Here is a 72,089-nt window from a genome sequence, read left to right on the forward strand (position 1 = left end):
GGATGCAAGGATATCAAAACTAAGACTAGTAAATGTAAATCTTAGAGTAAGCTGAGCAAACATCTAACAATGCAGAGCTAAAATAGAATCCCCCTTTTTATTAGTGATGCCTTTATCTCCCTTGTTTTTGTTCAAATAATCAAAACTAGTGTAGGTTAGCAAGCTCACCAATACTGTCCCAAGTCTAGAGGTTTAAATAACGTAACTGGTATGAAAAGAGAAGAGTACTACAAGTCTTGTAGCAAAGTAGCCCATATATCCTTCATGGCTGCACAATCACTTTATGGTTCCTAGAGAAAAGTTTTAATTAGGAATTGTAAGACTGTGTGCTTATGGAATTCCTCAGGTGAGCAAGTTCCTAATAGCAACAATAGGGCCTCTGGTGGTGGCAGGCTACTGAAAAGAAATCCTAAAACCTCAAGATAGGGGTTGTGGAGAAATTGATTTCCTTAAAGGAGTTGCAACACACCCCATTCCATGTGCATAGATCACAAACCGTCTCTATTGGTCAACGTGAACAGCCAAAGGGGGAAGGACAAAATGAACCTGGTTCTGGTCAAGAATATAAAGAATGAGGGTTGCCAGGCTACACCCCAAATATTTCAGATTTCCCTTTCAAAATTATCAAATACGTGAGTGAAGCCCTCTACTGGATAGCCCAGGCTAGTCTAATCTTGTCAGAATTCAAAAGCTAAGCAGGGTCACCAAGGAAATCTAGGGCTGCTATGTAGAGGCAGGCAAAGGCAAACCATCTCTGAATGTCTTTTGCCTTGAATACCCTATGGTTTTGCCATAAATCAGCTGCAACTTGATGACAAAACCGAACAAAAATAAGTGGGAAAGACATAACTGCAGCTTCTTATTCATTTTTGTCAGTCTTTTCATCAAGCCTCTGCCTGCTGTTACTGAACACTCATTATGACTCACAGGAGGTAGGGGAAAATAAGATCTAATCTGGCTGACCCACAAACTACTGAGCAGAAGAGCCATTAATTCCATTGCTTGCTTCATTCTTGTCTTTTGTATGGAGCCAGGGATGGATGCATTGGGAGGTGACCTTTATAACACAAAGGACAACACTGAATGTGAGTGGGAGCAGGCTCATGGGACTTCAGAAAATATAGTCTCATTGTTGTTTACCTTGACCGTACATTCTGAGTAGATGTCTTTTTTGAAACAGAGGCTCAGCTTTTGCTGACCTGCTTCTCTGGGAATTTTACAATGCAAAAGTTTAAGCCTATTGATCAGCAGACTTCTAAATCATAAATTGTTACTGAAGGAAAGAAAAATGGGGGAGGGGGGAGCAGAGAAAATAAACAGAGCAGATTATGAGAAGCCTCAGCGGTCATTCCTGAAGTTTCAGTTGGAATGGGCAACAATACTAATAAGATGGAAGGACTGTAGCCCAAGAGTTACACTCTGGGAGTAGCAATCCATACATTTCAATGTGTTTTACTGTACACCTTTAACAAGAAAGTCCTTCAGTTCCATGAAAAAGTGACACTATTCATCATTTTCTTGACATCTAATCAGCACAGCACAACCATATTTCTTAGCCTCTATTTAAGGCAGGCTGGTTCAAAGCCATAAATATCAAAATATCAAAAAGCAACTCCCTTTAGGAAAAAAAAGAATACTGCAGACATCAGTACTTTCAAATCAAGTCTAGAATTTTGGGGCCCAGAAGAAAACAGTGACAACGAATAATTAAATCAGTAGAATAAATTCTCTAAACTGCAGTACAAGTACTTTAAAAACAACAAATGAGATTATTTTATTTTAAATTCAAAGTCCACCTTCTGACTGAAGAGCAAATGATTCTATGTAAGCATCTGAAAGGGAGAACACAGCAGATAGAGAGGGTAGAATTCAAGGATTCATGGCAATGAGGGAAGCAGGAAAAAATGGAGAAGATATGCCCAAACTGGATTGGAAACTGAAAAAAACATTTTAGCACAGGAGTAGGAAAAAGGACACTGACTGACAGAAACTTTGGAAAGCTCCTCCTGAGAGGTAGTCAATGGCTTAGTTAGTTCAGATGTCATGCAAAACCATGGCTGAACTACAGCAAGTGTGACCTTCCAAATAGGGGCTACTCGCCTAGATATACTTAGGGTACCTCAAGTAGGCTTGCCAGCTCTGGATTGGGAAATACATAGAATAGAATTAGAAAGGACCTCCAGTGTCATCTAGTCCAATTCCCAGCACAATGCAGGAAATTCACAAATACATCTCCCCACATACCCCAACTGCTCCCCAACACAGAGCATGAAGGCAATACATTTCTCTGATTTTGCTTCTTGATACCTTAATAGCAAAAGTAAATGAACATGGAGGTTCCATTTAACTGTCATAGCTAATAGCCACTGATTCACCTCTATGGATTTTTCTCGAAAGCCACTTAGAACAATTTGCCACATAAGCAACCTGATAAAGGAAATTTCAGAATGTTCCAAAGGACTCAGCCTTGGACAAGTGCTTTTTCCACAATGAAGCCAAAAGGAGTTGAGTCAGGTTGATTTTCACAAAATGCACTAAGCAAAGATTAGCAAATTCACAAAAATATGCCTTAATGTGATAACCTAGGGTTAAACCCAACTAGTGACCCAAGGTACACAAGCGAATTAAAGCAAACAGGTCCAAGGTCAATCTGATCCACCGGGTGATAGAAGAAAATCCATTCTCACCCCTCAATTACAAAGGTAATAAGACATGGAGGTTACATGAGAAAAAAACTTATTCACCAGGTCTTCCAAAAAGACATTCATCTAGGAGAACTCGGAACAATCCAATAGTTCATCCACAGTTGAGGCAACTTTGAAGTCCACAAGACAGGAGGAAAGCCCTAGCTGACATTTAGCTGTGGCCTAGCTTGACTTAAAACTAGTCAGCTTTCCCCTATGGATCCTACCTGTATCCAATCTTAGACTATCAAGACATAGATTATAGTACTGGTCTCCTTAAGTAAACTTGTTAAATTACATTAATATGCAACCTTCCTCCTGAAAGCTCAGGGTGGCATACGTATGTGGCCCCATGGCATTCTCACAACTATTCTGCGAGACAGATTAGCCTGGAAGCAGGAGAAGATTCTGGTCCTGGAGAGGAGGGATTTGAACCCATATTCTTCTGATTTCCATACAAGTCTTTCCATTACACCACACCAGCTCTCATTGTCAGATTACAGCACAGGATTCATCTTCCTGCTCTATGCATAGTGTCAACTCATTGGTCAAAAATGTGTAAATCATTTAGTTTAGTGAATCATACTGTTTCTGAACCTCATTGTATATGTAGTCCATAATACAGTAATGAAACAAAGAACGTTGCTTTCAGGGGAATCCAGTAACCTACCCGTTTGTCTGAAAACTGAAGCATTAATGCCAAGCACGTATTTTTTTAAATCCCAGTATTATAACTATGTTTTGTAGAATTTCAATCTAAAGTTGGCTTAGTATGGTGAGACCTGAAAAGTAGAACCTTTTTTTTTTTTTTAGGGGGGTAGCGGATGAGATTTCAGCTCCTATATAGCCCACAGAGTGATACTTCCCTAAGACATTGGTTTGATTATGGTTCAATTTCTTGCACAGAGAACCTTTCTCTGAACTCTAACCTATGATCTCCTGGCTGTACTGTGTGGCACTGTGTGGGTGGGGGAATAGGTTCTCTGCAGATGAAATAAGAGGGGTCACAGCAGCAGGTCATAAATTTTGCTTGGCCTTTATGACTCTCAGGTTCTGCTTCAGGTGGTCTCCTAAGGCCCAGGTAGTCAGGGGTGAACCACAGCCTGTCAACCCCTTTGAGCTAAAGCAAGTGTCACAAACATGCTTGCCAGAAGTAAAGATGTTTTCATTGCTTGGCCAGCATATTTGTAAATTTTGAATCAGAGATGTCAGGATGTTTAAATGTGAGAAAAATACATTCCCAGGCAGAATTTCTGGGGGGAAAATGACAAACATGGTAGAAAACAATCTAGACTTTTTCATTATTACACAAGTTCCTAGATCCTAATACAGAGAATACCTGTATTTCCAAAGTTCCTTTGTGAAGTAAGCCTTGGTAAGGATGCCCAATGAGGGGTAAGAGTTCGTACAAACTTCTTTGCAGCCCCCCAAACAGAGCAATGATCGGCAGATCCCAAGATGGTCCCAAAACACCTCTAAAGCACAGCAATGAAGGAGTCTGCATTCTTCACTTGAGTTAATTAGGGGAGATGATATGCAAACTGCAAAAGCTTACTGCTTTCTATCCTGTTTTTTTTTCTCCCCAAAGATTTTCTTCATGGGATCTATTCTTATACTGAAGAGTGGGGAGGAGCACCTAGCTGTATGGTCTGGTTTCTAGGAACTTCCTCTTTCCAGATTCCCAGGCTCTGCTTCCTTATTAGGAACCTCAACTGCTTCCCTCCCTGAATATGTTTCAAATCTTTACCCCTTCCTTCCCCAGAGAGTCTTTGGCAGAATTCTCCCATGATGCATGACTCTTTTCTGTGAATCAGAGCAGCTGAGTGACATAAAAGGAGTAAAGAAAGACCTCTGCCTGCAGCTCAGCCCTCATAATGCAATCAGTTACCCAGTGGGAGAAAGCAATGTTTTTCACACTACAGCCCTTAGAGAATTCAAAATATGGCCTTTACTGAAATTAGTTGTCATCCATGATTGTAAGCCCATGTCACATATTATCAATTGCCTGTGAATCTTTTTGTTCACACCAAGTCCCAGAGTGAGTACTGCTCAGTAAGTCTGCCATGACAAAGCTGGAGATCTCCTGAAAACTGTAAATGACCAAGAAAGTTCTACTCCTAGTCTTACCACAATTGTAGTCTGCTTGCACCTGCTTTCTGAAAGCTCACACCCAATGCAAAACCTGATCTTTCAATCCCAGTATCCACACAACCTACACAAGCTTTCTGTCAGAATTTCTCCTGGACAACAACCAAAGCTTACTGTTGGACATTTGAACAACAACATGCAGCTTTAAAAAGGGACTCTTCTCATTCTAAACAGGGAAAGGGAACTGGGCAGAAAGCCCTCTAGGAGTGGAAAGGTTAGCTTAGGACAAATCATAAACACACAACATCATCAAGGGAGCAGACAGAATGCCAGTGGAAGGCGCCTGTTTTCAGTCTGGTTCCTAGGCAGAAAAGAGCTCCAACTCAAAACAGTTATAAAGTAACTGACCAGCAATTTGTTGGAGAGGACAAACCCTGGGGGGTTAAAGAGCACATGCATTTCAATAAGCCTATCAGCACTTTTTAAAAAAGGTCTTTTCAGAGAAGAGATAGAGGGAGAGTGGGAGAAGCATTCTTAAAGGCACCTTTGTTATATATATTTGCTTCATCTGTATATTTGCTGCCGATCTGAAGTAACCTGGTTGCATCAGAAAAGTATATTTACTTTTAATTCCTCTTAGTTATTTAATCTGGGCAGGAATCCCAAATGGGGATAGATGGTCAGGTCTACCCTGCTTAAGAAACCTACAAATGGAGGAAGAAAAAAACAAACGTCCTTTGTTTCAGGTGAAGCTTCTTCCCAAATGTACAGCTTCAAAGACAGCAGTTCAACTACAGCACAACACAAGATCCTGCGATGTCTGACATCAGGACTTGGAAAACCTTCTGCTAGAGATGTTAGAAAGTCTTTACCCACTTAGTGTAGGCAACACTTGTATGATGGACTAGCCATCTGACTTGGTACAACGCAGCTCCTAAGAGTTGATGACTTGGCACGACACAGCTCCTAAGAGAAGTTTTGCCACTGCATGGGTGGAGCAATGGTTTGCAGAACTGGAACTTGTTTTCCAAGTACACAGTGAAACAAAGACTAATGAAAAACAGGGCTGGCCATGCGTAGAGTGATTGTGTGGATTAGTCCAGAACATTCTCTTGGCTTATGAAAGCCAGGAATTTGGACAGAAGATTTTGCGCTGTAGCAACCAAATGTACCCTGAACACTGTCCAAGCACAAGGAAAACAATGATCTGCCATCTACAACACATTATATGAGCTCCCTTGGCTGTTAGATTATGCAAAAACAGGGGTTTCTTGGACTCAGCATTAATTTCCATCAGATAGTTGCATTTGTCTGAAGATGTCCTCATTCCTCTCTCTGTACATTATCTAGCTACAACCAGCTCTATCTATCACACAGCCATTTGCTATGCCTGCAAAACATTAAAAATGATAGCAAAACAGTTACATTTCTAAGAAACTTAAAATTTTCAGCATATTGAGAATTTCACAGGTCTACCCCGTTAAAGGTAGACAGGGTAGCTATCCAAGCTAACCAAGACAGGGAAGCTATTGTTTAGTAACAACTGTTTTATTAAAGCTGCCAGAAAATACTGCTGCAGAATATAGCCAGATCCTGTTGTTTCCAGGATGAATCATACAAACACCTTCACAGATGAGAGTGAGTGAAGAAAGAGGGATACCAAAGACATTTTTAAGGAGGAAAGGGGGGGAAAAAAATCAAGGAATCCAAGAAACACTCAGCAACTAAACTCTAAAATGATGCCACTACAAAAGAACACTATATACTGCAAAGTTCCTTTCATCCTATTTCATCCACATTTTAAGCAGAATGAATCCTATTGATGTTTATCTTTTTATAATGCACACAACTTGAATACATTGAACATATGTATGTAGAGCCACCTGCAGGCAAACAGACCAAAATGTTCAAATATTTACTTTATTACTTGGTGGTTTGATATCTGTGTGTCACATGCCTCATCCATCCTAAAGGACTAGCTAGAGAACATTTAAAATGCAGCCTAATCAATTCCTGTAAGTTCACCACCACCACCTACCACAACAGGCTAGCCCAAACAGTGAAAATCTTGGACCAAGTAAATCAGTTGTCAAGCTGAAATAGCAGTGAACCTCCAGTAGCGCTGCTCCAGCAGCAGTGGAGCAACCAAGAATACTTCTTGCTCTTCTAAGACAATTGAAAGACACACAGAGACCAACCTATGGTATATTAGGAAACTAGGAGGTACAGAAAGATGCTCCACTAGGTTGAAATAACTTACTTTAAAATGGAATCTGAATGAGAACATAAGAGAAGCCATGTTGGATCAGGCCAATGGTCCATCCAGTCCAACACTCTGTGCCACAGTGGCCATCATGAGGTCCACAAGTGAGGCCAGGACACTAGAAGCCTCCCACTGTGCCCCCCCAAGCACCAAGAATACAGAGCATCACTGCCCCAGAGAGTTCCAACAATAAGCTGTGGCTAATAGCCACTGATGGACCTCTGCTCCATGTTTATCCAGTCCCCTCTTGAAGCTGTCTATGTTTGTAGCTGCCACTACCTCCTGTGGCAGTGAATTCCATGGGTTAATTAATCTTTAGATGAAATACTTCCTTCTATCCATTCTAAACCGAGTGCTCAGCAATTTGATGTGATGTGAACTTAAGACCTTCCTAGCAGCACAATTTATAAACTTCCTAAAGCCTATGAAAGGATCAAAAAAGCTGTGGGAACATGTTTGTCACACACCGAACTCCTTTTGCATCTCATGTCCCTTCAGCATGGAACCTCAGCTTTCGGCATGATGCTCATTTCTGGCCTTCTTGGTGTACTGTTGCCACTAAAATGACAGAAGGGTTGCTCCATGTTCTTTTTATGGAGCTTTACATTTCTGGAGAGTCCCATACTGGAATACAGATAAAAACTTGGGTGAGATTGCTATGGCAGCAGGAGTAGTGAGCATGAGACATGAACTAGGAGACTTTTTTGGGCTCAGTCTTTATCTAACTTCCATCCCATTTTGAAGTATGCGGGTGCAACGGTACTGTGTTCACTTCAATTTGCTACTGTGCCACAGCGGATGAATAAGGGATAAATTTATTTTGTTATCCATCCAGATAGGATAAGATATATCTGGCCTATGTTACAGAGACATGGATGGAAGACAAAGATATGACCTGTTTGTTACAAATAACTTCTGTTGGCTTTGTAGAGCAGTGCTAATGCTGAACTGGAAAATGGGGCAGGAAGAGGAATTGCCATGGTCTTCTGTAAGTCCTTCTACTTCAGGTTCCCAGTGCAGACTATCAGGAGCACTTATTCCCCCCCCCCCCCTTGAGCTGGATTTGTGAATAGACTGCGCATCCTATGGGTGCCCACCTCACCAATACAGCCCTGCTTGAGCTAACTGTGGGCTTGGTATTTAAGAACTCTAGGATGGCTGCTCTGAAACAAGTTCCTTTAACTAGTTGCACTCAGGATTCCATGGAGAAATGAAAACAACGGCCAGTCCTTGCTTCAAGTTATGGAGTGCCAGGGCAGTGAAGTTGTATGGTGAAGAAACACACGAAAACAGTGAGGAATACTGGAAAGAAAGAACTAGCACCTTCTAGCCATGTTTATAAAAATAAGTAAGAGAATCTATTTGGGGTGATAAGCATTTGCCTGTCTAAACATAAGCAATGAAATATTTTTACTGTTTTAGAAAATTAAGGCTTGGATCCCATGGATGACCTCTGTGTATACTAGGCAGCCTCTGCTGTGGAGTGCTCTTCCTCTTCTGCTTGTGCAAATGGAAGCCCTTGTGCAAAATGGAAGTGCTACAGCAGAAGAGGAAGTTTGCTCTGCAGCACAGGAACTCATTTAATGGATCAAAGCCTAAGGGTTTTAAGAAATATATAATGTATTCCTTTGAAGTTGTTTAAAGGTTCAAATTTAAACCATTCAAATTTAAGCTTATACAAAAAAAAAACCCCTATACACTTACTGAAGTAGTATCTAAAGTAACCTGTCTATGATAAAAAGGAATTATTGCACAAAATGAAATGAGCTTTGAAATGTTTTGCTTCTCCCTTGAAGCACACAAAAGCTTGGACAATAAGCCAAAGCTTGTGAGGTCCCAGCAGCTGAGTTAACATTTGTTCAGCATCTTAAAAAGCACATGGTTCTGTACAAGAGCTAAGCAGCTGGCTCATGTGCAAGAGTAGTCCTTACAATGTTACAGGAGATCAGCCTCAAGCAGTGAAAACCTTGAGGCCCAAAAGCAAGTAGTTACTTGTTTTTAAGTAACTATGTTTAGAGTACCAACTGGCTTAAACTCAAGAGGGGGAAAAAAAAAACACAGGACTGCTAGAAAGGAGGTGCAGTAATACTCATTGCACTGATGAGCCCTTACTTTACGCAACCTTTCCTTTATAATTCCCCCCTCTTCTCTGCAGTGAGCATGAAAGAATTCAGATCCAATGCTGATCAACTTGGAAACTCCAGCTGGTACAGAAAGATGCAGCCCAGCTACAACCTTCATATCACTCCCATTCTACAGACACTTCGCTGGTTGCAGATCAGTTACCAGACTTGGGTTACAGGAAAGAGCAATGCCAGAAGTGCTTAAAATTTACAACTGATGAATACAGAACAGGGTGGTTTAATAGAAAATGTGTTTAATTTGTCCACTTTAAAATGTGTTTTCCAAAAGAACTACTTTTGCACAAAAATCATTTTCATCTGACTGTGTCTGTTTCTGTTTATTTTTCATCACCAAATAGCAGTCCGGCACAGGAGACTGGGTTGGGAAGAGAATTAGGAATCCAATTCCAGACGTCTCTACTCCACCCCCCAAACGCCAGTCTACCCAATAGGTAATCAGTGCAGTAAGTCAGTCTGGGTAGCTTTTTCCAAGAATACAGCGCCATCTACTGAATTCTACCTGAATTGCCCCATTGTAAAACCAATTACGTAATTACCCAAGTCATTTCCGTTTATAGACACAGAAAAGATCAATTTTTATATATATATATATATATATATATATATATATATATATATATATATATATATATATTTACCCTAATTGACAAAAAAAGCCTCTCACAAGTAGAGAGAATACTAGGGCAAGTATGATGAAACAAAATGATATGACTTTCCTCTAGTCACTTGGGGGGGGGAGGATATGAAAAGGGCAACAATTTCACATTTTCTACTCCATATGCTTATGCCTTGTTAATACTTCCAAATACTTTGTTCTCTGTGAAGGGAGGGAATAGAGACATACATTTGCCAATAAAACTAATTGCTTGCAAAAAATGCTTCTTTTTCTACAAGAGAAAATTAGAAAGCAGTCCTTCCCTTAGCCACTTTTCTTTTTCTTATCTCTTCAAACAGGAGGGATGGGCCAGAGTTTTTGCTGCCTGTTGTTCTTCATGGACAACAAGAGAATCCAAGTTGTGCTCGCAGTCGGTCACAGACAGATCTAACCCATTAAATAGCCCCTGAAATATAAAATAAAGATTTGATGGAAAAGAAACCTGAAGTGAAACATCCTATGGAACAAAAACAACTTAAAAGGATGAAAGCAAGAAACCCATCTGAAGATCATAAATCATGACTGCTTAAGTGATGATTGCCCTCAAACATACACTTGTTTGTAAACAAGCTGGAAAGCTGCTTCACACATGACCCTACGTGTAAAGCAGTTTAAGAGACGGGGGTAAGCTTAGGGGTGTATAGGCTGGGCCTGCACTTGTCCCTTAGCCTCTAAAAATGCATGTTGAGGTTTTCACACCTACTCTCCTTTTTATGCTTAGAAATATTTAGTTGCACTTCAGGATTAACAACAAACAATTTACACTGAACAATAATCCAGAATTCCATTATTTGTTGAGTCTTCAAAACACTGAACAGACATGAAGTTGCCTATATTGAATCAGACCAATAGTCTATCAAGGTCATTATCGTCCACTTGGCCTTGCAAAAGCTCTCCAGGGTCTCCTGTAGAAGTCTATTTCATCATCTACTACTGGAACCTTTTTAACTGGAGATGCTGAGGACTTTACCTAGGTTCATCTGCATGGAAAGCTGATCCTCTACCACTGATTCTGGAGAACTGCTCCTTCAATAGAGTGCAATTCACATTACTTTTGATAGAATCCTCTCTTAAGAGTCTTTGCCAATTCAAGAAGTTGACTGGCCAGTTCATTAACATAGATTGCTTGGGATAAGGTATGCCAAGATGAGCAAAACTTTTACTCTCAAGGATGGCATAAGTACATAAAATCCAACATTACTATTATGTCCTGACTGAATGGGTTTATCAATCCATGATGACATCAGAATTTAATTTCCTTTTTAGATATAAGAATTATATTTTCCTGAACAGATGTTTATTCAACAGTTCTTCAAAGTTCTCACTAGCTGCAAAGGTTTCAACTTTAATACTTGAGAGTGTCTGTGAAGAGGTAAGAACACTTAGTTTCTTCATAGTGCTTTCTCCAATATTATTAATTCTCTCAACTCTGAACACTGTATTCTAGCAATTATCTAATATTTCTCCAACTAATCAATTTCAAGGTCCTGACATCTTCCTGGAGCATGATGTAATCACTGCCAAATGACAGGACATTTATTGTCCAGTATATCACTTTGGTGGCACGAATAACACTCCCAATTTTTTCAGGTTCTTTTTACGTATAAAGAACTTGCAAACAAATTGTGGAATTTCAGGTTGCATTAGCTTCCACTGTGATCCCAGCCACATTTCTATATTAAGGTTAAAAATTAAGAGGAAGAGAGAAAATAATATGATAAGCATTCACTTACGGTAATTTCATCCGCATGAACACTCTGGCCATGAAGAAACTCAACAGGACGCTGACAAATCCAATAAAAAGCAGCAGAAATCTGTTCAGTTTTGGGATATTTGGTGCATTGGAACGGTCCAGTATGATGAAACCTAGGCCTCCCATTGTGAAGAGAAAGCTGGAGGCAAGTCCTTCCATAATATACTGCCCATTTACTCTGCATGCAAAATGAAAAAAATACTGTTTCAGTTGAACAGCAATACAAGAACCAGTGCATAATGTAGTGGTTAAGAGTATCAAACTAGTGTCCTGGAGACTCAGGTGTGAATCTTCTTTCATGCCATGAGTGACCCTGGACTAGTCACGCTCTCAGCCTATCCCACTTCACGAGGTTGTTGTGAAGATAAAATGGAGGAGAGAACAATGTAAACTGCTTTGGGGGGAAAGGCAGGGTATAAATGAATTAATTAAATAATATATAAATGAATAGAAGTTATCTGGTTGCCCCATCATCCTAGATTCAATTGCAACACCCAATAATGCTACAATTCACAGGAAAGATGGAACACAAAGAGAATACCCAGTCTCGTGTTGCATGTTGTTTGCTTCCCGACTGAAACCATGTGGGAGCTAACACCATTCAAACAATGCACACATACTGTCCAAAAGGAATGGGGAGGTGGCCCTGAAACTATCATGGCCATAGCTCTCTGTGTTTACTGAGACCTAATTCTAATAAATCTGCCTGCAGAAGCAGACTTAGATCTTAATTACATTTTCCACTGACGGAAGGCACTTATGGCTCTGTGCATGTGGGGAATGGGGCTATTTCACCAGTTTCCCCCTCCTATTGTACAGCCCCCCCCCCCGGACTGTTCCCCAGCATCAGCGGACACCTGGGGACAGGATTTCACAGGGTTTGACAGGATGTACCAGGAGGGAGGAATGCCCCTTTCACGAGGGCTACTATGTTGTTGCAGCCTAGGAACCAAGCCAAAGAGTTCAGAGTTCACTTTGGAAAGCATCCATTATCAAAACCCCAGCCTTACCAACAGGTATTCATTGCCAGTCACTATCTGCCAGTTATTACTACCCTATTTCATGTTGCTCTAGGTCAGTGCTCCCCTGAAGAGGGCAGCCTGACTATTGCATTCAGCCACAGATACTGCAAATCCTTCTGAAAACTTCTGTGCTTGTCAGCTGAAAGACTACTACACTGAGCTTAGCTCAGGCTCACTTCTGCTGTCAAAAGGTAAAAAGGTAGTCCCCTGTGCAAGCAACAGTCATTTCTGACTCTGGGGTGATGTTGCAACACGAAGTTTTCACAGCAGACTTTCTATGGGGTGTTTGCCATTGCCTTCCCCAGTCATCTGCATTTCCCTCCAGCAAGCTGGGTACTCATTTTACCAACCTCAGAAGGATGGAAGGCTGAGTCAACCTTGAGCTGGCTACCTGAACTCAGCTTCAGTCGGGATCGAACTCAGGTCAAGAGCAGAGAGCTTTGACTGCAGTACTGCAGCTTTACCACTCTGCACCACGGGGCTGCTACACTGTCAAAAGGAAGTCACTAGCAAATGAACAACTATCAAGATGTTTGGGTTCCTTCTTTTCTCTAATGTTGTGTGCCAGCCAGTCTAATATTCCAGCTTACTCATATATATCCCACACCAACAACTGGAAAAAGAAACTCATTGTAATATACCACATTTTTTTTCTACCTGTATGCCAAGAAGGCCACGGGTCTCTGATGTCCGTGTTCATCGGTCATTGAGCCAACACTGGGAGGTTCCACAATCACATCATAAATTATTCCTATTAAAAAAGAAAGGTGGATTTATCTTGGAAGGAAGCAACCTATTCTTAGTTATAGTGATTTGATCATTAAGTGCTTCTTAAAAACAACTGTTCATTAGGGAAACAAAACCGAAAGAAAACAGTCAGTTTAGAAAAAAACGTTCTTAAGGGAACAGAGCCCTGATAGGTTTATAAAATTATGTATGGTGTGGAGAACATGGATAAAGAGAACTTTTCCTGACCTGAAATGCTGCTCCTGGGAGACAGGGAACCCCCAGGAACACCATGAGGCGAGAGCTGGTGAAAATCAACCTCCAGTTTCAGCAGAGCCAAGCCACAACACTTAATTTATGGAACTCACTGTCACAGTCTTTAATGATTTATGGCAGCTGGCACAGATAGTTTTATAAAAGACTTAGATCTATCCTTCATGAACTTATTTAACTGTAAGTAGCTAAGGGAAACAGGTATACAGAAGAGAAGCAAGGAAACTGGCTTTAAAACATATGTATCTTGCAGGGTGGAACCACCGCTCAGTGGGAGAGAATATACTTTGTACGAGTATTCTTTAGAACACTAGTCTCAGGTTTTGTGCTGCACAACCCTGTGAGATTACTCACCTGCATAATAACATACAAGGCACCTTGCAAGATAGATTAGGCCAGTATTCTAGAATACCTGAAGCAGGTCATGGAAGGCACCACCAACTCTTATACCTGGCATCAGAGGTATGCTACCTCTGGCATGCAAAGCTCCATTCTGCAACTATATACAGTTATTAATAGATTCTCCATGACTTCAACTAACACTTTAGCAACCATTTAAACTCAGTAATCCTTACCACACCTTAAGAAATATGTAAGTTAATCATACAAGTGCACAATGCAAGTCTCCTTACATTCTCTCTTGAGCTGCTATTTAACATCACATTATACTTATTCTGAAAGAGGAACTCCCAGTATGAGGACTTGGGTGCTTATTTGCAAACTGGTCTATAATTATTTTATTTACCATAATTTATGTACCACTTTTCAGCCAGAAGGAAAATCAACACAAATTAGTACAATTTAAATAATGTAGGCTCCAACCAGTCTTCCCTCTAAGCTGAGTTAGCGTGTGTTAGCTCATAGATTTTTAACCTCCAGCTCACACATTTTTGTCTTAGCTCAGGAAGGATGGTCCCAGAGCAAACTAATTTATGCAGTAGCCTATAACTTTCATGCCAGTAACTCACAAAGTAGAATTTTTGCTCACAAGACTCCGAAACTTAGAGGGAACATTGGCTCCAAGCCTAAGCATTCTTATCTGGAAACAAGCCTTATGGGAACCCACTTCTGAGAAAACAAACACAAGATGGGACTGTAAAACACAACAATGATAAATACATAACAGCAAGCTGGAATAACTACACTATATAAAATTCCAGGAGCAGGTTTACTGACTGGAAAATTGGCTGAGTGGTAGGTTGGGGAGGTTGCCATGTCACCTATCAATCAAATCAAATTTAATTCTTATATCCCGCCCTCCCCCGCCAAAGGCGGGCTCAGGGCGGCTCACAGACATGGCGCGCCATGATTTAGTTAAAACAGATAAACAATACTTTAAATATGGTACAGTTACATAAATTAATTAAAATAAATAAAAATAGGTGCTATAAATTCTATCAATCCCAGTTACATCGTATCATACATCAGTTTCAATTATACATAAGATGGCTAAAGTTGCAATAATTTAATCAGTTCGGTCTGGTCCTAATTCAAATGCGAGCTGAAAAAGAGAGGTTTTGCAAGCCCTGCGGAACTGGTTCAGGTCCCGCAGGGCTCGCACCCCCTCTGGAAGTTGGTTCCACCAACAAGGGGCCATTAATGAAAAGGCTTGCTCCCGTGTTATCTTCAGTCTGGCCTCTCTTGGCCCAGGGAGTCCTATCAGTCCAAGACTCACACCAGAAAGAAAGATATAACACACCCTGCTATGTTTCAATAATGAGGTCCTTTTTTTTCTAAGCCAGTATCACTGGTTATGAAAACAGAACTCCAAGGCCCAAGTAATGCAGTTACTGATCTCAGTGGAAAGATTTTTTTCTTCTTCTTGCCCTGCCAAATTAATCAGTCTGTAGTCCATTAACTGCTTCCCCCCTGTTCATAGCTCAAAGAGAACCATTACTTTGGCTAATAATTCCATAACACCAGGGCCCCCCGAATGTGACGCTCATGGGCAAAATGGTGCCCACCAATTGTTTTTAGAAAGTGAGTGGGACCAGATGGAGCACTTGCCCAGCAGGGCTTCTGACTGGCCACTGAAGACTACAGAGATATTTTCATGTGTATGATAGGTTTAGTTTAAGCTAAGAGAAGTGACAAACCAGAAGAAATCCTTGAAAAGGTATTGGAAGAATATGCCTGAGTTTTTATTTCAGTGATACCATGTTTTGAGAAAGTGAAAGTGAAAAAGCCTTGCCAGGCAAAACATGGAACAGTATTGCTAGCATGCCCATAGAAGGATTTCACTGGGACCACTGTCTTTGGATATCAGTGTTGTGGCTCAGTTGTTTAGGTTCAACTTGGAACGTGACTTCTGTTTCTGAAAATTGAAGACACCCGAGTCCCTTCAACAGAGTGATTTATGAGACTTTGATGGACTGTAGGAATGTTTGGGATTCTGCCCTATGATTTGATAATTTGAACTTTGATATTGTTTGGTATATGAATAGCTTGGAAATTTGTGTTTATGAATTGTGTGTATGATCTACAGTCAATACCAAATTATATTAACAATTTTAATTGTTTAAATTGTTTCATTTTAATTTAGGATGTAAGTAATATGAGTGAATTGTTTGATTTTACTGTTGTGAGCCACCCTAAGCCTGTTTCAGCAGGGAGGGTGGGATATAAATCTAATAAACCTTAAACCTCAATTTTCATAGAATACTTTGAGCAGTTTAATTATCACTGTTTAGGTAATAACATTTGTGTGTGGCTGTGCCTCCTGTGCTGGCCATTTTGTGGTTGTGCCCACCACTCTGTATAAAAATTTCAAAGGTGCCTGCAAACTCAAAAAGGTTGGAGACCCCTGCATCACACCATCCTCCAGCTAGGCTGAGGGCTCAACTTCAGATCTGATTGATGCATACGAGAGAATTAAATGGTAGCTCTACTCACACTGTGTAAAGAAGATCAAATTTTGCAATGAATCTGTGTTTCTTTTTTTATAAATCCCTACAATGAGAAAACTGACACAGCAAACAACACAGAACCTGCTGTACTAATTTTCTATCTGTATGCAGGTTTTTTTAAATGCAAAGAAACATTCAGAACTGGAATCCATAACCTCCAATGACACAACTAATTCAATCACCTCAATGCTCCATGGCCTCATTCTCTTGTGTATGCAAACCAGGCCTAAGGCATTGGCAACATGGTGTAGCAGTAAGAATATCCTAACAGGATCTGGGTGATCTCAGGTCAGACATACACTCTCAGGCTAACTTACTCCACAAAGTTGTTGTAAAGATAAAATGGTGGAGTGAATGACAATGTCAGCTGCTTTGAAGAGAAAAGAACTGTATAAATCAACTTTTTTAAAAAAGATTTGATTAATCTGTGATCCAAAACCCACCAAGCAATAGGAAGATTCCATTAGCAGAAAGGATACTGCATTTTGCTAATAAACACAATAGTTATTTTTTAATCTTTCAATGTCTAAGACGTAAACAGAAGTCAAATTTTACTACTGAATGTGGATAGTTCCTAAAAGAGCAAATAAAAAAAATAGTTCACTGTTATCCAACCCTTTCCCCGAGTAGTCCTGGGCAGCACAACTAATTCTTTTCTTCTCCATTCTGCTCTCAAAACAACCCTGTGAGGTAGGTTAAGTTCAAAGCTACTAGCTCCAGATCACCTACTGAGCTTCATGGCAAATGGGGATTCAAAATTGGCTATCCCAGACAGCAGCTTGACACTTCAAGTCAGGGGTGTCAAACATGTAGTCTGGGGGCCGAAACAGGCCCCCGGAGGGCTCCTATCAGGCCCCTGAGCAACTGGCTGTCATATGCTTCCTTCTCCCTATATCTTACTTCCTTCCGCATGATAGCTTGCTTTGCAAGGCTTGCTCAATTGCACAGCAGAGCTACTGAGCCAAGCCTTTCTTTCTTCTATTGGCTGAGGCTGCTCCCCTTCCTGGTCTTCTGGGAAAGGAAGGAAAGAGCCACAGCTTCTTTTGCCCAGTTCCCATGGGAGAAATACAAAGAAAGTACCTTTAGGACCAATGAGTGCTAACATTTTAAGCATGTTTTAAGTTTTAAAAATATATATTTGTGTTTGTGTCCTTTATAGCGTTTATATCTCTGCTACCTAATCTTAAATAGGCCTGACATGGCTCGGCCCAACCTGACATGGTACGGCCCAACAAGGTCTCATTTATGTCAGATCAGTCCCTCATAACAAATGAGTTCAACACCCCTACTTTAAGTGCTATACCAAAGTGGTTTCCCCACCCAAAGAAAGAGAGGGACAATGACAGAGCATAAGAAGAGTCCTGTTGGATTAGGCCAAAAGTCCACCTAGGTCAGTATGCTGTCTCACAGCGGCCAACCAGTTCCTCTGGACAGCCAGCAATAGGGCATAGAGACTGAGGCCTTTCCCTGATGTTGCCTCCTGCCTCTAGAATTCAAAGGATTAGTGCCTCTGAAAGTGGATGTTCCCGTCAGTCACCATGGCTGGTAGTCATTGATAGACTTGTCCTCCATGAATCTATTTAATCTCCTTTTAAGGCTGTTTATTCCTGTGGCCATCACTACATCCTCTGGCAGAGAATTCCACATGTTAATCATTCTGCGTGTAAAGTATTTTCTTTTGTCTGTCATGAACCTGTCCATTAGCATCACCGAATGACAGTTCCAACAGTTCCAGTATTTTGGGAGAAGGAAAACAGTCTCTTTATCACCTCTTTATTATCCCATGAATAATTTTATAAATCTCTACCATGCCCTCCCCTCCCAAAAAATATCTCTTTTCTAAACTGAAAAGTCCCAGACTCTTCAGCCTTTCCTCATACTGAAGGTGCTCAACTCCCCTAACCATCTCGGTCGCCCTATGCACTTTTTCCAGCTCTGCAATGTCCTTTTGGAGATATGATGACCAGAACTGTACACAGTATTCCAATTTGGAATTTCCAAACAAGGCTGCACCACAGATCTCTACAGCAGTATTACAATATCGGGCGTTTTATTCTCAATCCTGTGGGATGAAAGCTCCCACCCATCCATTCATTCATTGCACGGGGCTTAAAAAAGGCTGAGAGCGACACAAGAGAGGCAATGGGGCATTTTTACCTCCCGTGATGAGGAAATAAGAGACCACCACCAGGGCATAGACGGTCATAGCCGAAGGCATGTGCACCCAGCTCGGCCGCTTCAACTTGATGTTGGGGCACTCCAGCACCGTGAACGGCAGCCGGTAGAGCGTCTCCATGGCGGCGGCGGCCCCAGCCCTCTCCTTCCCAACACAGAGAAAACTTCGCCACGACGCTCGTCCTCGCCCACCGCACGACCCGTTACTGGATTGCCTCGTCGCAGCCGCCGTAGGCACGATAACGGAAGCTGCGCGAAGTCGTCCTGGAAGCTAGACAAAAGAAAAGGTGCGAAGGAAGAAAAAACAAGCATACAAAAAAGGTTGCTTGCTAGCATATTATAAGACGAATGAAAGATAAGAATAATTCGAGATGCAGACGTACTTCTTTAAAAAGTTAACGTTTGATCTCGCTCTCAAGTAAAGAGCGTGTGTTTATATTTATCTTCCAGGTCCTGAGAACGCTCGACGTGGCCTTGTAATAGATACACGTGGACGCACGAAAGGTAGTCACGCCCACTTAAATAGGGCCCGCCCACATACCCTAAAGTGGTGACTTGAAGGGCTGTAGAAAGCGAGAAGCGGGCAGTTGTCTTGCAGAGTGAGGGAGACAAATTTCAGTGGGAGGGGAGTAATGTCCGGTGGCCGTATAAGCCTCCCTCAGCCTACAGCAGGTTCCGTAAAGAAAACAGGCGCTCTTTATTTAACGGCCCTTGTAAATATGTAAAAGGGTCCAGGCAAGTAGTCCTGAAAAACCTCATCTTGAAACCCTGGAGAGCCGCTGCCAGTCTGAGTAGACAATACTGACTTTGATGGACCGAGGGTTTAATTCAGTATAAGGCAGCTTCAAAACCGAAGAGCAGAGGCCCTTTATGCGCTCAACGTTTCATCATTCCAGCATGATTTCAGCTATACTGTTCGGACTCCAAAAAGTTCATCAGGACTTCTGAATAACGCCACCAGAACCTAATGCTCATTTGCCATTAGATCCTTGAACTGAGGCGGGTCTACTTGTGAGGGTGTTGGAAGGATCGGATTCAATCATTGTAGTGCGAATTATGCCCCCCTTCTGCAGTCATTGCTAGTACATTTCCTTCACAGGATAGTGCAGTTCCCCTTAAACTTATCAGAGCTATCTCTCCAGGACTGTAGTGCTGCTGGAAGCCATTGTCAGGCTCCTCTTTGCAATCTCCATCCTTAATTTTCTTTTAAGAGTTGCACAAAACAGCAAGAGTCCAGTAGCACCTTAAAGGCTAACAAAATTTGTGGCAGGTGATGATTTTTCTTGAGTCACTGCTCACTTCTTGAGATTTGTTTTTTGGCTTCTGTATCTTAATGCATCCTTGATCTTGCTTACTTTATTCTGTAACTGCATTGTGAAAGTTCAAAACATTTTTGCATTCATATCCTGCTCTATTAAACAGATACCTCTACTTCTTGTTACCAGGCCACTAATATTCCCCCCTCCTCCAGTACTTTATGCAGCATGAGGAAGGCCTAGGGTGTTGTGCTGAAGGCTAAGTTTGCAGGAGGATGCCAGCCTCCAGGTGAGACCTGGAAATCCCCTAGAACTACCACTCATCTGCAGACTAGAGATATGATCCCCTGGAGAAAATGGATACTTTAGAGAGCGGATGTTATGGCATCTACTGAAGTACTTGTCTCTCCCTAGGCTGCATCCCCAAATCTCCTGGCTTCCCAGCCTGGATCTGGCAACCCTCCCCCATCCCCTGCTGGTGGCCAGGTGGGACCTGGCAAGCCTAGTCACATGCTGCCATTCACAAGGACAGAAGGGGAGGGCCATCTATGTAGGCAGTCTCCCAGGTCCATTCCATTTCCCAGTAAAAAAAGTTCTTGGATAATGCAGATAACCATAAATCTAAAATGTCCCAATTTGCAAATAATTATTTTGAGCTGGATAATGGCCAAACACCTTATTTCAAGAATGCCCCTTAAAAGGCTTAATATCTTTATCTTCACTTCTTAGGACTAATTTTTAAATATATTTTTCCACACCAATTCCTGATTTCACAGTTTTGTTTTCATTATCAAAGTGTTTGAATGGATAGAAGAGGGATCTAAAAAAGGGGATCAGTACAACTTTATACATGTTCATCCATAAGTAAGTTCTACTGTGCTTGAAGGAGCTGACCCCGCTAAGTATGGACAGCACTGCAGTCATTAACTAGAAAAACTTCTGAAAGTTTGAGAACTCAAAATTTCTAATAGCAATTGCAGTTCTTCAGAGCAGCCACACTATGGCAGTATTTACTCTTCAAAAGTGCTATGAAACTTTAAGCATAGAACCAGTCAAAAGTGGGATGGACACTTCATGCATAGGAGTGCAACTTCAGATACCTTCGAGGAAGCCCCAGTGATGCTTACCTGGAAGTTCCTCAGCTTGATATACTCTGCTGCTTCATAGCCAGTCATTTTCGTTTACTACCTGATCAACTAATGAGCAACATGGTACAGGGTTTTTAAAAAGGTGTTTGACACTTTTTGCTTTTCCTTGATCAATTGCAAGGACCATTTCCCCATTTAAGAAATCTGCTTGCACCCACTAAAAAAGTTTTGCTAACCTGATCCAATCCTTTTTTCTGTACTACTTTACACACAATTGATTGCTCCTTCACATAGTTCTTTTCCACCCTGAAGCCTCAGAAGTATTCATTCCTGATACTTTCCATGACAAAAAAAAGACAGCTACAATCTGGGAGGTTCAAATCCCCACTTTGCCATGGGTAACTTTGGGCCAAATTTACCTCACAGGGTTGCTGCGTGGATAAACTAGAGGAGAAAGACAAAACCCATTTTGGAATATAAATGAAACCAAATTTTAAGATTTAAGCATTAGGGTAAAGTACTTGTTCTGTCCTGGAAGCTCCTCCATTAAACACATCCCATCATTGCCAAGACTACCATTTTAGTATTGGACTGGCCTTTTAAGATGCATTTCCTACAGCTAAATCACACCTTCCCCCATTTATTTTTCTTTTCCTGCATGTTTGATTTGTTGCCTGCCAACAGTTGCTACAAAACACGGTGTTTGGCACTGGCACATGAGGCACTAGCACTGTGCCCTGCACATATTCCTACCGGCAAATAGCTCCTGCAGTCACCTATCATGTGCAAGGTGGAGACTGGGAGGCCATTTAGTCATGCAACAATGAGGAATTGAGGGCAGCTATAGTCAGACTATCCTGATTCATAATTACATGTAACACTGAAAGGCAACTGGGCTCTGGACTCTCCTGTAAATAAGTATTATATCAGATCTTATTATATCAGATACATGAGGGCTGACAAAATTAGTCACAAACAGCTGTTTAAAAAATACCAAGCCTTAGTCCTCCTGGAAAGAACTGGTGAAATAGATCTAATTAAGCTGGAAGTGGGTGCGGGGGAAGTATAAGAATAGTATGAGCTCTGTGTTCTTTTGGAAGATCACCTGTAAAAAAAAAAAAGTCACATATAGGCAGATTAAGCTTGCTACCTAGGCACTTGAAAATCTAATTAAAATCAGTGGGACTTTTTTTTTGTTCAGTCACAGTCGAGTCCAACTCTTTGTGACCCCATGGACAAAGTCATGCCAAGCCCTCCTGTCTTCTACCATCTACTAGTTACATCACTAAGTCCATCACTACTTCCATGTCTTTCGCTTCTATTTGCCAAAGGTGTGATGGGGCTGGATGCCATGATCTTAGGTTTTTTGATGCTGAGTTTCAAGCCTACTTTTGTGCTCTCCTCTTTCACCCTCAACAAGAGGTTCTTTAGGTCTTCCTCACTTTCTGCCATTAGAATGGTATCATCTGCATCTCTCCATGTAAATATAAATATTTGGGCTGTTTAGTACTAAAGATAACCTGATGGCAAGTTTCATTATAAGCTGTGCAGACTCAAGCTCATTCGTTTATATTCATTTTTCACTTTAACAGGGTTGTTCAGATAGAACACATCTTTAAATTATTTACTGCACTGCGGATACAAAGATAATTCAAAAAGCACATCACACCCCCAAAGGCTGCCCTTGATGTTTGAATTACAGTTATCTGCTTTGTGGTTTGTGTTTTTTTAAGTTAAAATCAAGAGGCCTCATTAACATTTTACAAGTTTCCTAATGCCTGCACTTTGTTTTTACCACTAGCACAGCTTTTCAAAATACTTAAAATATTTATCACAATCTTTTTTTGTTCATTCAAATGCCATTTTATAATTAGCTACTTTCTAGTTTGACACTTGGTTGTTATCAGGAATTGAGGATGCTGCACATTCCTAAAATAGAGGATCACAAAGACTTTTCACAAACATCTTTTAAAGTAGGCTCCAGATCAAAAGCTTTGAGAGTATATGCAGCTGGCAGTCTACAGCAGACGATATACCGGTCTTTCTATAATGCCATCTCTCCTCATTCCTACATTTGCACACATGCAAAGAAACGTGATACTAAGCTACACAAGGAGAGAGCATCAGTCCTAATAAAAGTCAAATATTCCTTTTACTGATCTTCTCCAGATGGAAAGTGGCACATTATATATTTTTGTTTTGCCTCTCAGGAAAGTATCAGTGTACTGAATGTACACTGCATGACTACAGATGTAAAATGTGGCACTGTAAGAATTCTTGTACGAGGGTCCAACTTGCAGGAAATTCTGAATCATTACAATAAAGGTGCATTTTAGAGGAAGCAGTGGTACAACCATTAAATAAGCTGCCTAGATTCTTATACCTACCTCTGAAAGTAGGCCATACCCTAAAAAACTTATTCCATGACAAACGTTAATGCAAGGTGCCACAAGAGTGCTATTTCCAGGAGGTATGCAACTGAATTGGAAAAATTATCAAGCCAAGGTAGTTTGAAGATTTGCATACCACTCTGTCCCCAAACAGGTGACTGGCCTAGATCAGGAATCTTAAACAGGTAGCTGGTAAGGTACTAGTGCACAGAAGCTCATACAACTTCTGGAAGATAGAGAAAAAGGCTACTCTAGGCTTTTATTTCCTAGTATTATTCCAAATTATTTGCATGATTCTAGGACAGAGCAGAGCATGGTAACTTTTTTTAAAGGGGGGGCGGAATATGGGATCTTTTGTATTATTCAAAGTAGAGCTCTTGTTAAAGAAAAGGTAAACAACCCCTGGCCTGCATGAGCCTTCATGTCTCACTCAGTAGGGTGCTTCCCTACAATCAGGACCTATTCTCACCTTACATGGATTATTGTCCAATACACCTAAATCATCTGGAACCAATGCCAATGATATTTTAAAATGCCCTTTACAAAAAAAAGAACAGCCACCGTTTTTCATTACATTTAAACTAAAAAGCAACAGAGATTAATTCTAAATTGTTCCAGAAGCAGTAAAGTTAGTAAAATGAATGTGACCACAGTGATTTTACAAAATCAGAAAGTCTAAAATAGTTGGTTACCAATTATTTCAAACAAAATGGAACATTCTCTTGAGGAGTTGTAGCCCTCTTCATTAGCACTGTTGTTACTTTACTTTAAGCAGTGGGTGTAGCAGCTAGAATGTGGGACAAGGATAGCTGGGTACAAGCTCCCACCCTGCCATGAATCTCACTTTGGGCCAGTAACTCTCCCACAGCAATCTTGGATCTCCCATTTCCATAAGTTAGTTCATCCATCTTCCTTGCTGCTCCTTATGTCTGAAACTCTTGCCCTGTACAAATTACTTCTCTTATCAGACCTCTCCACAAAACCCAACTTTTCTGTGAAGACACTGGCATAACATTTTTCATTCTCGTATCTCGATGCAACTGAGCCTAAATATGAACTCAACTGCACACAGATTATTAATCATTAGACCCTTTCCTTCCTCAATGGCATTTAATCTCCTTACAGCAGAAACCTACCATTTTGTTGTTATCCTTCGAAGTCCCATACCCATAACTGACATGGCACTATTATAATGGACACGCAACTAGAAATAGTGCTAAACAGTACAATATCTGGAAAACGGTATTTTAAGAGCTCCTAGCTCTCTTTATGCAAATTATTCAAGAACTATTTATTAAATTGATATCCCAGACTGGGCTCAGGGCAGGTAACATTAAATTGCATAAACATTAAAAACCAATAAATGATAAAACAGATAAAACGATCACACTATTAAAAGATGGCAAATATAATAATTCAGAATCCCCCCCAGAAGCTGGACAGAGGGTATGGGAATCACACCAACCTGTGTCATACCAGGACTCTACATGAAGTGGATGATTGCGCCACTACAATTTACAAGTCAAAAAGCAATCAGAAGTAAACTAGTCACCACCTTGCACCTCAGGAATCAATCACAATACTGAGCACATTTCTGAAATCAAAACAGACTCCATAATATCACAGTACACAAGAGGAAGTTCACTTTTCATTTATTAGGCAAACACAAATATTCACTTTGATTTCTGACTCTGTGCTTGCGCCTTCAACACCTTGACAACAATCTTCTGTTCCTCAATAAGGAATGCCCGTTTGATTCTACAGGGGGGGAAAAACCCACAAACCATTAACATTTCAGCACTGTCCGTGACGGTTAACCATCCCTTTCCATTTTTAAAACACAGTATTTTAGTTACTTGTACAATACTTATTTATGAGATTTTTATCCCGCCGATCCTGCCAAGGCAGGTTCAGGACGGGTAACCATATAAAAACATAGACATTAATCCATTAAAATCCTAAAATTATCAAACCAAAAAATCACAATCCAACGTTAGCTAAGCACAAAATGGCTATAATCTTATAGCAAATTATATTAGAGGGAAGAAAATTCAGAACTTTTCAAACTTTAGCACTTTTCTATTAAGTGTCTATGTACTTTTCAGAGCCATTTGCTTTTTCTTAAATTCAAGCAATGTAAGGGAAGTATAGGCTATATTGTCTTTAAATTGTTACAAGTACTTTATTATTTTCCTAATCAAATATTGAAATTCAAGTTGCTTGTTGTTTCTGGGACATAAAACAAAGTGTTTTTAATATTTGTTTATTAAAATATAAGTAAACATGTTAAGTCAGATCATACTCTAACTAGGATATCTGATCATTTTTCTTGACAGTTTTCCAGAAAACACATAGCACTGCACATATCATGGCCTACTAAAATTACTCTCATCAACCCTACATCAGAATGCTAAAGAAGTTAACTCAGTTCCATTACATCTAGATAGCTTGTCAACTCCAGTGGAAAGTAAAATCCTCTAGTTCCAGCCACAGTAGGCTCCAATGAGGCAGGCAAATGCATCTGCTAACATGGCCAATATTTTAAATAAAGGAAGCTGCTTCATTCCATCTCTAAACTGGTTTAGCAGTAGCACAGCAAAACCTAAATCCTTTCCACTGCTAGCCTTTCTGCATGCTGCAATCTGCAGTGGAGACCACTGACAGGAATTGATTGTATTATTCTAAAACACTACCAACTGAGTGCACATCTAAGACATGCTTCTACTATCAACTGCAGCACTCTGAAGCTCCTAAGAGCTTTAGTCAATACATCAGCATCAGTCAATACAACTAGGCTTACATCCATGTGTACACACAAATTGTAGTGCAATGTCATACTGCCTCATGTTCACTACATAAAGTAGTTACAAGAATTTATAAATCCACCTCAATCTAAAAATTATAACCTCTGAACTTCAGCAGAGTAACTGTACAAGATGCAAGTTACCTGTCACGAACGCATTTAGCACACATGGAACCACCATAGGCTCTGCTAACGTGCTTCTTTGTTTTGGACAGTCTCATAAGAACTTTTGGACGAACAGCACGAACCTGTAGTAAACAGGAAAAACAGTAACTCAGTCCATAGGATTGGCTAGTAAACTAGGGTTACTCAAATACAGTAAAGTTTGCAGCCTTGGCACCAGTTACTCCAGATCTTTAGCAAAACCTCAGTTTTAAATATGCAAGCGCTGGAATAACCTAAGAATACGTTATTTTCTGTAATCTGAGAGGCACTGTTACTATTAAACTATATAGTTGAAATAGACTTTAAAAAACTTTTCAATACAGCTAGCATTTAATTAAGATCCCATTCCTGCACTAGCTACATTATTGCTTTGCATGTTACTCCTTTGCATGAACACATGAAAATAGTCAAAGGCCAAATGCTGACAAATCACCAATTTCATTTCAGCCTATCAATAAATTAGCATTTTAAAAGTATAACTCGGACTTCATTAAAATATTATCTGGCCTCCACCATTCTCATAGCCAACCATTGCACATCCACACCTTTTTATTGAAAAAATATATTTTTTTATAAAGACAGGAAAATGTTTTCATTATTGTACAAAATTTAAGGGGGAAAAATCCCTTTTAAAAAGAACTGCATACTATCTTCTCACTAGGAAGTCATCATGGTTTCCCCAAAATGCAGTAATGAAAACAAAACAAAAGCCATAAATTGTATTCATGAAAACAAAGAAATACTGACTTTACTTACAATTTTTTTTAAAAAAACCTGACCAATTAATAACCAAGATGGAAAAACTGACTTTACTGATTTTACTGACCATTTCCCACCCCTGTGAACAATGCATCAGAGAGATGAAAGCTGATTTCATTTTTTAAAGTTTTAATTGTAAACAAAGTTTAAACACAGAACACATTTATGTTCTAGTCCTTGTTGCATAACCAGGAGGACAAAACAGCAGTAGGTAGTCCCTGTAAATCAGCAGTGGATGTTTTACTTCTGTATCCATTCACTCTGTGATTACATTTTTTGTTACTTTGCCCATGTCAAAAATAAATCAGGAATTACTTTTCATCTTTTTCTGAGTTGGGGAGGAGGGGAAGAGAGAGAAACTGAGACTATACTTAGTTAATTATGGTTAGGAGGATGTAGTAAGTATTTTGTAAGTCTCTATGTGGTGTCCTATTGCTGATTTTCTTGAAATGCATAATATAAACTACTGCTGCATTTAATGCTACTGATGGTCCCATACAAACATATGAACAGCAGTCACCCCTAACAGCAGTCCCATCACAACAATGCATTGCTAAATAGCTACAACTGAATAATAAACATCACCATGGGTCAATGATGGAGCATTGTCAGTAAACAAACAGGTGGCCATAAACTGATCCTGAATTGATTTTTCAGAGAAAAGGACAGGTAGTTTACCTAGGAAGCACACAGCATACAAAAATTGGTCCCAGCATCCTGCTACAAGTTCCATGTTTATAGAGCAAACCAGTTACCCGAAGTACATAAGCATAACACACTTACACCTCGAAGTCTTCCTGGGCACACACCACATGCTGATTTCGGTGCTTTGCCGACCTTCTTGGTATAGAGGTAAACAATCCTGTTACCTGGTGTTCGAGATCTACAAGAACAAGAAAAGCATTAATTGAATTGACTCTGCTACAATTGCAACAAATGGAAGTCAGTAATACCCAACATCTTACTTACAGTCTAGTCTTGTTAGAGGCTGTGTTGTAGGACAGCCTACGGCGGTACGTTAAGCGTTGGACCATGTTTCAGTTCTAAAAGAAAACAAAAGTAATGTTAAAAGGGAACTTTAGAATACAAGAGCATAGGCACATATAAAAACTGCAAGTCTTTTTTGAAATCTTCTCAAGAGCTGAAAGTAGTACACACAATCTCTCCACTCATCTTTATCTAGATGGCAATTCTGTAAATTAAACTAGGCTAAGAGAAAGTGTGACTGGCCCATGAAGTGACCTGATTTCAATCTTCCCAGTCTGTAGCCAGAAAACTGTACTGGTTCTCTTTATTTGGTTTAACAGATTCTGAAGCATCAGTAACAAAAGCTAGCACCTCTGCCTGTATTGCAAAACACACAAGTCTTCATTCCTTTTGAGACAATGTGGTTTACATCCCCCACACAATTTAAGACGTATTTGTTCAACATTAGCTTTGCTATTCTCTCCAAAAGTCATTTCAACAGGCAAGTGCTTGCTTTAACAAGACTTCGCTATCACATGTATCCAGGAAAGACAATAACCTCATGGTTGAACTGGAATTTGAATAAAAGCTTTTCTGGTTCTGAGTTAGTGCTGTAGATAACCCTGTCTCTCTGAGAAACCACAAGCAGGTGGCTACTGCTTCCCAGTAGCAAGTCCCTTTTTATTCACTTCGATCTACCTCCAAACACGCCAACGACTGCAACACCCAAAGGTTACCTTCACAAGGCCAAATTATGTCCTAACTAATAACAAAATAAACAGCAAGAAACGAAGCAAATATCCACCCTGCAATAAAAGAATCTTCGGCTTTTTCTCCATTCCTCAGAATGAAGTGGGACATAAAACACAGAGAAGTATACTTCGTACTATTTGAATATACGATTCTTCTGCCTCCAGATCCCGTCTCTTCAAATACCGGCGCTTAAGAATCAGAAAGAAAAACATATTCGACGGGAGCTACACGTGCCTCTTGAAAGCCGCTCTGTTCTCGAGGCCTTCCCCCCACCCTCGGCTCCAGCCGGATAAGCCTCTCCGAGGAGCCGCCGGTTTGCTCTCCTACTATATACCCCCCACAGTCGCCCTCTGGGAGCCCGACCCATCACGCAACTCACCCTCACGCTCTCACAATTCCTCAATGCCACGGATGGCAACGGATTCAAACCCACTTCACCCGCGAGACTGAGGAAGAAACCCTTACCTAGAGTTAATGCCGGCACCGGAAGAGAAAGAAAGAGATGGCGCACACGTCAAAGTTCAAACACCGAGGCTTAGACCCGGAAGTATAATTCGTCAGTCGTGTTGTGTTTCCAGGATAGAGTAATGAAATGGGCGCTGCCATCTTGTACGGCAAATATTAGGAAGTGGCTTTTAAGAAGTTTGAGGAAAAGCGCTGTGAAGCAGAAGTTTACTTTATGCAACCTTATGTTATCTGTAGCAGTTGCAAAAAAAGTGTTAGAGATGCTACAAAAGTTTGTATTTTGGGTGCAGCAGACACTGAACTGATGTAGAACTGGTCTCACTTCATTTTCGCTGTCGTTACCGGTCATATGCTATCTATCTGTCTGTCTTTAATTTTTATTTATTTTATTTAGCAGATTTATATTCTGCCTTACCCCGCAAACGGTCTTAGGACGGATTACAACAAAACAGGCAATAAATAAAACATAACAATAAAACAGTTTAAACCACCTGATGACACAGCAGGTGACAAATTAATTGGCGTCTGTCCGTCTGTCTAATCTATCTATGTTTACAGTGGTGCAGTTAGATTTTAGTCCAGGAGCACCTTAAAGAGCAACAAGAGTTTCAGGATTGGTCTCTGAGGTGCTGCTGCCAGTTGCTAGCCTACTGGTCTTTTAAGTGTTCTGCTGCAGACGCAGACCAATATGCCTGACTTCTGAAACTCTCACAGTGCCATCCTAACAACTCTGTCCTGGGAGTAAGCTTCATTGAATAAAATGGGACTTGCTGGTTCCCAATAAACTTGTGTAGGATTGCGCTCCCTCATACTGTGTTAGGATTCTGCAGGAAGCATGATAGGATATTAAGGGGGCCATCATTTAAAAGTTCTTAATCCAATTCAAATATTCCTGCTTAGTTAAAAGGGACATGAGTAAATGTGCATTCCCTCTCCCTAGGATATTTAGGTCCCTCCTGGCAGGGGATGGGGGGTAGGGTTGCCAGCTCCAGGCTGGAGGACTCCTGGAGATTTGGAGGTGGAGCCAAGGGAGGATGGGGAACTCAGTGGGGTACAGTGCCATATAGTCCACCCTTCAAAGCATCCATTTCTCCAGGGAAGCTGATCTTTATAGTCTGGAGATGAGCTGTAATTCCAGGGGACCCCCAGGTCCTTCTTAGACGATGGCATCCCTACCTCTCCCCTGCTTCTTTTCTATGAGTAAATCATAACCGTTGAAACTTATGTGGGAACAACATCGTTAAAGTTTTATTATTTTAAGGAAAAAAATTACATTAAACTCAGATTAAAATATCCCATTATTAAGGACAATTGAATCTCTGGTGAAAGTTTTTACAGACAAGTCAGCATCATCCTTATGTCCAGTCAGTGGCTACATTACTAGACAACTTCTGTTTAGGTCATGACTGGAATCTGCTGTTCTTAAATGCTTTCTTTCATCTTCCACTGCTGCAGTGTGGATGCCTTTTTGTGCATTCTTTCACAGCATACTAACATGTGGGGTCTCTCTGTATGATATTTCCCATTAAAATTGCATAAGGGTTAGTAAGAGGCAGCAAACAAAAGACAGGATGAAAAAAACCCTCCCCCAGAGAAAATCTCCCCAACACAGTAGTTGCAATTTGGGTAAGTTCTCTAAGCCTGAGGAAACAGCAGCTATTTAAAATTAACTTGGCAATCATAAACTAGGAAGACGGAAGAGAGGCAAATCGTGAGGTGGTTTGCCATTGCCTTCCTCTGCAAAGTCTTCCTTTATCGTCTCCCAGCTAAGTACTGACCCCCCTGCTTAGCTTCTGAGATCTGACGATATTGGGCTGTACTATATTTCCTTTTTCCTTGCCATTAGAAGAAAGTGTTAAAGGAAAGACAACTGATTGCTTAAAAGGTCAACTTTAGGGACTGTCTCCAAGTGGCAACCCAAAATGCTTTAGCAGCTCATAATGATTTTTTACAACATTAAGAAAAATCAGACATAGATTTGACACAGTAGTTGTTCCAAAACTTTTACATTGCAACAAGTAAGATGATTGCAAAAACTAATCAGGTTCTCTTCATTATTGAATTGTTCTCCAAACAAGATTAATTTTTTCTCATTTAAACATTTGCATGGATGTTTAATAGTTTTGTTATCTTCCCCTCCATTTCTGAAGTCAATTTCTAGGAATGAGGGAATGTCTATCTTCTGTTAAGATTCTTAGTGAAATTACATAAAATAAGAATCACTGCAAGAATATTACTATCTGTTTTATACTCTCTTTCTCTCCTACATTAATAAGAAATCCAGAGGGATTCATTTTGAAATTTAAACAAAATGATTCCTTTTAAATAAATATCTCAACAAAATTATTTATTTTAAATCAATAAATAAAGCAATTCCTGCTCTGAGGACTTATGTGGAAGGCTAATAAATGGGAAAGAATCCAGATAAAGCCGGTAGGAGGGAAGTGTGGAAGCAGGGCATGAGCAGCCCTTATAGAGGCAAAGAGCAATTGTCGTCCACAGGGAATAGAAAGGCTGCCAGCTATTAGGTCCAAAAGAAGCAAAGTAATTACATGCAGAGCAGCAAAACTTCAGCTTCTGGAATCTTCCTATCACAGCTGAACATGAAGGCACTGATAGACTATATTGTGAACAGCAATGAAGTGAAACAATGCCTGTGTATTTTGAAGAGCCTGTATTGGTGAGTGAGATAAAGATGGTTTACTTATTTGTACCCAGCTTTTCTTCACAAACCAACTTACAATGTTGTTCTCCTCTCCTCACAACAGCAACTCTGTGAAGTAGGTTAGGCTGGATAGAGTGACTGGCCTAAGGTCTTTCAACAAGCTTCCATGGTGGAGTCGGGATTTGAACACGTGAATCAGAACTTTGGTCCATCAAGAATTTAAAGATATTTTAAAATGTTATGATGCAGCACAATGGGTTGGGGCAGTCCTGTTCACCCACTTCCCTTAAAGTGCGGAAACAGCCAGAGAGGAGTATATGTGCTTGGCAATTGTGGCACTTTAGCACATCAGCCTGTCCTGCTGCATGCCCAATCTAGAAAGGGGCTTCATGGCATTTTAAACTCTGCCATCACATCTAGTTTGACAGGTAGAAGTCTTACAGATAGTCTTTCACTACCTTTCATACTACCTGATTTCCTTAAATGGAATGCTGGGAAATGAACCTGGGACCTTCTGTATATCAAGCAGATGCTGTAGCACTGAGCCATAATTAGGGTTGCCAAGTCCAATTCAAGAAATATCTGGGGACTTTGGGGGTGGAGCCAGGAGACTTTGGGGGTGGAGCCAGGAGACATTGGGGCGGAGCCAGGAACAAGAGTGTGACAAGCATAATTGAACTCCAAGAGAGTTCTGGCCATCACATTTAAAGGGACAGCACACCTTTTTAAATGTCTTCCTTCCATAGGAAATAATGAAGGATAAGGGCACCTTCTTTTGGGGCTCATAGAATTGGACCCCCTGGTCCAATCGTTTTGAAATTTGGGGGATACTTTGGGGAGAGGCACTAGATACTATATTGAAAATTTGGTGCCTCTACCTCAAAAAACAGCTCCCCCAGAGCCCCCGAAACCTCCAGATCAATTCCCCATTATACCCTATGAGAAGATGTTTCCCTCTCCACCCCCCTCCACCCCGCCCCCCCCCCCCTTTCTGGGAAATCTGATGCAGGAGACAGAACGCACTCACCTCCGGAGGTGCAAAGGCACATGGTCCTTTGGGGGCGTGGCTGGGCTCCCCTCCCTTCACCGGCCAGCTGACTGGGGGCAGGAAGCAGCCTGAGAAAACGGAAGAGCTCTGGCTGCTGCGATCGGGGCTGGGTGGGAAGGGCTGCCATTCTCCCCCTCCCCCCCGCTTTCCCTTTTATGGCCAGCGGGGGGAGGAGGCTCCAAATCGGGAGTCTCCAGGCCTACCGGGGGATTTGGGACCCCTAGCCATAATCCCTCTCCATGACATGGATTAGGATAATCAAAACACTGGTGTTTTCCACACAGGGTCAGGTTGTGTAGTTTCCCTGTTTCTGCTGCAGTACTGTGACAAAGGGCTTCCACATGGCAGCTTTTCCCTGTCTAGGTCCACTGGCATCAGCCATTCCACCCCCCCCCCCCTTATGATTTTTAATTTTTAAAAAAGCAATTGAATATTATTAAATTGTTGTAATGTTATAGCAATCTCTGTATCAGGCAGGGCTGGATCTAGGGGGAAGCAGAGAGGGGTGCCGCCAGAGGGGGGGGTGCCAAATCGGGTGTGGAGTCTATTCTATTCTATGGGCCCATAAGATAGAATGGGCCCATAAGGGGACATAATTTTTAAATCCCCCCCCCCCCAAAAAAAAAACCCATGTAGATCCGGTCCTGGTATCAGGTTCTCTGAATTCCCAACTTAAAATTCCTAGTCCATTTTTAAAGTAAGTTTCTGGCTCCTTTTGCTGCAGAGATATGCCTTTCCCTTTTGTCTGCAACAAAAGGATAGAAACTTCCTTTTAAAAAAATTGAAGTTGAGAATTTAGAGAACCTGATACACCAGCTATCACCAATCAATCATCAATTTAAAAATTCAGAAAAGCACACATGGTTGGGTGGAGGAATGGCTGTGGCAGGGTTGGGCAGGGAAAATGGCTGCCAGGGCTAGGAGAATCCAAACTTCCCCACCTACATAGCAGCCATCCAGGTTTTACGATGACCTTTCCCAAAACAGAAGATCATATTTGGAGAAATTGGAGAAAAGCAAAGGAAACTTCAGGAGAGAAATATAAATACCATGATGCTATGGAGAGCAGGGGAAAAACCCACTTCCCAACAGCATTGAACTCAGGGCAGATACCCATTTGGAAACAGCCACTGTGACATCTTGAAATGTTCCCATTTATCTGGAGCAATGGGGGCTTAACCTGTATGATACATTCCTGCAGTACAGCTGCTGTCTGGTTGCAAGGAAAGTGAGTGGAATCCAAGGATTCCAAACTCATTAAAAACATAAAGTCTAGTTTGACCCAAAGTCTTATATTTGAAACATTCTGACTGTTGCCTGCCCTGCTGTAGATAGCCCAGTCCCATCAGATCTCAGAAGCTAAGCAGGATCTGTCTTGGTTAGTACTTTGTTGGGAGACCACCAAAGAATTACCAGAGTTGCCATGCAGAGCCAGATGACAGCAAACCACCTCTGAACATCTCTTTCCTTGAAAACCCCTCCAGGGGTTACCATAAGCCAACTGTGACTTGACAGCCACGACAAAACTGCTCCCTGGACACTATTCTTCAAAAGTGGGCTGTGTTTCTAAACATCATGAGAATGTGATGCCATCATTAGCTTTCTCTGCATTTCTCTCTCCAACAGTGTTTTCCAAAAGCTTTGATGGACTCATTTGTAAATTTGTAACCTGCAGTTTTATTGTGAAATTGCCTCCTTTGTCTGATATCTATCATTATTGTTTGTGTAAATTATTGGCTGTGGTTCAAATATAGATTTGAGACACTGAGAGCTCTCTGCCTCACAAAAGAATGAGAAAAAAAATATGTATGAACTAGATATGCAACCCCTTTTTAAAAGGAACACATTTTAGACCACAAGTGAGTTGCAGAGCAATTAGAGTATTTAATTTGAACTTTCTGATCCAGAACCCTAAGGGGAGGAAAGAAACCAATTAAATTAAATTAAATTAAATAATAATGCCCTAAATAGAAAAAGAAATGTAACAGGATCCAATTGTTAAAGAACAACACTTAAATTGCTGATAAAGGAGTTTGGAAATATTTTATAAAGGCAACACTTTGGCACTGTATTAACATCTTACACAATAGAACTGATAGTAGTTGGACATGACAGATTTGGGCCACATGTTCAGCAGGCAGAAATCTTGAAATTAAAAGAAGGAAGATAAATCCTAGTAATATGAAATAGGAAAAGGGATAAAAACCAATGTACATTAAAAGTGCACCCAATTGTTTAAACCACTCTATATGCAATGTATTTTATGGAGGTAATCAGGCGATAATAAATGACTTTTAAAGACTTTGGTTGATGTTTGAAAACATTTACCCCACTCCATTACCTTGCATTCATTTCAGATGGGCACATCTGTCTCTCTCTGTTGCCCTCAGCCAGGTTTACCATGAACTAGTAAGTCCCAAGCCAAATTCCAGAGGAGGCATCTCTTTCCTTATTCCCAGGCTCCACTTTTATGGAGGTGTAGATTACATGACCATGACCATCTACGTGACTTTGGATTGTCCTTCAGGTGCAGCATCATGGGTTGGATCCAGACAAAACTGTCCATTAGTGAAACAGAATTTTCTTACCTTCTCTCCTCCCCCCCTACACAACAGCCCACTGATCTTCATGAAATGCTGCTCCTGATAGGATGCCAGGTTCCTGATGGGAGCAGGGGTATCCTGACACCACCTTCCATTTCTTCCTACTGCTCTAGCAGCCAGCGAGGAAGAGAGGCTTGACTCAGTAGCTCTGCTGTGCAATTGAGAGAGCCTGGCAAAGCAGGCTATCCCTCCTCCCCTCCCTCTCCAAGGGAGGAGTCTCAGTCAATGGAGAAAATAGAGGTTTTGCTCTGTAGTTCCTGTGCAATTGAGCAAATCTTGCAAAACAAGCTGTTATGCAGAAGGAAGCAAGAGAGAGGGAGAGGGAAGCAGATGACAGCCAGTTGCTCGGGGGCCTGATAAGAGCCCTCCGGGGACCTGATTCAGCCCTCGGGCCTCATCTTTGACACCCCTGTTGTAGATTGTTATTATTCTATTATATCTAAGCCATGTCAGTCACATTGCTGGAAACAAAGGCTAGGAGGCTATGGTTCCTTATTTTATTTATTTACTTTTATTTTTATCCCACCCTCCCTGCAAGCGGGTTTATATCTTAGAACATAATGTATGTCAAAATCTACAAAACCCCACTGTGGAACTTCCTTTTCTTTGTACACATTATGCTTTGGCCTTTTCACAGTGCGCATGGGGCCATCCAGCAGGAAAGACCACAGTCTAAGTGTTGTAGATTTTGACTTTAACTCTCCTTTTAGGATGCTTTTACACAGTAGGCCTGAGAGCTAGCACATGAGCAGAGGCAGGCGAGGCTTTTGTCATTCCCTGCTTTCCACCCAGTTTGCTTTTACAGATAGAATAGGGCTCTGGGAGAGTGGGCTGTTAATGTGTCTGCCCAGGGGGCACATAGAACTGGCAGCAAGGCAAACAGCCTCCCTTCCCCCCAGCACTTTTATGCTTGCGACAAACAGCTTATTAAAATCATGCATTGGCCTATGCAATAGTTTCTATATAAGCCAGCCAAATCCTATAACCATTAATCACTCATGACTACTATGATGACTATTTATTGTCTGGGAAATACAGGGTTTCACTTTTCATCTGGAACAAACAAATAAACCTCAATGGCAGCTTCTGTATTTTTTTTTTGTTATTTATTTGTTTTATTGGATTTATATCCCGCCCTTCCCACCAAAGCAGGCTCAGGGCGGCTATGTATGTGCAGGACTTTTTTTTTTTTAGCAGGAACGCATTTCTGGCTGGCTTGGTGTCAGGGGGTGTGGCCTAACATGCAAATGAGTTCCTGCTGGGCTTTTTCTACCAAAAAAGCCCTGTTACGTGCACACACACCAGAAAGTGATGGTGACTTCTGGTGATTGATCCCTACTGGGGGCCTGGAGGATATTCAGAGAGGTGGCTAAATAGAGCCTGTTCCCCTCTCAACTGTTGGTTTTCCAAGGAGGTCTCCTATCCAAGTACTTGCCAGAGTCAATCCTGCTTAGCTTCTGAGCTCAGGCTTGCCTGGGCTATCTAGGTCAGGGTGTGGCTTCTGCTCTTGGGTGAGATTTTGTGACTTCCCCATTCCTGGTTTTTCTGCAGGTAAAGCACAGCAGCAACAGGACTTCCACATGGCAGGTTTCTAGCCTCTAGAATAAGATCGCCACAAGGACTGTTGAGCAAATATATGCTGGACTTTGACTGTTTTGAAGGGCTATAGATACTACTTTCCCTACGACTATTTTGCAAGTGTTACATACACATTTGAAAATGTGACATTTTCATTCCCTGTTAACAATATAATGTTTGCTTCAGTTGGCTTCTGCTTGTGTGATTTAATGTAGCCTCTCCCAACATGGACCTGTGACTATTTATAAAATTTTAAAGGCTCCAGAGTTCATTTCCACTTCACTGCAGCTTGTTCGACAAACAAAATTATTTTGTAGCAAGGAGGAAAACAGTTTAGTAGAATGCAGTCCTCAGATGCAAGGTACATAATAGTGCATTTGGGCTGAAACTTTTTTTTCCTGTCAAAAAAAAATGTCATAACTGTAAGAAAGAGAATTAAAATCCTGTTATTTTAATTTACATCTACCCACAAGATAAGTAAAGTTATCATTGAAATTCTAATTAAATAGGATGATTGACTAAGGTAGGACATCAAAGAAGGGAAGTGAATATGATAAGTCGAAGTCTTATTAATTAGTCCGTGTGGAAGAAATTCCAGGGACGTCAAGCTGAGGCTGCTGCAAGGAGAGGGGGGGAAAACAGACAAGAAAATGTGTGTTTCTTTGAAGTTAGGAACGAAGATAGTGATGGAGGTAATTGTGTCTGACTGGATCCAGTAATGAAGAGCCATAAATCAGACCTCGGAATCAGAGGAAAGAGTCTAGTAACGAATATGGCTCCCCCTCCCCTGCTGTGAAGAAACAGAATGCTGAACTGGCTAATTGACCCAGCCTAGCTCCCAGTTGCTCTCTTGTTATTATTTATTAATTTTTAATTTCTGAATTATTTACATCCTGGGAAATTATTTCTGACAGCCTGTTAGGAGCGCCTAAGTTAATGGAGGATGAAAGGGCCACAACCAGAATTAGCAGGGATGCGGTCGCGGGCTACTGGATTTAATGATTTTGGAAAGGGAAATTGATTTCACACAGCGTGTCACTTCATACTACTTTAGGATACACCAGCTATTTTATTAATTGAGGAATAACCAACTCAGAAAACACACACACACACATATTTGAAGTGTAAATGAATCACAATGCTCTACTGTTTATTTTCTCCCCCATACATTTTGTAGACAGCAATGAGTTTACTTAAAGTTGCTGATTAAAACCAACACAGGTGCAGACCCTGTTTGCACACCTGCTTGTATCATCTTTCACACAAGTGGAAAAAAAATTCTCACTGTCCTAAGAAGATTTGTAATCTTTCTCTTTGGTTCAAATGAATTCCACCTCTCCTCATAACAATGCCCAATTATACACTTCATGGTTTCCCCCCACAGGAGTCATGTTGGATGGAATCCAACTCCTATCTCAAGGGCAAGAATCCAGATTGAAACACAATCACACTACACTGCACAGCTGTGTGTTTCAAATTCTTAAGTAGTTAGCTCAAGATATTCTCTCTATATGAGAAAGAGGATGGGAGAAGAGAACATGTGTGCAAGAAAGATGGCAGGAAAATGCAGGTGAACTAAAAGATGTGAGGTAACTTCAGGACTGTTTGTATGGAATGGATTCCATTCATCAAGGCAGAATCTTTGCTACCACTTTTGTCCTTTTCTGCACTGGCCTACCTGACAGCCTTTTAAAAGAACTCATCCATATATAAAAGATCAGCATAGTCCAAAAATTGGCTGGGTATTGAAATCCTGGACTTAGTGTGAACAGATAAACAGGAGCTGAGACAGAAAATGCAAATATACAGGGCATATCTACACAATGAACGCAGTTTTATATCAGCTAAATGGACATAGTTTCCTTCAAATTTTGGAAAATTGTGATATATGTGGGTTCTTTTGAAGAATGTTAAGTCTTTCTTTGTACTAGTACCACAGATCTGGATTAAATAGGGATCTAAACATTCCAATTTTACTCTATGGTCTAAATGCATCACAAACACAATAGGATTATTGAACAGTACAGGGCTTTTGGGGTAGAAAAAGCCCAGCAGAAACTCATTTGCATTTTAGGCCACACCCTGACATCACCATTGCATTTGCATACTAGGCCACATCCCCTGACACCAACCCAGCCGGAATTGCGTTCCTGTGGGTTCCTGCTCAAAAAAAGCTCTGGAACAGTATTCTGTAACTGTTAAGAAGCCCTTGCTTTGGTTTATAGACTTAGTTGTGTTGTTACTACTTGTCTTAGCTTCAGCAAGTGCTTAGTTACACTCTGAACAGAGTACACTGGAAGAAATGGTAGCCTTTTCTGGAGTCTGAGTCTAGAGTTGCCAGGTCTGTGCTGGAAATACCTGCAGAATCGTCACAACCTTGCTCCTGGCTCCACCCCAATGTCTCCTGGCTCCACCCCCAAAGTCCCCAGATATTTCTTGAATTGGACTTGGCAACCCTAGTTGTAAAAGTGGAAGATCTCCAGGCCCCACCTAGAGGCCAGCAACCCTATCAGAGTCTAGGAGACAATGGGATGGGTCCACCAGCTTTTCTGCTGATGAAAATGTGTAGAAGGGTCTCCTTTGACCACTCAAAAAGATTATTCAGGAGAATCAATGGACCTACATGGACAAAATCCATGAGGGACAAGAATCATGATAAGAAGGGGTAGTAGGCAAGATAAGACTGAAAAGACTGGATTCACCCAAATGAGGAATATTTTTGATAAATAGAGGAGGAAATGCTACAATATTCACTTAAATGAAGGTAGGGTTGCCAAGTCCAATTCAAGAAATATCTGGGGACTTTGGGGGTGGAGCCAAAAGACATCGGGGCAGAGCCAGGACAAGGGTGTGACAAGCATAATTGAACTCCAAGGAAGTTCTGGCCATCACATTTAAAGGGACCACACACCTTTTTAAATGTCTTCCTTCCATAGGAAATAATAAAGGATAGGGGCACCTTCTTTTGGGGCTCATAGAATTGGACCCCATGGTCCAATTGTTTTGAAACTTGGGGAATACTTTGGGGAGAGTCACTAGATACTATACTGAAAATTTGGTGCCTCTACCTCAAAAAACAGTTTCCCCAGAGCCCCTGAAACCTCCAGATCAATTCCCCATTATACCCTATGAGAACCAATCTCCACATAGAGAATAATGAAGTGCTCAGCAGACTCCCCCCCCCCCGCGCATTTCTGGCCACTCTGAAGCGAGGAATTGGCCTCTCTACTCATGAGTTGCAGCCAACTTCTTCAAAGTAACACAGACACACCATCCCAAGAGGAAGCCTTTCAATCAGCGACTGAAGCCTCCCGAGACAGAAACACACATGGTCCTCTGGGGGCGGAGCTCCCCCCCCCACGCCGGCCAGTTTCCCTGAGGAGACGCCACCCGGCAGCTGGAGAGAACGCAAGGACTACGAGTCCCAGCATGTACCTCGCGAAGGGAGCCCGGACTGGAGCGAATAGCAGGCCGGTGGGCGGGTCTTTGTGACCCGGAGGAAGGAAGAAGCCTGAAGCCTATGAGGGAGGCAGGCAGGGAAAGAGACACAGCGCTGTTCCCCCCTCCCCCCGCTTCCAGATTTTTTGAGAGCGGGGGCGGAGGCCGCTAATTCGGGGGTCCCCCGGCAGCATGGGGGGGGGGTTGGAAAGCCTAAATGAAGGCTAGGGGGGGGGGGGTTCTTGGTACACCATCAAAAGGAGGAAGAGGGTTCACGTTAAATGTAAAATATAATTACATCCAATAATAAAATTCTTTCTGTGTATAAAAATTGTAGGGAGAATTATCTTAAATTCAGGGTTGTCTTCGTTTTGAGTAAATATGGTGTACACATTATACATATATATTTCTCTCCATATAGAAGTAATTGTGGAGGCACAGAAAGATTTTGCTCTAAGGGGTTTAAAAGTCATTTAAGAACATCGCTTGAGCTTATTTCTCTGAGCAGTTCATGAGCACTGAGAACATTCCTTTTACTAACAAGAACATGCAAGGCTAGTCTGGGTTTAGCTATTACTTTGTGGATTATACCAGTGGCAATTAAGGAAGCAAGGAGGATCAGCTAATAGAAAGAGTTATGTGAGATGGTTGACCTGTATGGCCTATACTTCAGGGATTGCTGTGCTATCACTTTCTGACAGTCTCAGGGAGTGCTTGCAGTCTCTTCTTTGGGCTAGTGATCTTAAGACCTACATAGAAAAGCAATGGTTCCAAGGAAACTAAAACATTAATGCAAATATGAACCCTCAGTCAAACCAGGTTACAACAAAACCTTCACATTAATTTCCACAATGCCAAGTGTAATATTACAGGAGAAATCCTGAATTCCATTTATAGTTATGCTCATGCAACTGCCATTAGTTCTGTTGAGGTCAGAAGAACATTAGCTTCATAGCTGGTGAGTGCTTCATTCAAATGTGGCAGTGAAGAATACTGGATAAGGCCTTGAGTCTCAGGAATAGCAAACTGCCAGAATCTGGCCCTATTCTTGTTGGACCTTTATATTTGTTTCACATTACCAAAGTGAGTGAGTGGAAGACAACAATTAAATAATACAACAATTTAGATAAGATCAAAAGTTTCCTGGAAGCAAGAAGAAGAAAGATACCTTAGATTGGGGTCCTCAGTGTGATGCTTAGGATTGCCAGTCTCCGGTTGGGGGCAGGGAATCCCCTGGTTTGGGGACCCTCCCCTAGTTCAGGGTTATCAGAAAGTGGGAGGGGGGAGGAAATGTTCTCTGAGCATTATACCTTATGACCAATTCCCATAGAGTATAATGGAGAATCAACCAGTGGGTATCTGGGGCGCTACAGGGGCTGTTTTTGAGCTAAAGGTGCCAAATTTTCAGCATAGCATCTGGTGCCTCACTTCAAAAATTGCCCCCAGCTTTGAAAAGATTGGACCAGGGGGTCTAATTCTATGAGCCCCAAAGCAAGGCACCCCCATCCTTTATGATTTCCAATGGAAGGAAGGCATTTAAAAGGAGTGTGGTCTCTTTAAATGTGATGGCCAGAACTCCCTTCGGAGTTCAGTCATGCTTGTCACAATTTATTCCTGGCTCCACCCCCAAAGTCCCCAGATATTTCCTGAGTTGGACCTGGCAACCCCAGCGGTGCCCATGGATGCCATGGTGCTTGCCAACACCTCCCATGATACCCATGGAATGTTTTTAGAAAGTGGATGGGGCTTTCAAATATTTGATTGGCTGTGAAGATTTTTAAAAAGGTTGCTGTGGGAGCAGCTGCCACCATAGCACAAGGATCTTTACTGTGTGACAAAGGTAAGCTGTAGCAGCCATTTTGTGGCAGCACCCACCTTATTGTGTCAGAATTCCAAAGATGCCTGCAAGTTCAAAAAGACTGGGAACACCTGCCCTAGGCACTCAAACACAAGCAGTATCACACAAGCACTCAGAAATGTAATGGCTGAGGAGTGAAGGAACTAATTTTAGAGACTCATAATGATAAAAATTTTAACAAGTCTTCTCCAAAGAAAAATGATTTACTAGGGACAGAAATAGGGACTGACCTAGGGGCAGACAATGGTAAACAGAGACAGTGGAAATGTGCAAAAATGGAACATAAGGATCTCATACGGCTATCTTCCTAATTTATTTGTGTTTTACCTGATCATACTTACCTAATTACAGCTGTCATATATTATTGCCTCTGAATGGGCAAAAGAATCTTGTAGTCAGAGTTGTAACCTTGTTGAACTATGACTTCAAAAGAATTGTCATAGAGTAAAACACCTTTGCAGCATGATCTGTTTTGGATGGGAACACCTGGGCATTTTGGGGATAAGCAATGACCCTACTGATCACCTATAGAAATATCTATAGCACATTTTTTTTCTGTTCCATTGGGTAGCATGTACTTGTTCACAGGAAGTTTTATGATATTGTGGTCATACTTCCCAGCTGTGTCCTCCTTGATCCTTTAAAAGATGTACATTTCTGTTTCAAATTCTCCAGACTATTCTTTGGGCTCAGTAACTGACCATTTCCTGAGCTGTTTTGACGTCATGAGCATTCCTGCCACTCAGAATGAATGTGTGAGCAATGATAGAAGGCTAACAAACAGTGCAGTCTTGGAAAGAAATGACAAATTAGTCTGGTAGCTGAAGCTTGAGATATTGAGTGGAGTCAAGTGGGATGAAGTAGTAGGCCTGGAAACAGAGTTGAAAAGTAGGTATCAAAGGTAGTGTGGAGTAGTAAAAGCCCTGCGGGAAACCAGGGTAGGGAATATGGAACTGGAGAAATTGTGAGACCACCATGTAGAATGAGGGTCTGAAGAAAACTTCTTACAAGGCTGAAGGATAGGAGGCGCTGTGTAATGTTGTTGGAAATAAATAAGCTGACAGGCTAAGAAATGTGGGACAGGAGGAGGATGAGAAAGTGATGGGCTGTTGATTTAAAGCAGTCAGCTAAAACTTTGGAGAGTATATTTTAAAATTACAGTTGATGACTGGGGAGTTGCTGAAGGCTTCTTTTTTTAGAAACGGAAAGTAGCTTGCTCTGTGGTTTACACAGTGAACTAATCGCACTTGCCTCACCCATGAAGTGGCCTTCCTTCTGTTTCAATATTAAAACAAAGGATATCGTTTCTGTACTGTGTGGTATTCTGGGAATTTAGCTCCAATTAACAGCAACTAATTCCCCACATGAAATATTTGCCCCTAAGAGTTGGCTTGATATAATGAATCATGTGTTTCATATTTAAGCTCTTAATGCCTTGAGGATTAAATATATATATATATATATATATATATATATATATATATATATATATATATATATATATATATATATATATTCATCACTTCATATTTTCACCACTCTAACAGAGAAGACTGTATCTTTCTAACCCCTGCTAATTTATGTTACTGGATGGATTAATAATATGACGTACTGCTGATTTATCCCTTTCTCTCCTCTCCATGCCTCTGTTTTTATTGAAGAAAACAATATAATAGTATGTTTAATGTTTATGCTTGTACCTAACTTGAAAACAGGGTTACCAAATCCAGCTTGGGAAGTTTCTGGAGATTTTGGGATGGAACCTGGAGGTTTGGCAAGGGGAGGGGGGAGGAAGGACCTTAGTGGGATCCAATCCCATAGTGTCCATTCTTCAAAGCAGCCATTTCCTCCAGGACAACTGATCTCTGAAATCTGGCAAACTGGTGATCAGTTGTAATTCTGGGAGATCTCAGTCTTCACCTGGGGGTTAACAGCCCTACTAGTAAACATTAAAAGTATGTGGAAGGCACAGGCTGAAAAATGCTTCTGAGGTCAGTTATGTAACAGACTCTGTATAATTCAACTTGTTTTACAGGGAGGGGAATTCTTGTGCCATGTAGTACTAATAATGTATATTGATACTTTGTAGACTCAAAGCCAGGGGGTGCTGGTTTCCAAAATAGAAGTGATATGGACAATCTGTGATCAGGTCCTCTGACACACACACAAAAACTCTTAAAAGTAGCCACAAAAAGCCCCCCAATCATGTCAGAGAAATGACACTTTCCCATGTTTTCCTGGTCTAAATCAATCAAGTTCGTTTTCCCCATTGGACAAATAGCATTTATAGGGGGCAGAGGTGGACATTTAGATTGGGAAAACAGGATGGAGGAGAGAGTTATGTAAGTGCCTCCTCCAGCATTTCTTCTCTGGTTCAGTTTAACCCTCATTGTGGATCTAATGTTTTAAAAGCTGTGGAAGAACTTGTCCATGGACTTCTCATGTCACATCTATCTTGATCTTCTGAAAAAGATTATTTCATCATAGCCAGCTCAGCTGAATGCCTGAAGGAGCTATTTTGCACTAATGACTCTTTTCGGTCAAGTGTCTTGAGTTTCTAAATGCTTAGAGGAGATGGAAGAGAAAGTATTAACGTTTTAATTAAAGAGACATTGCCAGTTTGGATGTAGAACATTTATTGGAAAAGAAAGCATGAGTTTGCAGTAGATGCAAGCATGGTACTTATTTGCATTGAGGGAATCCACACAAATTGCCATTCTGCATCATGAGAACCTTCCAGTGAACTAGTTTTTGCTCACTTTCTGGCCATGTGTGCACATGTTGTTCAGTTCTGGCTGCTACAGAAGATCTGCATCAATCTTGTGATGTCCGCAACACATTATGAACCTTGTCTTGCAAACAATTAATATTGCTCACACCCAAGAAATCAACTTATGTACTCCGCACAAAATGACTTTGAACATTATAAAGTCTGAGTGTGTGTGTTAGATTTTGTGTGCAAGTTTACTCATGTCTTCTTTAGGGAATATAGGCATGTGTCTCATCAGTTCTCAGCCGGGTCAGCCCTGGTTAGTATTTGGATGGGAGACTACTAAGAAAATCCATAGTATAGCCTGATAATCAGGGTTGGAAGGAAGACCACCAAGGAAGGCTCTGCAGATGCAGGCAGTGGCAAACCACTCCTGAAGAGCCAGTTTGGTGTAGTGGTTAAGTGTGCGGACTCTTATCTGGGAGAACCGGGTTTGATTCCCCACTCCTCCACTTGCACCTGCTAGCATGGCCTTGGGTCAGCCATAGCTCTAGCAGAGGTTGTCCTTGAAAGGGCAGCTGCTGTGAGAGCCCTCTCCATCCCCACCCACCTCACAGGGTGTCTGTTGTGGGGGAGGAAGGTAAAGGAGATTGTGAGCTGCTCTGAGACTCTTCGGAGTGGAGGGCGGGATTTAAATCCAATATCTTCTTCTTCTGAAGGTCTTTTGCCATGGAAACCCTATGGGGTTACCATAAGTTGGCTGCAACCTGATAGCATTTTCCACCATGTGTGTATAATGCTGTCCACTGTTCAAGTATAGGTGGTACATATTCATGAACATCTTTTATAGGGAATGACAGATCAAAAGGGCAAACTGGCTATACATCTCTCACTAAACTGCCTTGTTAGCACTAGACCTCATTTGCTTAACATACAACAAACTTTACAGAGAGCTTACTTTGTATGTTGGATGTGGGCTTGTACTTCATATCCTCACTTAGCTATGAGGTTCACTGAAACAGTCACTATCAAACTATCCAGTGTTATAGGGCTGTTGTGAAATGTTGGGGAGAGGGGGACATGTACACCACCCTGAACACCAGTGAGGAGGTACAGGATAGAAAATGTAGTTGTGCATCCTGTATGTATTGTTTATATACAGAAGATATGGTGAAAATGCTCTTTCTGCTCGTTGAGAACTCCTTCATATCCCCTGCAAATTTATGATTAGTGCAATGGGCTACAGTTCTGAACACACCTACTTGGGCACATGGTGGCTGTTGGGGCAGGGCTTCCCCCCCTCTGGCCAGGTGGCTGGTGGCATGGAGGAGCCTGCAAAACGGGGATCCCTCGCTGGGACCTGGGGATTGGAAAGCCTATCTGGAAACCTACTGTAAGTCTGGGAGATTTCCAGGCCCCACCTAGAGGTTAGCAACCCCAATAATTGAAGAAGCAAGCCTTATATAACACAGGGGGAAATGATAACACATAGGCAATGACAGAACTCAGAAAAGCATTGGAACACAAATTGAACACTACTTGTTAAACAAGGTTAATTTGTTCCTATTTCACTATATGAAATGGCTTCAAACAGTTCTAAACTAGGTCATTTGAGTGCTATGAAAATACATGTACAAGACAGCCGGCTTTTAGCAACAAGTTTATTGCCGAGTTTTGATTGCATCCCAAAAGCATGTGAGATATTTCTGACCATATCAAAGAAAACTCAGCTGCATTATCAAGGCACTCTAATGAGATGGTTTGTTTAATTGAAATGCTTTAAATTACCATCTGGTACGGCATGAAAAAATCATTATTTTCATTAGAGGAACTCCTCGTTAGCTGAAAATTGAAGTTACAAAATAGCACTGCATGATATAGTAAAAGTATTGTAAAGTAAGTTAAAACCAGATTATTAAGAGACTTTTACATGTAAATTGAGTTTCTGTATTACTTAAATGCAATCCCTCAAATGATAAATCTGCCTTAAAAAAAAAACAGGCATAGATGGGGGAATGAGGTGAGGCAGAGGAATATTCAATACATTCCATATAAACTTGAAGGCCACATTGAGCTGCTAAAGAAAACAAAAAGCAATTGTCAAGATTTATTTGCATAATGTTACTATAAATGTATAATATGCATAAGAACAGAGCTGATAGTCAGATGACACATTACTATTATATTAATTTTAACAGTTACAGGTTGCAAACTGAAGAACAATCCAAGCTGCAATCTAATTTTCTAAAGTGGGATTTACTTCTAAGTAGACTTGCTTACAATAGCTCCCTGAATGCATAAAATTCTTGACTAATATATCTCATCTCTCCTCCTTAGTGGTACTATCATTATTCCTTTTTTACAGATCAGAAACAGCCACAAATAGTGATGTGTGTTATGTATATAGTTGCCAACTCTTGGGAAATTCCTGAAGATTTGAAGGTGGTACCTGGGGAATTTGAGGAGGAGAGGGAACTCAGCCAGCACATGATGCCACAGAATCCATTCTTTGAAGCTGCTATTTCTCCAGAGAAACTAATCTCTGTAGCCTCTGGAGATCATAATTTCAGGAGAACTCCAGCCCCTACTTGGAGTTTGGGAACCCTATATCATAACAAGGAGACCACACAGAAGGTACAAAATCAACAGGATCTTTATTGTTATCACTGATGTATCATATACTTGACTAAACTCTTGCTCTTGGTTCTAGTCCCCCACCCTCAAGAAACTGAAGAAAGGGGGGGGGGGAATGGCCAGAAAATGGTTTTTCATAGTGGAACTCTAGGAATAGCCCCATGTCTCTATCATATTTAGCTTAGAGATTAATCTCCTAGAATAGCAACTGGAAGTGATGTTACTTCCTTCCTAAATTCTACCCTCTCCAGACACTGCCCTTAACATCTATTGGCATTTGCTGAGACAGTGCTGACAACCCAAGAGGTGCATCAAAATGAAATTTTGCACTGAATACAGAATAGCCACATTGGGTCAGACCCATCAAGCCCAGTGCCATAGGAAAGCTCAGCATTAGGGCCTTCTGGCAAGAGCAACTGGGAATTAAAACTGCTTTTGCTATGAGTCTGAATTCCTGCTGTTTCTAGGATGGCGAGCCGGACGGGCCAGTGTATGCCACTTAGGGATACCCAAGGAACTGAGATGAGATTTGAACCTACTGCTATCATATCAAATTTTCAGTTGCTTTATCCACTTGTGCAATTTCTGACATCAGGTTTGAATGGGCAGTTCTCAGGATCTTTTGTAGGAATGGGAACAAACTGGAAAAATGTGGTTCGTGTCAGTTCGTGGCCAAACCATGAACTAAACCATGAATCAAACTGAACTGGAAAGTTCGTTCACAAACCATACCAGTTCACGGTTTGTGGACCCACAAACACAGTTTAAAGGGGCTATGGTCCCTTTAAATAGGGGTTTGCAAAAAAACTCCCAACTGAGTGGTGGGGAGGCACTCCTGCTGCTCAACTGTTGTTGTTTCCTACTTATGCATATTTTCACAGTGAGGGGATTTTTTTTTCAAATATGTGTTTATTGAGTCATTCTTTCCTCATGAAGCACCTTTAACTATTGTCCAGAAAAGTCAAGAATATATCTGTCTGTTTTGTTCACTGGCTGTCTTCAGGCCAAAGTAGATGTGACAAGGGGCGATCCATATATCCATGAGTATATTTGTGTTTTATATCCAAAGTGGAGCACAGAAACAAGAAGCACTGAATCTGACCCCTTTCCGGGCTGTACTTGGCTAAATACTTTTCTCCAGTGCTTTTTTTGTAGCAGGAACTCCTTTGCATATTAGGCCACACACCCCTGATGTAGTCAATCCTCCAAGAGTTTGCAGGGCTCTTCTTACAGGACCTACTGTAAGCTCTTGGAGGATTGGCTACATCAGGAGGGTGTGACCGAAAACGCAAAGGAGTCCCTGCTACCAAAAAAAGCCCTGCTTTTCTCCCAGACTGACTGTGTAATCCTAGAAAAGTGCTGAAAACAACAGGGAGGAGAGGCAAGGAAAATACAGTGTCCCCTCTCCTCTCCCTGAAGATTCTGATTTCTTTAAAAAAAAAAAAAACTGCCCTCACACATGCATGACAGGTAATCACCCCACCCATAATATCTGTATTGATGCAATATCTTTCTTGTAGCAGGTGCAAACAACTTGAATACATAGTTGAGCAGCATTTTACAGATGCATGTATGTGTATTTTCCCTGAAGAACTCTATATGATTTCTTAGCACCCTATATCCCATGCTTCATTTGAAGGATTTGGTCAAGTGGCTTGCAAGGCAATAACTAACTTGACCACTGAGAGTTTAAAAGAAAAGAGAGGCAGTTTGGTGTAGTGGTTAAGTGCATGGACTCTTATCTAGGAGAACCAGGTTTGATTCCCCACTCCTCCACTTGCACCTACTAGATGGCCTTGGGTCAGCCATAGCTTTCGTAGGAGTTGTCCTTGAAAGGGCAGCTACTGTAAAAGCTCTCTTAGCCCCACCTACCTCACAGGGTATCTGTTGTGGTAATGGGGGGGGGGGAAGGTAAAGGAGATTGTGACTGCTCTGAGACTCTGAGATTCAGAGTATAGGGCGGGATATAAATCCAATATCAAAAAGTTCAAGACACAGTTCTGCATTTCAAGTTCTCATTTAGTTCATGCATAAAGGACATCAGGTCTTTAAAAGATCTCATGGCTTTTACAGGGTGGTGGTGGGGAATAATGCAAAACATACAATATAAATATTGTGTGTCACTAGTCAGTATAAAAGTAGGTCTTTTGCAGACCAAATATCAGTTTGAGCTTTTATTACATACTCAAAGAGGCCAGTGTCAGTCTGTGCACAGTATTTTACCAAGCTTACTTTATTTAATTATTTCATTTATTCCCACCTTTATGCCTGTGGAGACCCGAAGAAGCTTATATCCATTTTATCTCCTCCATTTTATACCCACAACAACCCTGTAAAGTAGGTTAGGCTGAGAGAGTATGGCTGGCACAAGGTCAACTAACAAGCATCCATGGCAGATCCTTTCCCAGTACTCTAACCACTAGATCACACTGGCTCTCCTTAAAATGATCTTTAAAAGTTGCTCTTACAGCTTGAGCCTATCCTTCATTACTGTGGAGTATGTTCCACTGAATTCAATAGGATTTACTGGCTTCTTTGGGAGTAATTTTGTTCCCTTGAACATCCAACATAGGAAGACTTCTGTAGGACTCAAAAACTGCACTGTGTAGACTAGTTGCCTCTGAGGGAAGGTGATTAACTGTGCAAATATCCAAGTCTGTAGTAATGAGGTGCTTCATTTCGACTGCAGCAAAGTTGCCTCAGAGTAAATTATCTTTGCCTCCTCTTGTTTTTATATTGGTTTTGCCGTCTCCATTTTTTTCCTGTTGGAGGCAATGATGCTTGTTACTGAAGTTTCCTGTTAGCATTAGCTCTCCGTAATAGGCCCCTATTCTATCCCATTTTCCATAAATAAAGAAGCTTCATTTGTTAGCTTAAAGAAATACACTTTAATACTTTATCATTGATCCCTACAGAACTCAGTTGGAGTCCTCTCATCATCACTGATCAGGTCTGAACTTCCCCCTCTCTTCTTTGCAGTTTGCTCTTCTATGCTTTCATCATTTTGGACAGAAACAGCAGGCATTCTATGCTGTACAAGCAGAGTTCCCTCAGCACTTGGGAAAATATACACACAATTTTCACCCAGACCCCCATAACTTCCCCAAAAGGACCTCCATTGGCTTTGTATTAATAAATGGGCTTCCTGGTTTAATCATAGGAATCATTGTTCTCTATATTTTTGTAAATGTAGCTGAATTTGGGGTGTTTTTATTTATTAGTGATCAACAGGTGAGGAAAGCGACAATAATGTTTAACTGGGCCATGTTCTGCAGATGAAACGGTGTGTTTGAGCTACCCCTTTGCAGTGATGGAAGGCTTTAGGTAAACAGATACCCTAGCAGAGAGGTCTCTGGAGGTAGGGTTGCCAGCCTCCAAGAGAGGTCTGGAGCTCTCTTGATCTCAAAACTATAGGGATCAGTTTCCCTGAAGAAAATGGCAGTTTTAAAGGGTGGACTCTATAGCATCACATCCTGCTGAGTTGTTTCTCATCTCAAAATCCTATCCTTCCCAGCACCACCCCCCGCCCCCGTTCCCTGAAATGTCACAATCTGGTGTTAGCAATCCTACTTCAGAAGCTACTTCAATCCTACTTCAGAACAATGTACTTTCTAATGAAAATGCTTTACTATTCTCAAATTATTCTCCCTCATATCCCTGTGAAATCGTTTTAGACCCCATTGGAGACATATTTTGCCATAATACATAAGCAATTTGCCATATGGAACTATTGCCAGACAAAGCAGTTATTTATATCCCCATGAGAACAAAGTTTGTGTCCATCGGTACCTTTAAGCCCAACAAAGTTTTATTTAAGGTGCATGCTTTCATGTGCATGCATGCTTCTTTAGATACAATAAAATGGGAATTATTAGTCCATAAATATGGGTGAGCAGTAAATCAGCATGCAGCATGTTTAATAGATTCAAGGACCAAACAGGAATAACAAGCTTAGTTTAAATGGTTAACATTTGTTTGGGTTCAGTTCTGGGGCACATAGTGAAGGGTTCAGTTCTGGGGGGCATAGTGAAGGAAATAAATATGTCAGAATTGGAGATTGATTATGTATCCTTAATTGTGGAATGCTGTATGCTAATTTACCACTCACCTTCAACCTATACATTTGGACTGGTAATTCCAGTTGCATTGTATCTGAAGCAGTGCGTGTGCACATGGAAGCCATGAATAAAACATTGTTGGCCCTAAAAGTGCTGGTCCTAAAAGCTCTGGGACTCATTTAAAGTAGGCCTCCAAGATGATCAGAAGTTAGCTTTATTAACAGGTAGTAACAGCACATGACTCCTGGGAGGTGGCCAGTGCTTTATACCCTTCCCAGGGCCATTATACAGCCCGCCAAAAGCTACAGTACAAAAAGCCCACACAAAGCAATACAAATTGGTTCACACCATCCCTTTACCCCTCCTAGACAATAAGCAGTTTGAGCTGGCTCTTGGATGAGATAAGGCGGCCTTGGGACAGCAGCTCCAATCTTCTCTACCAGGCAAAAATGGATACTTATGTTATGGTTGTTACACAGATAGAGTGAAGCAGGCACAGCTCATCCTCCCTCAGATTCCCAAAACAAAAGAGTAAGACAACATGTAGAAACATCAAAATGGCATGGCCCCTTGACAGGTGCCACTGGACTCAAAGCTTCATTCTTCTGCTTCAGACCAACACAGCTACCCCACCTGAATTTATACCCCATGGTCCAGGTAGAAATCTGAGGCTGAGAAACATTTGAAGTCAGGGTTGTTGTTCTTTTACATTGGTCGCACACTCACTTGATATCATAGCACCTCAAATTCTTCAACTGGAGAGATCTGTACATGTGAACAGACTTACATGAGGGGGAATCAGTTAATTTGTACACACAAGAAAATGCTGTGAATCCAGCATAATCTCCTGTGTCCAGAAGCTCTCTGGCAGGTCCCAATAGGAATGCAACACAGCAGAAAGTTCAATACCACTGCAATGCTTTTGGAGACCCCAAGAGGAAATGAGATCCAGGTAACCCCTTGCATTCCAACTCCTTCCATTTGATCCATTTATTTCACAAAGCAAAAGAAACAAAGATCCACAAGAACTATGGTCCTCATGGCTGCATGGAGCAGACATAATTCCTTTTACACTAGAACTCAGCCCAGTACTACTACAGCATACCTGTCAATGATCATTCATTCTTTTATTTAAAGTAGCATCGTTACCATAGGCATGCCACTCTTTTCTCCTGTAGATGGCACCCTGCTCCAGAAGTCTGAGCCCTGCTCTAGCACTCTGGCTGTTGCACTGAATTGGCTCTGAAGATGCCAACCAAGAAACTCACTGGATGGTAGGTAAAATTTCCCTCCCAGCAGTTAAAAAGCTTTCTTGCTTCAAGTTTAGTGATTGTGCCACAAAATCAGTCCTAGACTAGAGGTTCCCATTCCCAGATAAACTTGATCCAGGGTCATTTGTGAAAGTACCTAAAGGGTGGCTTTCTTTGCTTCCATACTGCTACAAAATGCTGCCAGCAGGGCTTTTTTGTAGCAGGAACTCCTTTGGATATTAGGCTACACACCCCTGATGCAGCCAATCCTCCAAGAGCTTGCAGGGCTCTTAGTACAGGGCCTACTGTAAGCTCTTGGAGGATTGGCTACATCAGGGGGTGTGGCCTAATATGCAAAGGAGTTCCTGCTACAAAAAAAGCCTTGGCTGCCAGGAATGTTGGGCTGCAGTGCAGAGAATGCCCAACTGCAGCACACAACACTATATAGGCCTAATACAGGAGAATAGAGAAGCTTCCAGACAGAAACACTTTAATGTGGCGTCCACATGGTGGTGATATTGCGAGAGGAAGTCTGAAATCCTTCTTCATGGGCATACAAGGGGTTAGATCTGGGATTTTTTGCATACAAAAAATATATTTTCTGCAACTCAGGTACCCTGTGGTGCTGGCTTCATTATCATATATTCCATTTTATTTAAATGGTGCACTAAATCTTAAGAGTATTCATAAAAGCAACAAAGGAATCTTAGATCCACAAGCAAAAGTTGTCTCAAATTAAAAATAATGTCTCGTGGATTATTTCCCCAAGATATGATTATGGATGATATTTACCCCTTCATTTCTTTCGTCTAAGGGTTTTTTTCTGGAGGACCATTTTCCAGTCACAATAACTGTTATTCACGGTTATTCAGTGGTTATTCATAGGAAGCTTTGACTTCTGAAAGCTCATCTCCTGAAAATCTTGTCAGTCTCTGCTACTGACTCAACAACCACAACCTTTATTGGCATAACTTTACTGACTCATATCTACCTGTTATTCACTTGTGATGTATGAACCACACATGTACTACTTCTGTTGCAGAGAAATGTCATGTTCCTCCAGTACATGGCTGAGAAAATGTGATTCCTCCCTGGCCTGACTTGTATGGCTATTCCGTGTGTTAGCGCAGTGCTAGTCTTGGACATTGGCAACTTGGGTGATGAGGATGAGAGCACCCTCTTGTGGCACTGCAGCTTAAGAGTGTTCATCTAGGAACATCAGTTTAGGAGTATTCATCTTTTAATAAGGAGGCGGGGAGGTAAATACCAGCATCAGTTTACCTTTTTCTCCCACTGCCATACCTTCTCCCTCCTGCTATCCATTCATGGAAGAGCTTATCTTCCCTTTCAGTTAAGCACATTATGGATACTGAAGCACAAGCTACTGGATTTGCAGCCTGGGCATAATGCTCTAAGGAAAATCATACTAGAACAGAACTGCACATTACTTTTGCCCTGACCTGGACAGCCCAGCCTAGCCTGATCTCACCAGATCTTCAAAGCTAAGCAGGGTCAGCCCTGGCTAGTATTTGGATGGGACACCTCCAGGGCAATGAAGGGGAAGCAGGCAATGGTAAACCACTTCTGAACATCTCTTGTCTTGAAAACTCTACAGGGTTGCCATGAGTCAGCTGTGACTTGACAGCACTTTCCACCACCACCATCATATGTTCCATTTGTATCACTGTGTATGATTGCCTGTACAATCTACTCAGAAGTTTGAGCAGTTTGGAAAGCGTGTGAGGGTAGAATTCAGCACAGCTGCTGGCCGGGTAGCCCCTGCTGACACACACAATTGCTAGGTCGCTTGGATTGCATATGCTCCAGGAGGGCTTTTTTTTTTTTGGAGCAGGATCATGCAGGAATGCAGTTCCGGCTGGCTTGGCATCAGGGATGTGGCCTAATATGCAAATGAGTTCCTGCTGGGATTTTTCTACAAAAAAGCCCTGTGTGGAACAATGGTGAAATCGGGGTGCGTGGCCTGATACGCAAATGAGTTTCTGCTGGGCTTTTTCTACAAAAAAAATAAAGCCCTGTGCTCCAGATTCATTATGGACAGTCAAGCAGTTTTCAACATTAACTAATTCAGTGTATATGCCACTCTACAGTCAGCAGCATTTACCAGTGGGTGCATTCATCATGCTGGTGCATCATGCTCAGAACGTATTGAACTAGTCGTCAGGCCGCTGCGCAAGAACATAAAAATCCAGTGAATAAGAAGCTAACATGAGCGTGCTGGGCTTTGGGAGTCATGCATGGAGGCTAAATGAACTATGCTGAAACATTAGACAGACAAGTCATGCAGCTTCCCCCACTGCCCGCCCTAGCTGGATTGAGACAACCAAGGAAAACACATTTTTTAGGCGCCTCCCCCCAATGTGGAGAGGAAACGTGCAAAGGGCAAATGGATGGAGGAAGGGAACAGCCATGGTAATGTATCTGCAGTCCAAATCTATCTACTGAATTAGTAAGGCATAAGGGCAAAACTGGAATACAGAGAAAAGTCACACACAACTGCCACAAGCACAATCAAAATATCCTTTAAAAAACTCATTTTAATGTTTAAAAAATCTTATAAGGAAGATGATGGGTGAGGGTTAGCATGGGGAAAGCAGTGTGAAAATGCACTTAGCTCAGAACATTGTTGATCCAATTTTGAATGCTTGAAAAAAACCCAATATGACACTTTAATGACGCTTAAGTGTCCTGCTTACAATTTACCTTGTGGTGCAGAGTGGTAAAGCTGCAGTATTGCAGTCAGAGCCCTCTGCTCACGACCTAAGTTCGATTCCAGCGGAAGCTGGTTCAGGTAGCCGGCTCGAGGTTGACTCAGCCTTCCATCCTTCCGAGGTCGGTAAAATGAGTACCCTGCTTGCTGGGGAGAAAGTGTAATGACTGGGGAAGGCAATGGCAAGGAAAGGAAAGGTCCCCTGCGCAAGCACCAGTCATTTCCGACTCTGGGGTGACGTTGCTTTCACGTTTTCACGGCAGACTTTTTACGGGGTGCTTTGCCATTGCCTTCCCCAATCATCTACACTTTCCCTCCAGCAAGCTGGGTACTCATTCTACCGACCTCGGAAGAATGGAAGGCTGAGTCAACCTTGGGCCTGCTACCTGAATCCAGTTTCCGCCAGAATCGAACTCAGGTCGTGAGCAGAGAGTTCAGACCACAGTACTGCTGCTTTACCACTCTGCAGGGGAAACCACCCCATAAAAGGTCTTCGGTGAAAACGTTGTGAAATTAGTGTCACCCCAGAGTCGGAAATGACTGATGCTTGCACAGGGGACCTTTCCTTTCCTTACAATTTACAAACTGAGATCCAGGCCTCAGATTCAGTGGGAGCTCACAGGAGCGCGTCTCCTGAACCTTTCTGAGAGTTCCACTTTCTCCTTCCCACTTTGTCCATTGAATAGTAGGTGCAGCTGCATAACAATTCCTGGATGAGCTCCACCACCTATTTTTCTACAAAACGACCTCTGCTGGTATCCAAACAAACCAGTGATCAACATTCCTGATCACCAGCAACAACAGTCACAAACCGCTGCTCTGCATTCCTACCACAGTATTCAAAGCTACCTTTAACTCAGAAGGAAAATTTATTCTGTGATGGCTAAACGGCCAAGAGTGTTCTGTATGCAAAGGAAGTTTCAAAATTAAAAGCTAACACTCATGTTTTAAAAAATACGTTTACTGGTAACCTGAGCTGTGTAATGTATGCTAAGACAAGAAATATCTTAGAGGAGTGGAATCACATGAAACAAGGTACAACAGCCAGCCCTCTCCCCAAAAAAGCTGTCATCACTAGAACATGCCGTTAGCAAGTACCCCTTCACTAAAGTTACTCCCAGAAGGTACTGCCATATCTGAAGTACTGGTTTCAATTACAGATGAAACTGTGAAATCCATCTCTTACCAATGGGATTTTATATCAACAGAGGGCAGCAGAGGATGAAAACGTATCTGCTTTCAGTTATTATGCACCAATTTTCTTTTAACGTGCTTCAAAAAGGCTCTTTCATCCTGTAAAACAAGGTATTGACTACATAGTCGCCATTTGTGCAACATTCCAGAGCTGTCCAGGTGTCATACTTCTGTAAATGCAAACAGGGAAGATTTTTAAATTGATCTAATGACATGCAGGTGTGTAAGATCAGAGATTAGGAAACCTATGTAGGAGGAACTCTAGGGAATAAACTATGGCACATGATCACTTTCCCCCATGATTGCAGTGATTTTGTTTGATGTTTCAGCAAGCCAGATACTTGCTAGTCAGTTGTCAACAGTGACCATCTCCTTGTTGATCATGGGTAGTCCAAATAATCAGCTTTTCAATATTCAGGATCCACTCAGCTTCATGCCTATGACAAGCATTCATGTGACCTCAGAAACCTTTGACAGGAAGTGGGGAAGCTAGAGAGCTATGACCTCACCAGCATCAAGAGCGACACTGGGCAGTATACCAAAAGAACCAGGGGACAAGGAAGACAAGCCAAACACAAGAAGAGGTACCATATTAAGGACTAAACCAGAGGTCAAAATCACAGAGGAAACCACTCTTCCACCAAGTAACGTTACTTTGTTATGGCCTCTTCTCAGCATGCAGGAAAAGAATGATGGCACCTTTAGGGGCAGGGCATTTTTTTGAGCAGGAATACACAGGAACACAGTTCTGGCTGACTTGGCATCAGGGGATGTGGCCTAATATGCAAATGAGTTTCCACTGGGCTTTTTCTACAAAAAAAGCCCTGTGTGAAACAATGGTGATGTCAGGGGTGTAGCCTAATATTCAAATGAGTTCCTGCTGGACTTTTTCTACCAAAAAAAAGGTAAAGGTAGTCCCCTGTGCAAGCACCAGTCGTTTCCGACTTTAGGATGCCGTCACATCACGACATTTTCATGGTAGACTTTTTAATGGGGTGGTTTGCCATTGCCTTCCCCAGTCATCTACACTTTCCCCCCAGCAAGATAGGTACTCATTTTACCGACCTCGGAAGGCTGGAAGGCTGAGCCAACCTTGAGCTGGCTACTTGAACCCAGCTTCCACCGGGATTGAATTTAGGGGGTATGGCTTGGTAAAATAAATGGCCCCATTTCTGACCCCCCTGAAAAGCTTAGGAAGATCTTTTTCACAATTTAATTTTTTAAAAAATTAATCTATGAAGCACCTGAGCCAGGAACAATGGGAATATCTCTATTATTCACTGAAGATGTTTGCACAATATAGTATAGTGGGTTCAACACAAAGAAGAGGTGAAGTGGTAGTGATCATAGCTATTTTGGTACAGCATGGCAAAAGGCTGTAATCTAAGAGACCAGAACTGGGCCAACGGGGCCAACTATATACACATCAAAGTTACTGCACAGGGACACCACTGGATCATTCAAACCAGCAGGGGGCCCATGATTGGGGCAGGGCAGTCTGGATTTGGATCCTACTGCCCATTGTTCCTGAGACCCCAGGCTCAGTCCTAAAGGCTCCAATGAGCCAGGCAGGAATACCATTACTAATATGCAGCTTTAGTAATACCATTACCATTACTAATACACAACACACAATGAAAGTTTTTATTGGAAGAATAATTAATAGACCAGTGTGCTGACAGGGAGGCACTTATCTTATTATCTGGAACACAAGAAAGTAGGAGCAGCATTTCCAAATGATTTCTGTCCATGGAGCACAACTTCCTTAACTCCCCCTCCTGGTGTGCCCAAACATACCCCCTGAAACACTGCTGGTCAGGAACAGGGGACACCCTAGGAATGGCCTGGTGGGAGTCAGAGGTCTGTCATAGGTAGGCTAATCCCCTCATACATGTGAAATATTTTAATGTATTTGTTTTGTTTTACATGTGACAATGTCAGCTTCTAGTCTCCATGATATTCGATTAGTTGCAGCAGAAGTCCTAGACCATCCTTCTCCTTCAGCTGCTCTAGGACTTTGATTCAATGGTCTCAATGGTATTGTTTAGAGCAGGGGTGGCCAACGGTAGCTCTCCAGATGTTTTTTGCCTACAACTCCCATCAGCCCCAGCCATTGGCCATGCTGGCTGGGGCTGATGGGATTTGTAGGCAAAAAACATCTGGAGAGCTACCGTTGGCCACTCCTGGTATAGAGTTCATCCTCTAAAGCTGCCATTTCAGCAAACTGATCACTTGAGAGAGAAGAACTCCAGATCCAATGGCGAAGTTGGTAACCCTACATTGCATGAGGGCCATGTAGCTGTTTTGTCCTTTCCTGTGCTGTAGTCCTTGAAAGGAAATGGAAAATACATGTTGGGTAAGCAGTGGAGGAGAGCACTGTTAGTGTGACCTAGCTCACAGTTTTTTAGCCTCTGGCTCACATATTTTTGCTTTAGCTCAGGAAAAATGGCCCCAGAGCAAACTAATTTACGCAGTAGCTCACAACTTTAATGCAAGTAGCTCACAAAGTAGAATTTTTGCCCACAAAACTCCACAGCTTAGAGGGAACATTGATGGAGAGGCGTTAATATTATATGTTAATAGTCAAGAACCCACACAAATAAACAGAGCAAGATGCTCTTTTGAAAGCAGGCTGTGTCATTGCATCAGCCAAAGCTGCCCTAGATTTGAATAAGGATAGGTTCTTTTATTCTGCTTTTCCCTACCATATCTCAAAGTAGCTTACAGTTGCCTTTCTTTCCCTTTTCCCCCAACAGTAGGTGAGGCTGAGAAAGTTCTGAGAGAACTGTGACTGGCCCAATGTCATCCAGCAGGCTTCACATGGAGGAGTGGGGAATCAAACCCGTTTCTCTGGATTAGATTCCATTGCTCCTAACCACCACAATGGCCATGCAGAGACTACAGTCACCACAGAAATTATTCTTCAGCCATCACTTCTTTTACCTAAACTTTCCTCAGACTTCAGTTGCAGCCTTAGAATGATCAGAGGAAGGTAATGAGAGAGCAGTACAAGCCACCTCCATTTCTTTCACAGCCAAGCATACCAAATTTATAGTAAAGTCATCCTGTCATTTTTCTTCAAAGCTACAGACAGGCACACCAGTGATGCTGCCTGGTATGTGTGCTCGGTTCCCAGTTATGAGCATTCTGCTTCTCACAGACGTATCACCTCAGCCAGCGCCACAGCACGTTCTCCCAGGAGGAGATGAGGCTGGGTTGGGACAGCAAATAATTAGCTTTGCTGCCGATGGCTACAGGAATGATTATGAATTTTTAAGTGCGGCAAGCGATTGAAGAAGTTTCTATTTGCTTTCCTCAAGCCAACTTGCAACCCTTAGCTCCTGGAGGGAGAAGAAGCCCTACAGCAGCTTGACAAACAGGTGGGAAAAGCTATTTGAGGTGCAAAAAAAAGCTGAGCAGGGGTAAGTGGCTCAGAATTCAGAGCTGGGGGGGAGGGGCCACGAGAAAGGGAGAGTCTAGCATAAAAGGAAGGAGTTTCTTATGTGTGCAATCCTGGGTCTATCAATTAACAGATTACACCTGAGGCAATTTGCTCTTAGGAAGCTAGACTTGAGTTGGTTATAAACACAGAAATTCATATTTGGCAGATTTTCTGATATATTTTAAAAAGTTTGCTTTAACTCTTTTAAAAATTAAATGCTGGTGAAAGGTATCATGTTGACAGCTTTAAAGATTCTCTCTGAAGCAGCCCCAGTTCCCTATAGCATCCTTCAGGCCTGCATGTAAGTCACTTGTCTACAGAAGAGGATGGTTTGTTCCTTTGCCTTTGGTGGTCCTCCATCCAGTTTCATTTACAAATCAATCTAAGCCCCACCATGGGACAAGGGCCAGCATCGTGTAATGGTGACAGTGTCTGACTAAGTTCTGGGAGACTCAAGCTCAAGTCCCACTACTATGGGGGAGGTATTTGTGAGTTTCCTGCATTGTGCAGGGGGTTGGACTAGATGACCCTGGAGGTTCCTTCCAAATCTATGATTCTATGGAAGCATCTGGCTGAAGTGTGGTCAGTCATGCACTTGCAGCCTAACCTACCTCAAAGGGTTGTTCTGGGAGACCCAAGTTCTGGGAGACTCCAGTTCAAGTCCCACTACAATGGAAGCATCTGATTGAACTGTGGTCAGTCATACACTCTCAGCCTAACCTACCTCAAAGGGTTGTGATGAGAATGCAATTGAAGAGAGAAGAAGAAGAGGAGGAGGAAGAGGAAGAAGAGGAGGAGATTGGATTTATACCCTGCCCTTCACTTGGAGTCTCAGAGCAGCTTACAATCTCCTTTCCTTTCCCCTCCTAACAACATACACCTTGTGAGGTAGGTGGGCTGAGACAGTTCTTGAAAGAACAGCTCTGACATTGTTATGACGATTGACCCAAGGTCACTCCACAAGTTGCATGTGGAGAAGTGGGGAATCAAACCCAGTTCTCCCCAATAAGAGCCCACACACTTAACCACTACAGGAAACTGGCTCTTGTGAAAGCTGCTTTGGGATTTCACTGTGGAGAAAGGTAAAAAAGGTAAAGGTAGTCCACTGTGCAAGCACCAGTTGCTTCTGACTCTGGGGTAACATTGCATCAGGACATTTTCATGGCAGACTTTTTACAGGGTGGTTTGCCACTGCCTTCCCCAGTAATTTACACTTTACTCCCAGCAAGCTGGGTACTCATTTTACTGACCTCGGAAGGATGGAAGGCTGAGTCAACGTTAAGCTGGCTACCTGAACCCAGCTTCTGCCAGGATCAAACTCAGGTTGTGAGCAGAGCTTGGACTGCAGTACTGCAGCTTACCACTCTGCGCCACGGAGCTCCTTACACTGGGGAGAAAGGCAGGAAGTAAATAAGTGTGTCCCATTGAAAGCTGATGCTGGAAGAAATCTGATTAGTCTTTAAGGGGCCACAAGACTCCTGTTTAGTTTGAAAATCCAAGTGCCCATTTTTCCAAGAAGTATTTAGATTAGAAAGGAAAGGAACCGAGTGCTTGATGCAACAGACAAGGGCAAAACCAGCTTTACACTAAACACTTTGTTCCCTGTCCTTTCACACAGGAATTGTTACCAACAAAACAAAAGGTTGTACTCCTAGATGTGCAGACTGGGAAGAGACACTTTGATGTGAAAGAGGATCCTGGTGAAGTACCGGATGTAAAAGCCACTGTGGAAACAGGAGGGACTTCCAGAAGCAGGAAAAAACATGGTCAGAAAGGAGGGTTGATTTATCCTTTCTCCGTCATCACTTGGACTGTCTGGGTGGTTTCCTTCTGCTAGTCCATTTGCTGTGAGAAGAGGCCCACGGCACGACACTCATGGGGGGTGTTGACAAACATAAAACATTTGTCAAAGCAGGAAAAAAGGCAGATTTTATGTTTGAGCCAGATACCTAAAGTGAAGTGGAAACTTCACATGAGGTTGCAGATTCAGTTTTCTTTGGCACAGCTGTTCATCTTGAAGAACACAGCTAGTTTCAAGAAAACCATATCAATGTTATCAATCTTAGCCCCATAAACATGTTTTGATCTCTATCCTACATGTCCCTTAAGGCTCAAAACTGGAATGAATAAAGATCTTTTTAAAAAGTTGTTTTCAGAGAATGGTTTTAACCTAACCTTCTCTTCATATGCTAAACGTCCATCTACAGAGATGAAGTCAAGGCAGAAATCATCCCCCTGCTATCTGTAAGTGGTAGAGTGTCGGAAAGACTATGCTACATGCTACTCTTGAACAAATATTTGGGCTGCCGAGTGCATCAGCTTAATGCTGGTTTTGAAAATACAAAACCCAGCTTGAACAAAAATATATGATACTGTTTCTGAAATATGCATACAAAAATTGTGATAAATGAATAAACATTAAATAGTATATCGCAAAATCTGCTTCAGTTCTGCAGGGCCTGTAAAACAGAGCTCTTCCACCAGGCTTTCAGCTGAGGCAGTGGACGTCACTTGTTATTGGCCTCCGCCCTTCATTTCATCCCAGCGCTGTAGAATCTGCTGGACCTGGACAATAGGCCATGTTTGTGAGGCAGAATTTGCCTTTTTAGTCTCTACTGTTATTCTGTAATTTTAGATTTTATATATTTTAAATTGGTTTTTAACTGTTGATTGTCTTTTATGATGTAACCCGCCCTGTGCCTGTTCTACAGGAAGGGTGGGCTAAAAATCGAACAAAATAAAATAAATAAAATAAAGTGGGAGATCTCCAGACCCCACCTGGAGGTTGGCAGCCCTAGTGACAATACACTTCTGCAGCTAGCATGTGCCCACGCTCAAGCAAGAACTCAACCCCTGCTCCGAGTTCCTTGTTCTAATTAGATGGAATGTAAGTGCAAAACTCCCTCCAGGTCTCAGCCTTGAAGCTCCTATGATGATCTCATTTGCACCTGTGTCCACCACATCCCTTCTCTCTCTCTCTGAACTGCAGGTCATCATGATGTTAACTTAAGTTGCCTTTAGCAACTTAACTAGGCCCAAAAGTCTGAACTAAAGATTTTGAAAGGCCAAAAAACAGCTGGAGAAGGGCAGTTCCTGACACTATCCTATGCCTGGAATCTGGATTTTATCACAAGACACACACAATTGCAATTGGCCCTTGTTGGCCCTGAGAACCTTTGGAAAGAGAAACACTCTTGAAGTATGATAACCATACTGTCTCTCCCAGTTTGGGGGATTCCAGTGGACTTCAAAATGTTCAAAATGAGCAAATAGCCAGGTTGCTTCAAGGACAAAATGTAATGGTACTTGGTTATGAAATCAGAATACTCCGTTCCTCTTTCCTTCCTACTCCTTTCATGCTGTTTTATGCAACAATGGTTCCGATCCTGTAGTTTGAAAGCTAACCAAAATTGTGATTTCTAATTTCATTATACATTAAATTGCTGCTTCCAAGTTTCAGCAAAGTGTAACAGCCTCTTCAGTCTCCCTCATGGAGGTTGCCTTAGCAGTTCATCTGGAGTCATAATATTTATTTAAGAAGATATTGGATTTGGATTTATATCCCGCCCTCCACTCCGAAGAGTGGAGGGCGGGATATATTTAAGATGCAAAAGAGGATTACCTTGATGCAAAAGAGACTCAAAGCTAACAAGAAACATTCCCGGTGGCTACAGGTGTGTCATCATGCAGATTCTCCATTCAGCGAAGCCAATCCATGTGGTAAATGACCATCACACATTATAGATCCCACATGAAGCTTCACATGGGAAACCATTTAGTTAACATATTTCATATGAGAAGCACAGAGTTGATCTTCATATTGTGATGAAATGTCAGATCTGTATTTTAGAATCTAATCAAATGATAGGTGTCAGTTCAAAGATGCAACTTTGAACTATTATGTACAGCCATAAGATCTGAATCAACCTCAAAACATGCACTGTAGTTTATGAAAGATACATTTTGATTACTGTTGAAAATTTTCCTTAATGAAATTCCAATAAAATATTAATAAGGTTAACTGGATCTGCAATTAGATTCTGCCATACTTATTTGTATATGATTGACTGAAAGGCCTCTTTAAATCAGGGGTGGGGAACCTCTGTCCTGATGGCCATATGCGGTCCTCAAGGTCACTTGGTGTGGCCCTCGGGGATTGCTGGGCTGAACCGAGCCATGTGGCAGCCTCTCTGGGGCTGGCCAGCAAGGATCGTGGGGCCTAGCTGTGCTGTGCAGCAGCCTCCCCCGGGCCAGTCAGGGATCACAGGGCCCAGATGTACTTTGCAGCAGCCTCCCTGGGGCCTGGCTGGCTGGCCAGAATTGCTGCAGGGTCTGGGAAAGTTACTGTTACAGTTCAGCTTGTACTTGATTATCTCAGATGGTGTGGCTTAATATGCTAATAAGTGTGTGACCTAATATGCTAATATTAGGGGATGTGGTCTAATATGCTACTGAGTTCCTGCTGGGGTTTTTCTACAAAAATCCCTGGACCTATGCATTTGCCTAGGGCGGCGTATGTTTGTGTATGTTCGCCAGATTAGGCTCTCCCCACATGACTTCAAATAGAAAAAAACAATTATTTGCATTAATTTTGCTGGCCTGAATCATTCTCCTTTGGCGGAGCGCTGTTTTTTAAGTTGATAATTTTTTATGGCCCATGAATGATGTTATAAATATCCATATGGCCCTTGGCAGAAAAAAGGTTCCCCACTTCTGCTTTAAAGAAAGGATCTTTTTAAAGTTTCTTCTTTAAAAAGAACAGTTCATTTAAACATAATAATTTTCAAATCGTCAGGGTTTGGACTACTTCAGAACAAGATTGGGCTGTTCAGCATCATTTCTGAAGTTCACAGTCCCCTTGTGCTATGTTCTGTTTTGAAAAGGCCCTTTGGAATTAATGGTTTGACCACTGTATAGGTTTAATGGTTTGACCACTGCCAAGCCTCCGGTCCGGGTGGGGAATCCTCCGCCTAGGAGGTTCCTAACGTGCTGGCCCCCATTGGGCCGGTGGGGGGAACCTCCCACTACATCGCTGGCATGATGACATCATCCAGAAGTGATGTCATCAAAACGGTGGCGCTAGAGCAGACCCCACACAGGCACCACCATTTTGATGACATCACTTCTGGGTGACGTCATTGCGAGGTGTGCACGTGAAGCGCACACAAAAGTCCCCTGCTATGGGAAGCAGGGGACTTGGCAACCCTACCACTGTAATAAGATAACATTTGATTGGATGCAGAAGGGCCAATTTGTCTTTTTTATGTATACAAAAGAGTGCAGTAGAATAAATGTGTATGAGTCTTAAGAACCATATTGATTGGTTAATGGATAGACAAAATTTTTCTTGCCATCTGGAAGTGAAAGCATATTGAGCCAGACACATTCAGAGTCCCTCTAATATAGAATTCAGCACTTAGAATGCAACACTAAATACAGTTGCACCTTTCTAAGTCTATTGAAGTCAATGGGCTCAGAAAGGTTCAATTCTGTTTAAGACTGCACTGTTAATTTACTGATAAAGATTTCTAGTCCACTCTGTCAATGTGAGCTCTTATTGAGATTCCCAAATGTACAGTTAAGACCTACTATGGCTTCAAATCTAACACATGTTGTTTCCCAAGTAGCAGCAACCTTTTGGTCATGTCTGTCACCTTATGAGAAGGGGGAGAGGGACTGGAAGACATTTGGCAGCTACTTGAAGAAAAGCATCTTTGAACGTCACAAAGATCTTTTCCCCTAGCACAGAGCCTTCTGATCTATTTGTCTCCAAATAAACCATAATAATTGTTTGCCACTCCTGGGTTTTCTGTTTAGATAGTAGCTAAATTTTTATCAGCAGCAGGTATGCCAAATTACAAACTGTTCTTGTAGATTTAAAGAATAAACACAAAATGGAGGAAATGTCTGATCTTTCCTATGTGCAATACTTAGGGCAAGGCAGAGTCTTCCGAGAAGTAAAATATCTTAAGAAAATAATTTCACCATCAAATGACCAATGAAATAACTCAGGGTAAATTATCTTGACAGATTTGTTTAGATAGTCAGTGAAAACCATTCATTGAAGTCTTGAGAACTGCCCCACCCCCCCACCCCCCAATGTGTTGTCACTCATTCTTATTGATGATTCTGGGAAGCACTGCCAAATGGGAAATTAGAGGATTTAAGCTCTGGGGGCAAGAAGACCAAATGTTCAGAATCTATTGGGCAGGAGACTGAAAATTTAGGGGGTGTACAGTTTGTTTTATTCTTATTGGCACCCTCAGCTCCTATGCTAGCAGAAGGACACTTCAGAAGCAGCTTCAAAAAGTAACCTGAAGGAATGATATCCTGAACTAAGAGTGTGAGGAAAGCATTTATTGAAATGGTTTTACAGGTTTTTGTTTGTTGGGGGTTTTTTGTTCTGCACCAACAGACTACTAGGAGGAGAGTAATTGCATTTCTGTGGATATCAAATATATGACATTGATATGAGTAGTTTCTAGATGAATAATCAATAGTGGCCATTCTGAAGGAGATGATTAGTAAAAAAAAATCTAAACCAAACTTCAGCCATATATCAATTTGTGGTGGTATTTTTGTGTCAGATCTTCAGCCAGGTATCTGTGATATTAGCTCTATAGTAGTGGCTGTAAACTGAACCCTGGAGCTGTCAGTTCTTGGATGAAAAAAGTCTGCTGCTATTTCCTCAGCTCTCATTCCTCAGCAAAGCAGTTCTTGTGGTAGCTTCAGGGAGCAGATTCCTGAAGCCACTGCTGCTGTAATTCCTTAGCTGAAGAGATGGGAGCAATAGAGTTCCCCTTTTCTATCTCTCTGAGCAAGTAGTCCTGGTGAAAGTAGGGGCAGTCCCTATGTATAGCGAGATCTGTGTGGGCCATAAGAGTCCATAACATATACATGGAGTTACTGAATTATAGCACTTGTGGATTTCATGTGCAAACTATTAACAAATGCCAGGTATTATCATAATAATTATCTCTCTTTTCCTCTCTTGAACAAAATTTGATTCAAAGTTTGTTCTGCTGCTTCAGAGCAACACAGCCACCCATCTGAATCTATCTTCCTTTTTGGAACTTTATTAATTTTAGCACATCAAGGGAAGAGCTGCCATTTTGTTAAATCATAGGATGAGAAACTGGGTTGTGATTGTAGTGTACCACTGCATTCCATACCAGCCAATGTTCCCTCTAAGCTGCAGAGTCTTGTGAGCAAAAATTCTACTTTGTAAGCTACTGACTTACAAAGGTATGAGCTACTAGCTTTAAATTTGTGAGCTACTGCTTAAATTAGTGTGCTCTGGGGTCGTTCTTCCTGAGCGAAGACAAAAATGTGTGAGCTGGAGGCTAAAAATCTGTGAGGTAGCTCATGCTAACTCAGCTTAGAGGGAACACTGCATACCGCTTGTAATTTTTAAAAAAAATATATTTAAAACAATGGGGAAATGGAGCTTGTACACTGATGAAAGAGGGAGGATAGCAGAACATGAAGAATGGATGGAATGACCTCAGTGTGGATGGGAAGTGACCTTTGGGACTGGCAAAGGAGTGCATGGGGAATCTGAGGGAATCTGTGTGCTTTTGAATTACCTTTGGCTTGGAAGCAAAACAAGGGAAAAATCAGCACAAAAGCACTTTCAGAAAATCCCGAAACAAAAACCAGAAACTGAACTAAGCACTGAAGGGAGGCAAATCAAAGCAGAGCAACAAAGGAAACCCAACGGACATGCACAGTGAAAGCGAGAGAAAACACCCATGCATAATAGACCTATATCGATTTTTTCATTTAAAAACAGTTGTTCAGTATCTCCACAAATGAGGATTTTCAATAAAAGAAGCTAAAAGAGATCCAGAAAACTATGTTCCACTAAGTAAACCATCTTAAAGTAACTCATTACTTTCATTACCTAAACATATTACCATAATTAAACTCCAGCTTTGTTACTATAAAGGCTACCACTAGGGGGTTTTTTGGAGGGGGGGGGAAGGTTTGGTTCTGATTAGTCCTGAGTGTTTGCTTTTTGTCTCTGGCACATTTTGAAATATGTTTTACACCCTTGAATAATCTAATCTAATTAAGAGGACAACACCTCCTGGTTTCCATTTCAAGAAGGCCACAAACTGCTGTCTTTGGGCTTTACCAGATTACTCTGAAAGTGTTTCCCCTCCTCCCTCTCTTTCCTCTTCTGCCTCCCCCTCCTTCTTCTTTTCTACTGAACATTTAGTCTGATGAAGCATTCTAAAGAACTCAAAAGCTTGCCTACTTCTTTGTCACAACTGGTTTGGCAAAATAAAAACTATTATACTGCCTTTATTTTAATTCCTACAAGACTGCTACCTATAACCTTTTCCCAGTATCCTCTGCAGTCTTCAGTGAAGAAAAGGTTTAGCATTTTATCGCTGATCCTTCTCTGCCACATCCATAATCACCACTGGTTGTTAATGGCTGTGTGCCATACTAGACAAGGTGTCTGGCCATGATTCAGGATCATGTCATAGTCAAACATTACTTGAAGGGAAAATTTTGCAAGTAAGCTGGGACCCAATTCAGCTCAGGACTGCAGTGTGGCAGCAGGAGGGGCCTCTGACTTCTCTCATACCATTTTCTTGAGCCAAAACACTCCAGGGGAGAGGAAGCTTATTTGCCCTATGACAGGGCTGCATATGCACTGAATATCCGACCTGACTTGTGTCCAAAAGTCTGAAGTAATTTGGTCCTATGCAGATATGGCCAACTTGGCCATACAAGGAGCAAGGGGAAAACTGACTGTGAAAGGGAGATGAGAATTTCACCTCAATTTTTCAGGTCATCAGCACAATAAGACCATAAGATTTTCAGCACTAAGCTGAGTGAGTGCCTTTTTCCAGGAGTCTACCCATTCTGCTGGCTCTGGATTTTCTCGGCATGATAAAATAAAAAGTTGGCCATAGGCAGAAATGAGCGATCCCAGGTGGTGCTTTTTCTTTAAAAAGGCCGTCCCATTTTAATTTGACAAGTGCTTCTGGCATTTGAAAGTAACAAGGGAAATCCCTGTATTGAGATAATCTAGGATTAGAGAGAAGCATTTCAAGCTGGTACCTGAGGCAGGCTAAGGGAATTTGGGTTAAGCCCATAGCCAACATAAGTTTTAAAGCCATGTTACAAATGGAGACATGCACACATTTCTGGAGTAATTATCTCTGACCTATCCTTAATATTTTTGGCCTTTCTTCAATGTTTACTGGTGGTATTAAAAAACTGTAGCCTGTAACAGTGAACTGGCAAATTCACAAGTGGAAAAGCTACTATACTATGGCTAAATAATAATACGATACAAGGTGCCAAATGCTTGGAAGGCTAAAAAGAAGAGCCCAAAATGGGCTCATATTAAACTAGTAGAACAAGTGTCCCAGTGGTCTGGAGAGTTAGAGGCAGCTGATGGAATATACCCAGGATTTTATTTGTGTTTATTTTTTATTCTCAATGTATCTTCTTGATAAATTTCATTTCAATGGGCCATAAGCATGACTTTCTCTGGACTGGAGTTGTGATGCAGATAGAAATTACTAGTGTTCGGTAGTGGGCTGTGGACATCTAGAGGATCAGCTGTAAACAATTCCATGATATCATGCATTTCCTTACTGGCCTTTGCAAAAAATAATTCTATAATGTCTGCTTTCCTGTACACAAGCAAATGTATAATGCTTTGCAAACAAGTAATGCAAACATATCAAATATGGTGTAGGGGAGAGAGAGAGAGCAAGTTTGGTGTAGTGGTTAAGTGTGCGGACTCTTATCTGGGAGAACCGGGTTTGGTTCCCCACTCCTCCACTTGCACCTGCTGGAATGGCCTTGGGTCAGCCATAGCTCTGGCAGAGGTTGTCCTTGAAAGGGCAGCTGCTGTGAGAGCCCTCTCCAGCCCCACCCACCTCACAGGGTGTCTGTTGTGGGGGAGGAAGGTAAAGGAGATTGTGAGCCGCTCTGAGACTCTTCAGAGTGGAGGGCGGGATATAAATCCAATATCTTCTTCTTCTTCTTCAAAACCATGTAGTGATAGAAAATGGCAATGCAAGCTATGTGGAACATGATGTTATAGCAAAGTTATCTAATTTGCATACTGGGGTTTATACAGTGTATGCTTAAGAGATACACCTAAAATGTTAGCATTTGTGGCTGTGGCTGCACTACTATACCACTGTACTAGTACACACTAGTTCTGCTAACTCTCTCTCTGGCAGAAATACTCTGTCAGTTCAGTAAACTTGTGGGCATGTGAAAGAGTAACTGTTTAAAGCAGAGTTCTTCTGTCCTTTGCTGTAAAGAACCATAACTTGTTACATTCCCTGTCTCAGGCACTGAGCCTTTCTAAAGAAGAGATGATAATCTTTTTATGTTGTGAAAGGAGATGTTTGTGTGAATCTCTGAAGGAAGTGGGGAGGAGGGGAAGTAGTAGAAAGTACCTCAGATTCCTATTCTATCTCGTCAGGCTTTCCCTATAATAGCAGCACATAATCCAGCACAGTTATTCATTAAAATTGCCTCACTGACCACTCGCAACTCACACCATAAACACATGAAACAGTGGTATTCTGAATCAGACTCTTGGTCCATCAAAGCCAGTATTGTCTTCTCAGACTGGCAGTAGCTGTCCACAATCTCAGGCAGAGATCTTTCACATCACCTACTGCCAAATCCTTTAACTACAGATGTTGGGAATTGAACATGGGACTTTTTGGATGCCAAGCAGGATACTCTACCATTGAGCTATGGCCCCTCCCCTAACTAAAATCAACTTGATCACTGCAACTGGAAGGTGTGATTGGTGGGGGGGTGCTGGGAGAGCACACGGCTGTCACATGTAACTGGGTTTGTGCCTTTGATGGGATATAAGACATAAGAGCTAAAATTCCAGCTTTGAGGTTTGGAAATAAAAATCCAGTGCACTATTGTTGCTAGTACTCCTGAGGCGAAATTTTATGTTGTGATTACACAGAAGTGAACACCTTTCTGAGGGAAATTAATGCCCTTTATGAGTCTGTCTGGATGCCTCCAAAGAAAGAGTGGTTGAGACAGTTGAAGGAAAGGGGGGTACAGCTATGGCTGGGGAAAATGTAAATCTGAATCAGCTAGAAATCTGGAAATCCGAGAGACTGAGCTCAAAAAAGAAAAAGAAAGGGGAATTATTTTAAGAGAGAGAGAGAGAGAGAGGCTGCTTTATGAGAAAAAGAATTAGAGGAGAGGGAAATAGAACTCCAGAAGTTAAAACTAGGAGAACTGCTGCTTAGGTCTGAGGGTGTGCAAAGAATTTTTGAAGATCTACATTAGGTTGACAAGAAATTTCCTACACACCAATAAAATGATGATGTACAGAGTTTCTTTATTAATTTTGACTGAGTTTGCACGGACTTTGGGTGCCTAATAACAAAAAAGATGCTGTACCTGAGATCCCAGATCTTGGGGGGGGGGGTGGTGATGTTTATTCTGAAATGAGTGCTGAGGAATCCACAGTTTATGAACTGTGCAAAGAAAGTTGGAAAACCACTTTGGACTCTCAGCAGAACATTCCAGAAGAG

The 72,089-nt window shown here is 41.7% G+C and overlaps 2 protein-coding genes across 2 annotated transcripts; both read right to left on the reverse strand.

The window, feature by feature from the left end:
• Positions 1-9,395: 9,395 nt before the first annotated feature.
• OSTC (oligosaccharyltransferase complex non-catalytic subunit) lies at positions 9,396-19,105 on the reverse strand. The gene is made up of 4 exons (XM_060246937.1): positions 18,672-19,105; positions 13,267-13,360; positions 11,568-11,765; positions 9,396-10,240 (listed from the first exon to the last, which is right to left on the reverse strand). Exons 1-4 carry the CDS (start codon positions 18,808-18,810, stop codon positions 10,222-10,224), a joined length of 450 nt encoding a protein of 149 aa, XP_060102920.1. The 5' UTR covers positions 18,811-19,105; the 3' UTR covers positions 9,396-10,221.
• Positions 19,106-25,058: 5,953 nt separating this feature from the next.
• Positions 25,059-29,331, reverse strand: RPL34 (ribosomal protein L34). Its single transcript, XM_060246939.1, has 4 exons — positions 28,120-29,331; positions 27,934-28,033; positions 26,371-26,474; positions 25,059-25,181 (listed from the first exon to the last, which is right to left on the reverse strand). The coding sequence occupies exons 1-4, from the start codon at positions 28,182-28,184 to the stop codon at positions 25,097-25,099; spliced, it is 354 nt and encodes a 117-aa protein (XP_060102922.1). The 5' UTR covers positions 28,185-29,331; the 3' UTR covers positions 25,059-25,096.
• Positions 29,332-72,089: the final 42,758 nt, after the last annotated feature.

This window comes from Heteronotia binoei, chromosome 9, assembly GCF_032191835.1.
Source record: "Heteronotia binoei isolate CCM8104 ecotype False Entrance Well chromosome 9, APGP_CSIRO_Hbin_v1, whole genome shotgun sequence".
In the NCBI taxonomy this organism is placed as follows: domain Eukaryota; kingdom Metazoa; phylum Chordata; class Lepidosauria; order Squamata; family Gekkonidae; genus Heteronotia; species Heteronotia binoei.

Bases quoted from the DNA above. Each gene is read 5' to 3' on its own strand.
- OSTC (XM_060246937.1), bottom strand. From the start codon at position 18,810: ATGGAGACGCTCTACCGGCTGCCGTTCACGGTGCTGGAGTGCCCCAAC. The intron at 13,361-18,671 runs GTAAAAATGCCC...CTTTTTTAATAG, and splicing joins TTATTTCCTCATCACGGGAG to GAATAATTTATGATGTGATT. The intron at 11,766-13,266 runs GTAGAAAAAAAA...TTTTGCATGCAG, and splicing joins GTGGCCTTCTTGGCATACAG to AGTAAATGGGCAGTATATTA.
- RPL34 (XM_060246939.1), bottom strand. From the start codon at position 28,184: ATGGTCCAACGCTTAACGTACCGCCGTAGGCTGTCCTACAACACAGCC. The intron at 28,034-28,119 runs GTAAGTAAGATG...TTGTTCTTGTAG, and splicing joins GCCTCTAACAAGACTAGACT to ATCTCGAACACCAGGTAACA. The intron at 26,475-27,933 runs GTAAGTGTGTTA...TGTTTACTACAG, and splicing joins GCCCAGGAAGACTTCGAGGT to GTTCGTGCTGTTCGTCCAAA.